Source organism: Sciurus carolinensis, chromosome 16, assembly GCF_902686445.1.
Source record: "Sciurus carolinensis chromosome 16, mSciCar1.2, whole genome shotgun sequence".
Taxonomy (NCBI): Eukaryota; Metazoa; Chordata; class Mammalia; order Rodentia; family Sciuridae; genus Sciurus; species Sciurus carolinensis.
Window position 1 is genome coordinate 12,936,685 of NC_062228.1, and position 71,630 is coordinate 13,008,314.

At 45.2% G+C, this 71,630-nt stretch overlaps 2 protein-coding genes and 1 non-coding gene across 6 annotated transcripts; 1 reads left to right on the forward strand and 2 right to left on the reverse strand.

The window, feature by feature from the left end:
- Positions 1 to 16,464: 16,464 nt before the first annotated feature.
- Positions 16,465 to 16,537, forward strand: Trnam-cau (transfer RNA methionine (anticodon CAU)). The gene has a single exon. It is a non-coding gene; the product is annotated as a tRNA-Met (tRNA).
- A 3,481-nt stretch (positions 16,538 to 20,018) lies between these two features.
- Tle7 (TLE family member 7) lies at positions 20,019 to 22,995 on the reverse strand. Its single transcript, XM_047527348.1, has 9 exons — positions 22,688 to 22,995; positions 22,561 to 22,583; positions 22,368 to 22,426; positions 21,825 to 22,037; positions 21,494 to 21,735; positions 21,170 to 21,311; positions 20,873 to 21,026; positions 20,425 to 20,498; positions 20,019 to 20,123 (listed from the first exon to the last, which is right to left on the reverse strand). The coding sequence occupies exons 1-9, from the start codon at positions 22,993 to 22,995 to the stop codon at positions 20,019 to 20,021; spliced, it is 1,320 nt and encodes a 439-aa protein (XP_047383304.1).
- A 13,410-nt stretch (positions 22,996 to 36,405) lies between these two features.
- On the reverse strand, positions 36,406 to 49,154 carry Znf23 (zinc finger protein 23). Of its 4 annotated transcripts, none has more exons than XM_047530090.1 (5): positions 49,127 to 49,154; positions 45,460 to 45,524; positions 43,282 to 43,458; positions 42,617 to 42,664; positions 36,406 to 38,933 (listed from the first exon to the last, which is right to left on the reverse strand). In XM_047530090.1, the coding sequence occupies exons 3-5, from the start codon at positions 43,313 to 43,315 to the stop codon at positions 37,132 to 37,134; spliced, it is 1,884 nt and encodes a 627-aa protein (XP_047386046.1). In that variant the 5' UTR covers positions 43,316 to 43,458; positions 45,460 to 45,524; positions 49,127 to 49,154; the 3' UTR covers positions 36,406 to 37,131. The 4 variants fall into 4 exon arrangements, with proteins under 4 accessions (XP_047386046.1, XP_047386045.1, XP_047386044.1 ...); XM_047530089.1 differs by having other exon boundaries at positions 36,406 to 38,930; positions 43,282 to 43,408; positions 49,127 to 49,149; XM_047530088.1 differs by having other exon boundaries at positions 43,282 to 43,408; positions 49,127 to 49,149.
- Between the last annotated feature and the right edge of the window lie 22,476 nt (positions 49,155 to 71,630).

Below are 71,630 nucleotides of genomic sequence, written 5' to 3' on the forward strand. Positions count from 1 at the left end.
ATCCTTCAAGAAAACACAATCTTTCCCTAAATAAGAACTTCTGTTTGCTCAAGAGAGTATAAGCAGACCACAGTCTGAGGTCTGAGGTTCCAAAACACTGTTTTGACCAGTGTTTGACCGCCCGCCCCAACACACACAAAACTCTTTCCTTCTGCCACCAACCAGTCAAGATGCAGAGTCCTCAACCCTCCCTGGGAACTTAGCCTAGACTGAGGCTGGCGCCTGCTGAGCATGCCTTACCCCTTGTCCTAGGGCTGTCTCTCCTGACCCCATATCTGCACTTTGCTGAAACCCTTCACCTCTGCAGGTAAGTGCAGAAGAACCTCTGTGTCAATGTGTCAAAGAGGAACCAACTCTGTTCCCCAAAAGTTGGTAAATCTGGGGTCTGTCTGACCATCAGCTTCCTCAGGTCCTCAATATCTGTCCCTAGCTCCCCTAAGTGAGAATCATGAGATTGGGGCCTCACCCAGAGAGAATGAGATGTTCTCCCGCTGAAAACACAGCAAGCAGGAGACTGCACACTGATAATGACAATTTACACCACAACCGTCCTCGGTGGCGTGTGCCCAGTTTTAAGAGATGTATTCTCAGAGATGTCATTTGCAATGAATTCCAAACCTGATACCCAAGGCTCTGGGGCTACCATGCTCAGATGGGAAGCCAAAATCTCCAATACCACACGCCATCAATGACCCACGACATCGGTCTGGGCTGCATCATGCAGTACTCAACCCCCTAGCATTGTTGCAAAGGGAGTCCCAGGTCAACAGCCGCACCAATGCTGCCGAGGGGCACATGCCTAACCCAACTCTAGACACTCAGCACCTGCTCTATCTGCTGGGGCACGACCATGGTATTACAAGGTGCTAGTTGGAATCCTAAGCACCAAGTGCTCAGGATCAGCTATACAAATGATGGCTACATGATCAAAAAGGAGGCTGTGATAATGCTTATTATTAAAGCACACCTCTGAGAGCTTATCTCCATGTTGGTTTTTATACCTTGGGTCAATGGCCAACTCAAGGCAAAAACTAGTACCTGGTCCCCGTATGCTAGGACTCAGTGGTGTTTCTTGTTGCACCAACGGCATGTCCAAAGCTTGCTTCCGTTGCCCTGTGCCCGGCACCAGAGGCAAACCCAACAATGAGGAACCAATGTGCTGGCAAGCCCACAGCAGGAGGACCACCCTAGAGCAAGCTCCATGAGGGATTCAGGTAAAAAGCTTCCCAAGTCTGGAAGGACACTCTTCACGCCTGAGTAGCAACACAGCCTTGAGATGGGAATTACATGAAGATCTGAGAGCTGGTGTTTAAGAAGTCAAACAAGAGAAGAAGAGCTGAGCCTGATTTGTCTGTGAAGGATGATTTAACAGAAAGTGCAAAGACACTCATTACATTCAGGATGCCCCCAAATGACGCCCAGCCCTCCCACCCTGAGCATGTAGGCCCCAGGCCCCCTCCTACATAGCGGGGACCTCAAATGCTTCCACCTCTTCTTCCACCTGTGCCCTGTGAAGACTTCTCCTTAGGACCCATCTTTGGTGTCTGCCTGAATCAGGATCCACCAACTCTCTGGTCTGCGCTTAAACAAAAATGTATTCACCACAAAAGAAAATTACCTCAAGATCTCGTTCCCCACAGAATTCACAGGTTCATTGTAATCAGTAGCTCTCATTTTACCCAACAGTAAAGGACTGCAAATTTTATGTTGCATTTAAGGCTGTAAAAAACCTCCAGGTTTGCACAGCAAGAATTAGAAGAACTGAGTTCCAGTTGCTTCAGTTGCCCAGCCCGGTGTAGGAACCAGTACTTTATTTCAAACAGGGCTAGAGTTTGGAAAGTCTGTAGTCCTTCAACTTTGAAAAACCCGTTTCCTGGGACTGCAGCGGGTCTCCCTATCAGTGCATAGAAGCAAACAGAGAACAACAAAGTTCAGAAAAAAAACCCCACCGAACTGTGACACAGCAGCCTGTAGCCACTTAGCGCTCAGTGCAGGGGCAACATGGAGAAATGGCGTTCTCCATCAGGGCTGACTTCGTCCCCTCGCTTCTCCCAAGGTCGAGAACAGTTTTCATTGTCAAAACTAGGGAGGGAGTAGGGGGAAGGTGCTGCTGACATCTAGTGGGTAAAGACGGGGGTACTGCCAATCATCCTACAATGCACAGGACGATCCCCCACACCAAAGAATGACTGGGCCCCAAATGTCAATAGTGCCAAAGCTGAGAAATGCGGGTCCAGAACATAGGCCCTTGAGATCCCCTGGACATCCAGTCTTGAGTCATAACCCCTCTGAGCATCTTACTTCATCCCCAGAGGGGAAAAAGTAATATGTGTACCACGATCATACACTGAGAGAGGCTTTCAGGGTTAGGGGTTCATCAGTTTCTTATGAGCAGTCATGAACACCTCTCAATCTCCGACACTCAAAGACCCTGAGGTCAGGTACTTTGTAAAGGAAATATTCCAACTTTTTTTTTTTTAATCTTTATAACTAAAAGGGGCCCTGCTCAAAAGAGCCATTTGCACATATTACCTCATTTAAACCTCACAGCCACCCAACTGAGTTGGGATTATTATGATCACCATGTGACAGAGCAGTAGGGGTTACAGAGAAGTTAAGGCAATCTTTTCAAGGTGACACTGCTTGCGAGCGGCAGAATTGCAGGAAAGACCTCTGGCATTCCAGGTTCGGAGACATTCATGAAACCCACCTGGCCACCCTGACTCCCCCGCAACACACACACACACACACACACACACACACACACACACACACACACTTGGCTTTCCATCCAGCTCACACAGTGAAATGCAAAGGCTGAGACTGAAGAGTCACTGAAGACACCTGGCCGATCCTCACACCCTGCCGCACCAGCTGCCAGCTACAGCTGCTCCTTCAGGCAGACATGGAGAGATGGACGTGAACGTGGACAAGAGTAGCTGCCCAACAGAGGTGGCACCCACCCCCCATAGGCCCCAGGTGTTTGCCGGAAGCTGATCATTGCTCCGAATCTCTCACAGGTGTAGGTGTCCCCAGGTGCAGTTCCCGGCTGGCTTACCATTCCTGGTAGCCTCAAGGTCCCCCGGTCAGCTCCTTCACATCTCCAAACGCACTCACAGGTAAACATGACCAGCATACCAGTAGTCAATTCATGGTGAGCTCCAAGACCCACCTGGTGTATTTACCATCACCAACCTGCCCACTCAGAGCCCACCAGGCTGCTTTCTGTGCTCCTCAGACAGATCAGCAATCTGAAAACACCTGGAAATTAATGAGAGTAGCGATGAATCCCTGAGGCTTCTGTCTTTTTCCTCCAATTAAATCTCTTCTTGGTTCCCTCAGTCTCTGCTCTTGTTTCCTAGCAAGTGGCTACTCTTGCAAGAACCAACCTTGTTTTCCTCTGGCTGGACGCTGTGGCCTGAAACTGACCCTAGGCGTGGGAATTCACGCCCCAACGGGTCCGTCCTCTGTCTTTGCATCCTGCTAGCCTTGGAAAGGTTATCCGATTGCTGTTGAAAACCCACTCAGCATGACACCTTCACATCTGTCAGAGGCCTGTGACAATCAAGAAACTGCATTCAACCAATGTTTTCAGAGGTGCATTTGTCTAATAGTTTGAAAATACACATGGTCAAATCTTTTTGTTTCAGAAAACAACAGCCGAATTTTTTTTTTTTTTCCTAGACCCACTTTTTTAAAGTGGTAAAACACCTGCTATTTCTTTCAGCACATGCCCCCTCCCAGGAACAAGTCCATCCATGTCTTTGGATATTTTTTAGTTTGGGGACAGTCACGGAGTCAGAACCAACTTGCCATGATGCCTGGTGCCTTCTGACACCTAGCAGAAGAGGTCTGCTTTCTCGGAGTGGCAACCTCACCCCTATGGTTGAGCACCGGTGACTTATGGAAAGGGGGATGGGAAATGCTCAACCCAGGACCAGGCCTAATAGAAGAAGGTTGATTCCCATGATTCTGGTTCCCTAAGGGCAATATGGGCCCCAAAATGCATGGGTCCAACACCCTCACCCCATTACCTGGACAGCAGCAGCACCACCTAGTATTACTGAGGTCACTCTGCATCCTAAAACAGGGTGGAAGTGATGAGCCCCACCATCTGATGGGAGAGAAGCAGGCCCGGAGCGGGGAGGTGAATGTTTCACACAGCTGGGGGGCACTGAGGGAGGGACTAGCTTTGCTCTTAGCCCATGCCACTTCACCTCATCAGAGCCTTCCTACCCTAATCCCACAGAGAGACATCTCCCTGCCCCTGCACCTACGTGCAGAGAGGAGCCAGCCAGCTGCCAGAATCCCACATCCTACCATCAGGACCTAGGGGAGATGGCTCCGAAAGCCAAGGCAGGTGGCGCCAGAGTGCCCTCTGCTGGCTAATTGCTGAGTAACCCATACCTTAGGTGTGAAGATTCCTGTGGATGCTGTGGGTTGAGCTCCTGGAAAGTCTCGCCTTCCCTCCACAGCACCCCTTGGGACTCCCGCCACATACGAGGCAGGTTTCCCCTTACTGCATCCCTGGACTTATCTACGCAGCATCCCCCATTGGTGGCTTTCTGTATGCCAACCACTGGGACCTGCAGTTTGGAGACCAGAAATGACCAGACACTATTCAGGTCCCACACCCCCGTGCAGTTTCCTGAATAAGGCAGATGTCCCAAGAAACCGCATGGCAAAGATCTGATGGAAATGAGCACATGGGCTGGGCTGGGGCCATGGAATGGAGGACCAGACACCAAAGAAATCCATCAGAGGGGCTGTCATGGTGGAGCTGATGTTTGAGGCAAGCTTAGAAGAGCGAACAGAGGTAGGTGCAGACAAGGGGAGAAGGCACTTCTTGGGGAAGGAAGATGGCCAACGCCCCTCATTTCCCACCCACCCGTCCCAGCCATGGTCTCTCCCCACTCCCTCCTAACTCACCATGAGCCACAGCATCTCTCCACCTTGAGAATTTGCCCATCTCCCCATGCCAGACCTCCCTCTGGCCAGGTCCACATCTGGTGGGATTCCTATGATGCCCCCAGCACCCAATTTTTTTTTCTGGTGCCAGGTATTGAACCCAGGGCACTTAATCACTGAACCACATCCTTAGCCCTTTTTTTTTTTTTTTTTTTTTTTTTTTTTTTTTTTTTCAATTTGAGACAGGGTCTCACTAAATTGCTTAGGACCTTGCTAAGTTGCTGAAGTTGGCCTCGAACTTGCAATCCTCCTGCCTCAGCCTTCAGAGTCACTGGAATTACAGGATTGCACCACTACACCCAGCAGCACTTGATCCTGCCAATAAACACTTCTTGGTTTCCTGGATCCCACACAAGGTTGTCCCCAACCTGGACGAGAATTCAACACATGGGAAACATCACTGATGCACCAGCTGCAGGGGACTCAGCAAACTCTAAACCACCCTTTCCCCCTAAGAAAGAGAAATTGTCCCTGGAGGTGGGGGAGGGGAGAAGAAAAAGTGCAAAGGGGTTGTGCCTGTTGAAGTTGCCCGGCAAGTTCACTCTGTGCCTTTATGGCAAGAGGAGGTGGGGGAGGGTGGGGGTGCGGGTGTGCTGGGACAAAGTCCACAGGCAATGGCATTGGATTTGCCTGAGTGAGATGAGGAGGAGGATTTAAGAGGAAAGGTTTGGAACCAGGGTTCAGGTGTGATCAGGATGGGAGGAGGGCTGGGGCGCTTCCATTAAGGCAAAGTCAAGACTTGGAACAGGACAGGGATATGATTTAAAAAAAAAAAAAATTAAGTATGCTTATAGAGACTCTTGGAGCAGAATTGTCTCTGCTTCTCTGGGGTTTCTAGAATCAACCAACCAAGGGCGAGCAGGAGTGGTAGGGGCAACCCCAGCACAGCACCATGGCTTCTAGGGGGGACCTGGGCTCTGCCTGAGGGTCCCTCCCAGGGGGCTCACCTCCCCTGCTCTCAGGGCTTACTGGTTCTTCTAGGCAGAACTCTGCTGACACAAGGCCCCAAGGCACTTGGCCAGGGCCTGGTCCTGAGGACAAGCTCAGGGCTTCAAGGAAAGGGCAGCAGCAATGGAGAAGGATGGGCCCAGGGGCTGGGTCTTCACCATGACTCTGCCGCTCACCGATTAAAGGACCTTTTAGAAGACCCTTTACTCAGTCTCCAGAGGCCTCTGACTGCCACCCCAGCCCCCCACGTCAACAAGAGCACTTCCACTCTCCTGCGGTCAACTCTACAGGCTCCAATATGAGATGTCAATCAAAACTGTAACAGACACGTCCAGCTCTGGCCTATGGCGGCCCTGAGGATCCGTCCAGCTCTGGCCAGGGTGGATGCTGGGGTCTGGGGTCCAGCCAGGGCCCCTTCTTTCCTGGATCAGCCCTGTATATCAGGGATGAAGGTTTTCCCACTAGTTTGGGGCATCCCAGGACAGTGCGACTGAGGTCCCTGTTTAAAAAATTATATTCAGTACCAGAGGAGGCCCTGACCCATGGCAGGGTGGATCCTGGGGTCACAAGGAAGCCCGTTCACCGTGGGTAACAACACTGTTTTCTTTATTGTTCTGATATTCCTTTCTCCAACAGGAAATGAACTTCTGTTTGAAATCTGAGGGTGCACAAGGTGGCCACAAGGGGGCGCAAAGACAAAAACGTTCTCCTGAAAACAATTCATTTGTCTTCAATTCTGATTTAAAGTGCCTGGGATGCAGTCTAACGTCAGGTTTCTTACAGTCTCCTCCAAATGAACTTTTCTTTAGAAACGGGGAGGGGAAGGGAGCAGCTACCCCTCAGACTGTTCTAGTATTCAGCTAGGGCCGAGAACCATTGAGCTAGACCCAGGCAACCAAAATCACCTCCCCTGGGAGCCAGTTAGAAATGCGAACTCCCAGGACCCACCCCAAATGCACTAACCAGAATCTGCATTTTAACAGATTCTCCAGGGATTCATGTGCACATTAAAAGTTTGAGGACGTTCTGGTCCTAGTTACTGAAAATGAAGTCAGGACAGTCTGGTCCAATGCCACATCCACAGTATATGGATCCAGAGAGGAATGCCCAGAGGAATCCATTTACTGAAGGTCATTGGCCATGCAATGGAAGACAAGACCCTGACTCCCAGTCCAGTGCTCTTCCTCCCACACCACTTCTGCCCCTCCAACCCGAGCTGGACTTGGGCCCAAGATGGCATCAAATGGTGACAGGAGCTTGGCAGGAAACCTCCCCAGAGCAGTTAGTGCATGGCCTGTAGCGATCCCAGGTATAGCCGTGATCCTGACCCTGGCTCAAGGAGCTTTTCTTTATTATAACCCAGGACAGATACACATGTCTCAGCCAAGTACAGTCTCTCACCTTGAGCCATGCTGTGGATTCATCTCTCAACCTAGGAAAAGAGAAGGGAGGAAAGGATCAGTGTGGATTCATGGCTGGGAAGACTTCCTGTAGGTGGGGCTTGTGCAGGAGGGTGGTGAGAATTCACCTGGTGGAGGGAAGGGTCACATTTTGAACCAAAAAAAAAGATTGATAAAGGGTATTAAAGGAAAGGGATCTAGGTGACCAGGGCACCAGTAAAGGCTGGGCAGCAGTCAGAGAAAACGAGGATGGGTTGGGGGCTCAAGGCACAAACAAGGCCCTGAAATCAGGCAGAGAACTCTGGGCCAGTCACATCCGATTCACAGGCCGGAGGCCACAGGGATCCACGGAAGGTGTTGGAACTGGAAGGGAGTCTGGGACCTGAACAGACCTTCTGGGGTTGGTCCTGTCCTGGGTTAAGACATGCACAATGGAGGAAGAGGATGCAGGGATCCTCACCCTGGGAGCTCACGGAGGATATGACTCAGGGCTTATTCATCTCAAGATGGCCAGCATTTGGCCCTTGGAAAGCATCCTGCAAATGACAATCTCTAAAGGAGACTTGCCTTTAAAATGCAAGGGCCACTTATACCCAAGGTCCAAATCAGACCAAGACCTGTAAGTCATACACCTTTTTTTTTTTTTTTTGGTACCAGGAATTGGATCCAGGGAGGCTTAACCACTAAGCCCTTTTTATATTTTTATTTTGAGACAGGATGTCTCTTAGGGCCTCACTAAGTTGCCAAGGCTGGCTTTGAACTCCCAGTCCTCCTGCCTCAGCCTCCCGAGCTGCTGGATTACAGGTATGCACCACCACTCCCAGCACGTCATACGTTTTGACCTTGAACTTGTTCCACAGTACTATAGGGATGATAACAGAAATTCCCTCCTAAGGTAACATGAGGATTATCTATGATAATGCCCTGTACACACCTGCCATCTAACTGGTACCCAATGTCCTGTTGACTCCACTCTACTTAAACCTGACCCTCAGCGACTTGGCACCACCGTAGCATTCTCTGTAGCCCCTTGAGTTGCTCCTTCAAGCCCTTCTTGCCCCTAACTGACAGCATTGGTTGAGTTCTTTATCTATGAAAGCATGCTCATCTAAATCTACAATCACGCTTTGATATGGGTCTTATTCAGTTTCCAATTTGAGGGTGAGAAAACATAAGGATGGAGCTCATCCTGGAGCACAAGCGGAGTGTGAATCGGGTGACAGCCCAAATGCTCCTCTCCTTCTATGGCTTCGTGTGACCCTACTCAACACCTTCCTATGTCCACTCCATGACCCTCAGGTTACATTTTCTCCCTCCAGAATTCATCCTCAAACAGTTGTAAGAGCAAATGTCAAGTTTTTGTTCCAAGTCTTCTCCATTGACCCACATTTCCAAAGGTCAGCAAACTAGGTCCATATGGATGTCCGTCTTCCCCCGCAACTCAACCAGTCCCAACTTCCGGCCCCCGACTCTAGCCCGAGCCCTGAGCAGTTCATCCCTACTGTCTCCATTAGGGCACTAAGTTCATTCTGTCCAGAAGTCTGGTGCATGGTGGCCTTGCTGGCCTCCAGCCCTGGACTGTGGGATCCTGGAGAGTAGGAATCTGAGCTTAGTACCTCCCACGGACCACACAGCAGACACAGGACTTACCTCCTTCTCCAGCAGCACCCCCACCAGTACCCTTGCTCTGCTCACAGCACTGTGGTTCACATTCCTTGGCCCATCCCTCTCCAACTGTCTCCTGGTTCCCCCAACGGTCCTCTCAGCTCACAGTCAACTGCCTCCTAGATCGTTCCCTTCCCCCACATTCCAACAGACCAACTGCTCACCCTGCCCTCCAGTAAGCCTGGTCCAGTTTCTCCTGCCTTCGATCTCAACTGCCCTCTGCCTCCTACTGTCCCCCTGGACACACTGTGTGTCCTTCCCAATGAACCACAAACACCACAGGGGCAGGACCTGAGTCTCCCTACTTTTTACCCCCACAACACTAACCCCAGTACTTGGCACCAAAAAATAATAAACATATTCTGAGGGAAGGAATTTGAGCATTTAGTTAAAGCAAAAAAAAAAGTCTGATTCGTAGGAAGTATTTGATTTAAAAACGCGTAATGACGCGCACAGTGGCGCATACCTGTAATCCCAGCAACTCAGAGGCTGGGCTGAGGCAGGAGGATCACAAGTTCAAAGTCAGCCTCAGCAACTTAGTGAGCAACGTAGCAAGACCCTGTCTTGAAATAAAAGATTAAAAGAGATGGCTCAGTGGTTAAGCACCCCTGGGTTCAATCCCTGGCACCAAATAAATAAATAAAAATTTAACAAGGATGTATTTCCTGGCATGGAAACTTATTAATCGCTCACACCCACAGCCTAGCCCCTTGCCAAGCATAAGTCACATCACCATGTTTTTATTTATTTATTTCAGTTCCATGAAATGCATCTATCCATGAAATGCATCTACTGAATCAGACTCTCTGGAGTAAGGGCTTCTATTTTATTCATTTTTTTTTAATTTTTAATTTTTCCTTTCAAAGTAATTTTTAGACTTACAAAACAGTTGAAAATAATATTCCCATAAATTCTTCACCCAACTTACCCATAACACACAACACTAATGCAATGATTAAAATCAGAAAATGAATACTGATAGGCTACCTCATCTACAGACTTCATTCAAACTTATCCAATTGCTTGTTAATGTCCTTGCATGTCCAAGGGTCCCTCTTAGCTTTATAGTTTTGCTTAATGTCTGATGTCTGGCAAGGCTAATCCTCTTGTATTTCCTCATTAAGTAAGAAAATATCTTGAAGAGACAGAGGTTAGATCTAGACCAATCACTATATATCTCATCATGAAAGTATTAATTTTTTTTTTTTTTTTTTTTTTTTGCGGTGCTGGGGATCAAACCCAGGGCCTTGTGCATGCAAGGCAAGCACTCTACCAACTGAGCTATCTCCCAACCCCTTTTCTTTAATTTTTAAATCAGAAGTAGGTTTTGAACTTTGTTAAAGATTGTTGATATGAGTTCTTGGTAACACATTTCCTAGTATTGGTCCAACATTGCCTCCCTGGAATAGTCCACTTACTTATGGTATGTTGTTTTCTTAATGTGGTGTTGGATTCTATTTGGTAATGTTTTATTTGGCATTTCGCCTTGCTATACATAAGTGTTCCTTTCTAAATTTTAATTAATAATTAATAATAATAATAATAATAATAATAATAGTCAGACACAGTGGCACACACCTGTAATCCCAGCAGCTCAGGAGGCTGAGGCAAGAGGATTACAAGTTCAAAGCCAGTCTCAGCAATTTATTGAGGCCCTAAGCAACTGAGCAAGAACTTGTCTCAACATAAAAATTTTAAAAAGGCCTGGGGATGTGGCTCAGTGACTAAGCACCCCTGGGTTCAATCCCTGGTACCTGCTCACCAAAAAAATAATATAATCTGGAACAACTGGTAGATCATTGGAACCGTCTGGTCTGTGACGGTTTCATAGAATTCTCCTGTGAAAACATCTAGGCATGGTGCTCTAAATTTAAAATAATCTTTAAGGTTTCATTACGAGGCATTTCAAACATACATCAAAAAAAAGGACAGTATAAAGAATCTCTGCCACCCTCACCCTACTTCATCAAATATCAATATATTGCCAAACTGGTCTATTTACACTTCCTTGCCCCTCTCTCTTACTGATTATTTTAAATGGTTTTGTATTGGTACAATAATGCAACAGAATGTGATTTGTCCATAAAATAATGAAGTATTGACACAAGCTATAATCTGAAGGAAACTTAATTTCATTATGCTGAGTGGAAGAAACCAGTAACAGGAGACCACATAATGTGTGATTCCATTTATATCAAGTGGACTGAAGAGGCCAACCTACAGGGACAGGAAGTGGATTGGTGGGGCTTAGGGGTGCAGGGAGAGAAATAGGGACTGACTGCTAATCAATATGGGGTTTCTTTGGGGGAGGCTGAAGAAAATGTTCTAAAACTGATGGTGGTGGTTGTGCATTAGACCTTAAACACACTAAGACCACTGAGGTGTATGTGGTAATGGGTGGACTATACATATGAATTATGTCTCAACATGCTTTTTTTAAGGGTGAGCACTCTGGGAAGAATTAACATGGAATATGAATCAGGGAGAAAGAAAAATGTCTCCAGTGAAAAACAAGTAGAACTTTGTGGCTGCACATTTAGCACTACCACCCACACCTGGCATTGCTAGACGATGACTCTGGGTCTTTAGGACACAGGTCCCAACACCCAAGTACCTGAGGAAGAAACCATAGCTCTGCAGGACTGTAAAGCTGGCCACTGTCACCCAAACAATCTTGTCCACGATTCCTTCTTCCCATGGAAGTCACTACTAACAAGACTAAAAGAAATTCAGTTTTTTCTTGACTGGTTCCCTTGCTATTTGGATTATGTAACAATTGTGACATGCTTATAAATTATTTGTGCAAGATTTGCTTTAGCAATGGTACTGATAATGTCCCAACTTCATCCTATATCCTTTACATATGTCACCCCACTGAACCCTGTAAAGTCAGTGCCATTATTATGCCTATGTGTTGGATGAAGAAATGGAAGAACAGAGATATCAAATTCCCAAGCCCATACAATGAGGGATGGACTCAGGAGGTTTTGATCCCAGACTATCTGGCTTCAGAACCCACACTGCCTTCACACCTTGAACCACCCAATAGACATTGGGCTTTGAAGCTAAAAAAGAATAAACCAGGAAGTCTGTACAGAGAGGCTTAGAACCAGTCTGGGCTCAGATGTCTCCACAGCATCCTTTGACACAGGGGTGGTGGGAGGGAGGAGCTCAAGGAAAACCACACTGACCCTAGGATTTTACACCCAGCCAGGTCAGCCCACCAGAATAAAGTCCACACATCAGTGCTTTTTATCATGCCAAAACCCAAACAATGCTGCTCCTCTGCTGTTGAGATGCGGGAGAGCTGGGGGTGGATATATCCTATAAACAGATCTACAAACAAAAACCAAGTTCTCCATGCCTCCATTCTGCAGAAAGGTAATTTTTCCGGGTCAACACCTGCCTCTTTCAGAGGTGACATGAACAGTGGGGTTGGGGTGGGCTAGAAGTTGAGTCGGGGAGACCAAGAAAGGGTGTGAGGGACAAGAAGACTCCAGGGCTGGCCGACAGAGAGGCAGGTTGCCCCTGGGATAGGCTCCTCTACTGAAGAGGGTCCACAGTTGAGCTACAAGCAGCAAGGAGTAGCACAAGAGCCCTCAGTGACACACAAGGGGCACGGGCTACAACTGGGGGGCTTGGAAGGCCTGATCCAAGATCAGATGGTGGGGTTTGGGAAGGTGGTACCTCAGCTTCTTCTGCTCTCTTAGTCCTCTTCTCTTCAACCACCACCCCCAACCATGAGAAGGGGTCACTGGGACCCCAACAGGCCTCCCAGGTCTCCCATTTCACCCAGCTTGGGACCCCACACCTAGCCCCTGCACCCTCCCCTCCTATTTTCCTCAGGCATCCCTGGTCCCAGCAGCCCCCAATTCTGTAGCCAGCCCCCTGGCTCTGTGCCATGGGTACAGCTCATCAAGGTCCAGGGGAGGTCGGTGCTCCCTGTATCTGCCTGGCTACAGAAAAATGAAGTATGCCAGAGCTTGGGCACAACCAAGGGGCACAAGATCCCCATGACCCAGCATCTGAGAGCACTCCGCTTTGCCACTGGAGGCTGCAGCTCCCAGGGAGAAAGGCTGGGGACACAGGACACTGCCCCCAAACTCTTCTGTGGTCAAGAAGTTGAAGAGAGTACCCAGAGCAAAGGTCAGCCAAAACTGAGGCAGCAGGGACCTATGTCCTCCTTCACCTGTCCACAAGAATGTCCCAGTGACCCCTGCTCTTTGCAACCCCTGGTGCCTAACTAACAGGAAGAAAGGGGTGGGAAGCAATTTTCCTTCCTCACCCAGAGAGTGGGTCCCCGAATGAAGTGACTTCGAGGCATTCTAAATACATTGGCATATTTTGAACAAAAATTTAAGGGCATTGTTTGAGTTCATCAGGGTGCAAAACAGGAATCAGCCTGAGGAAGTGTCTGGGCTTGAATAAATCAAACCCAGTGCAAGTGGGGAATCTGCGTGTTCATTTGGAACCAGAGGAACAAGGAAAAATAGCAAAGATGTCAAGAAGTCCAGAATCTATGGAAATATTACAAGACTTCACATGAGCTTTAATAAAGCATTCCAAGGTAAGAAGAGCTTTAAAGAATTTAAATGGAGAGAAGAGACATGCAGATCCAAACTGTCAGGCTCAGGAAGAACAGATGAGTATTCAGAATCCAACAGGCAAAGAACACTGCAAAAAGCAGCATACCAGCTTTTAAAGACTCAATCGAATGCTCTGAGCAATCTCAGAAAGTCCCAGAAGTCCATTCCGCAAGACATAAGAAGATGCCTTCTGAAAGATCACACTATGCCACAGGAAGAGCTGACAGGCCAGCAGAATGATAAGAACAGTATGTAATAAGTGGCGGATGACTTTGACCAAGTCTCTGTTTACCCACAGTGAAAAAAACACGAGGAACGCTTCCAGGGAAAACAGAGGTTTTATCAGCCAGGCAACACCAGGAAGAACTGGTAAAACAGATAAACCATTCACTGGGCAAGGTCAACACTCTTCTGGAAAATGACTGTAGGTCCATGAAGACCATCAGCAGATCACGGCTGTGCAGAGCAAAATGATCCTGGCAGCGAAAGAAACGTAGGCTCTTTAAAATGACACCAAGGGAGCACACCAGTGAAGCACCAGCTAGCGAAAGGCCGCGTATTGAAAGGCATTTATTTACTTCACAGGGACAATGCCTTCCTGGAATCAGTGTTAAAAGCCTACAGGGTCTTAGTGAAGACTATCAGCAAACACATGGTCCTCAAAACCAGTGGATTCAGTGGGGCACAAACCAAGAAGTAAGGCAGCAAAATCTTTCCCCCAAAGAAGGACCCTCCTTCATGGCACAGGAGAGCAAAAGAGCTCTGGCCACACAGAACCGCCAACCCGAGGCACCTTGCAGGAAAAAACAAGAAACAGAGACACTTCCACAATCCACACCCCTCACAGTAGCTCCCAGAAATAGCAGCCATCAGAGGCTCCTGGAAGATGCCCTCCACCTCCAGAGAATTCTCCTGGCCCAACCCCACAGCAGGTGGAGTCTCCCCTCCACCACCCACCACCTAACCTGTGGAATCTCTCTTCCTACTGGAGGAGCCCTGACTAGACTGGAGGCCCCAACACCACTTCCTAGGGTGAGCAGAGGCCCCACCACAGGGGCAAGAAACTCCCTCTCTTCTAGGGAGTTAGACATCGCCGGCTGCCTGTCCTTTCCACAAGTTCCATGATCACCCCAAGCAAAGATGCCCACCCCACCAGGAAGGCCACCACCCCTGATGGAGGACATCTTGGGCCCCCTCCCTTCCATCTGCTGTTCCCTTAGATCCTTCAAGAAAACACAATCTTTCCCTAAATAAGAACTTCTGTTTGTCCAAAAGAGTATATGGGGACAGAGTTTGAGGTTCTAAAAAATGGTTTTGACCAGCAAAAAGTCTACTCTCACCCCAAAAGTGTTTCTTCCTATACGATAACCTGCTGCTTGGTTGAGCTGTTACCAGCTCTGTAAGTATAAATGGAATGCATGACAGCTGTGCCACAGCTCTGCTGGGCTGAATCTGTACCCGCTCAAGACTGGTGGGAAGGGAAGCCACTGCTCAGGACCTGCAGGCATCGGTGCCCTTTCCTCACTGACACCCTCCTTCCCCCATGAGACTCTCCCAGGAGATGGCAGCAGAGTGTGGTTTAAGGGTAGGACCAAGAACCTTCCCCTTCCGCATCCTTTTGAGGGGGTGGAATGTGGGGCAGCTCAAATCCCGACCCTGGATCACAAAGGTCCCAGTCTAATGGAAAAGACAGGGCTGGCTCAGGGAAGGATGGAGCAGCACCTGAAGCCACAGCATGTGCTAGTTAGACACTACATGTCCTAGAAGACCAGGGAAGGAATTGAGAATCAACGTGAAACCGCCTGGATCTGTTACCAAGGCAGCCCCCAAAAGCCTGAAAAGAAATTGGAGAGGATTAGTCCTACCAGGTATTAAAATGTAGTATTACTATAATGAAAAAAAAAAAACGAAAATTTCACAAGGGCTTACAGAGTGAACGAGAGCTGCGTCCAAGGCAATTTGGGAGTTAACGGGATGAGTGCAGACTCCGTGGTAGCCATCCCTCCCAGTAGCAGAAATGCCTTTCCTTAGAATTTTTAAACTGTGCTCAGAGTGTTAAAGGGCGACTTTTGCCCTTCAAGATGAGATGCTCCTATAGGTATGGAGGAAGCAAAAATATTTGAAAGAGGAAAAGAAGAGAGCGAAATGGGGTTTAAGAAAGAGATCAGTTAGCAAGCCCAAGGTAATAATCTCCTCGTTTTCCTACTGAGGTCACATCCAAGAATCTCCTGGACTTTCCGTTTCATCTCTCACCTCACCCCAATTCCCATCCGACCCTACCCCAGGCCTGGGCCTGGAGACCTCGCGCCCCAAGTTCCCCCGGGCCCTCTCTCGACGCCCACCCAGGGCCCGCGTCGCCCCTCCGGCCTTCCTCCACCGGGACCCCCACCGTTCGTGGGCCTCGCGAGCTGGGCTCCCCAGCGACCTGCTCAAGCGACCACGGTGGCCAGGCCTGAGCTCCCCGGCGGGGCCGGCCTCTCGCAAGCGCTCCCTCCTCCGCGCGCTCCCGCTCCTCGCCCGCGCCCCTTCCCCGAGGCCGGGCGCGGGTTCCCGGTGCCCAGCGCAGCCTGGTCACTCGGAGCCGCTGCCGCGCTGGCCGCTGCCGGGTTGCCCCCACTTGGCCGCGCCCAGAGTCTGAGCGCCCGGCGTCCCGCACGTATCCAAGGACCCCACTCCTCCCGGGTGACCCGCAGCGCTCCGGGACGGTCCCCTCGGGCTGCCCCGGACTGAGCACGTCCCCTCCGCCCAGGCCGCTGCGCTCGGGAAGGGAGACCTTGCTTCCCCACGTGTTCCACTTGTCGCCTCGGCGGCTCCGAGCCAGCTCCCGAGGCGGCTCGGCGGGCGGAAGGTGCTGCAGCTTTTTCTCTTTAGTAATAAAGAACGCCCCTCCGCCAGCGGCCCTCTTGGCGCAGTGGGCAGCGCGTCAGTCTCATAATCTGAAGGTCCTGAGTTCGAGCCTCAGAGAGGGCACGGTTGTTTTTGCCTTCCGAAAATCTAATTTAAAAAAAATAATAACAGAAGGTGGGACGTCAAAAGCGAGCGGGCTCAGACTTCCGAATCCCGCCGCCCTCGGCCGCCTGCGACCCCGGAGCAGGGACTCCCCAAGGGCAAGCATGTGCCCCCTCGCAGAGCTGAGCCTCGGGAGGCGTTTAGGGCCGCACACAAACGGTTCATCCTCACTGCTAACAAGAATGCGAATTGCATCCTCAGGAAATGACCACCGTGCCCTCTCCCGGGAACTAAAACCTGCAAATTGGGGGAAGCGGGCATTCGCCTTGCTCACGAGAGCGTAAATTGATTCCATTTCTTTGGTAACATCTGAAAATCTGGCTCCTAAAACCCATCTCTTTGTCCCCAACTTCCTCTGCTGGTAACACGCTGGGCTACACGTCCTTTTTCAGCTGTTCCGAGACTGTCCGCCCTCCCTGCAACCAGCTTTCGAGAGCCAAGCCCGGCAGATCCTGCAGCAGGCGCTGTCCTCAGTGGCTCCAACGCCCGGTGGGCTGTGGCCCTGATGACCGGGTGATGTCCACGCTCTAAGCCTTGCTTTAGCTCCTCTTTTCATGTTTGATCATTGAGTTTACAATAGCTCTAATTGTTATAACAGCCTTTGTTAGTATTTACAAGTACGTCTCTTAATTTCCAAAATAAAGAAAATCTTAGTTTTCTTATTTATTTCTATCTCAATTGCTCTGTGTTCAAAGAATGTAGTCTGTAAAAATTAAATCTGAATTTGTTGCAATGTGTGGTCGTTTTGTAAATGTTCTGTATCTGGGGTGGTTATGTGGATTCTATGATGGTTGTGTGCACTGTTCTGAGATTTCTAGTCAGGTTATTCAAATCTCTATCCTCATGAACTTGTTTCTGTGAGTGGTACGTCTGTCTATTTTGTCAATTTTTCTTTATGTATTTTGAGGCTATATTAATAAGTTCATAAAGAGTATTGTTCAAAACCTTAGGTTCAAACACTCAGGAAGTGTTCACTAACATCTCAAATATATATGTTGTCTAGTATAATACAGCAACACTGGTTTTCTTTTAGCATGAAGTATTTTTTCTAGTTTTTATTGTGCTTTCTGTACTGTTTTAATGTCTCTTTTAAATACATATAGTTGAGATATTTTTAATTTAGTCAGTCTACGAATTCATTGAAATATTCATTCATTTACATTTAATGTAATTATAGATATACTTGGATTTAACTCTACCTAGTAGTTTCTCCTTTTTGTTCTGCCTGTTCTTTGATTTTCTTTCCTTATTTTTGTGTTTTTATTAGTTTGGATACTGTATACTTGTTCAATATTCTTTTTGTAATTATCCTAGAGATTATAATACTACTCTTTGACTTATCAATACTACTGATTTGGGGCTTTTTTTTTTTTTTTTTTTTCAGAAAGGAGTTTAGAATTTCTTTGTCACTCAAAGTATTTCCCTTCCAACTTTTGTGCCTGTTTCCGATTTCAGTTCTCTTGGACATACACCTAGGAGCAGAATGGCTGGGCCACAGGGTAACAATGTTTAGCATCCTGAAGAATGCCAAACCATTTTTCAAAGTGGCTGTGCCATTTTGTTTATTCATTCATCCTTTGATAGACATTATAAATTTTGGAGTCCCTTATTACTATGGCCCAGAATAGATTTACTGATGACCTCTACCCTCTGTTTTTAAATGGATGCTAATTGCTTGTATTATTTTGAGAAACATCAGGTAAGGCAGGAGTAGGCAAACAACACTCAGAAGGACAAATCTGTCCCACTGCTTGTTTATACATGAGGTTTTATTTATAAAATTCATATTCATTTATTATCTGTGGCTGCTTTCATGCTACAGCAGAATTGAGTAGTTGCAACAGAAGTCAATATAGCACAGACTAAAATCTTTGCTACCTCTTTCCAGTGCTACAGCAATATATAGACCTCAAAACTAATAAAAGTTCAATACAAGCTTATTTTCCTTCCATTTAATAATCAAAAGTGGGCAGTTTTGCTCTGCATTTGATACATGCACACAGGATGCTTCCACCTTTTGATTCTGTAATGCCCTGGGGTCTCCAACTCATTTGCTTTGAGCTGGTAGAATGAGAATGTCTCTGGAGGGATCGGGACACTCTGCCTCTTTAGGCCTGGCCCAGAAATGGCACGTTATTCATTCATGCTCCCCTGGCAAGAACTGGGTACATGACCATGTCTAGAAGCTGCAAAGAATGAGATAGTTGGTCTCAGGCTGTGCAGATTCCTTGGAGAGACAACTCTAACTGCAGACTTCAATGAGGAGTTAGCTACCTCTGCCATGCCAACACCAAACAGAGGCAGATGGAGGAGGACCAGAGAGCAGGACTACATGCCTTTACTGCAGGAGCTGGGGCTTTTTCGGCCTGGAGAAAGCCCAAGGAAATCCTGCATCCTCAAACTGGAGGAAGCTGTCCTAAAGCAATGGCTGGTTTGACTGGTACCAAATGCCAGGATTAGGAACAGAGCCTATACAGAGTGAGGTATGATGCGGTAACATGAAGTAGGGAGCTCCTGCATCAACCAAGCAAGACAGGCAAAGGGAGTCCAGTCTCAGGACATGGTGAGGCCACCTCCTAGAGTTCCAACTCAGGTAGTAACCTAGCATTGTGGGTCTATCCACTCCCTGCTACCACTCAAAGTTTGTACATGGAGAGTTGTATTTTGGTATCTGTGGTATTTATTCCAGAAGCTCCCACGGATAGCAAAATCCCTTATATTAAATGGTATAGTATTTGTATATAATCCATACACATCTCCCAGACCCTTTAAGCCATCTCTAGATTACTTATAATACCTAATACAACCCAAGTACTATGCAAATTGTTGTCATACTGTATTGTTTAGGAAATAAAGAAAAAATCTTTATATGTTCAGTATAAAAGCATTTTTTTCTGAATGTTTGAATCCATGGTTGGTTAAATCCATGGACATAGATGGAACCCACGAAGGCCTGATTGTACCTACTTTTTTTTTCTTCAGTTTCTTAAGATTCTAGTAATTCTCTGACCTCGCAGAAACAGGTTACAAACAGAAGTAAGTCTGGTCTACAATTCCTTCCCTACCCTGGAAGGAAGTTAAGAGAATATGCTTCCATTTGCTAAAGACAGGCATAAGCAATCAATTATGATGACATTATTTGAAAGAAAAAGACACATATCCAGACTATTTTGGATTTTGTTTTGCTATTTTATTAATTACAAAAGCCGTATCTCATTAAGTTTCCTGCCAAAACCCAGAAAACAGAGGTAGAAAAATAACAAAGAAAAAGCCCCAAGTCACATAATTTAAAACCCAGGGGTGTAGGCTGGAGGTGTATGGGGGGACAGAAGACCAGCCATGAAGCTGAGGCAGAGGGGCGACAGGTGTTGAACTTGTCCAGCATGCTAAGTCACACTGGCCTTCTCTGGGTCTTCACTGGCAGGACCATGGTGCATGATCTTCAGTACAAGAGCTGGTAAACTGTAGCACTGTTCTTGGAGCCCGTGACCAAATACCGGTTGTCAGAGGACACGTCACAACACAAGATGTCTGAGGGCTCCTTTACCTAGAGGAAAAGAGGGACAGCACGCAGGGGCACAGCTTGAGCCAGGCATAGGGGCTACATTTAGGACTATTTTGAGACTTGCGCAGAACCAAGGCTTGTCTGGAGGCAGGGCCAGGTCTTGGGGTTCCAGGTGGAAGCCGTGAGTCCCCGGGAGCTTAATTCCTCAGTGCCTGCCTTGTATGAAATGCCCTGGATGCTGTCTCAGAGGCACTTCCCAGCACTCTCTCTCTCTCTGGACTCAACATCTGGGATCTGGGGCCACGAGCTCCAACACCGGGGTCTGCACATCCCTCCTCAGTACCTGAAACAACCTTTGTAGAGAAGGTGCCGCTAAACAATGGATGGACTCGTCCAGTGTGGTCACGAAATAGCTCCCTGGCAAAGGAAAGAACGGAGGGGCCAGTGAGAGACTGAGCCCACAGTCTGGTCCCAGCTCTGTCCTCAGCTAGACTGGGGAAGGGGCAGCTCTTTCTTGGCCTCTGTTTTCCCATCTGAAAATCAGAGCCATGACCCTAACCATTGCATTCCCTGCCCCCACCCTCCTGCCACACACAGGATGGTGACGTGTGCCACTGAATGGGACCATCAGGTGGCTTTGTGCCACTTCTGTCTGTCTTCAGGGTGTTGGTCATTCTGTATAGGAAGCTCCCATGGAGAAAGAGATAGAAAAGGAAAAGGGGGTGAGTAGAGAAAGATAGGAAAGTGGGTTCCAGACAGGAAGAGGAGGAGCCACCTGGCTTCTCACTCACCACAGGAGGAGAACTTGAGGCTGTGGTGGTGGGTGTATTTTTGTAGGACAGCCTTGAACTTCTCCTTCCGATGAGTGTGTAGGATTATGATATCGCTTGTTCTCAAGCCCACTAACATCCATTCCTCACTTGGGTCATGGGTAATGCTGAGGATCTGTTTAGAAGAAGTTTTGGGGTCAGCATTTAAAGTCACCAATGCCACGGTTCATGCTGCATCTTCAAACCGCGGCTCCCCCCACTACTGCATCCAAACCCTATTGTGGGCACACTTGACCCCAGGGGTGGCCAGCCAGGCACCTCATTCTGTAAATTGTACTGCTGCAGCCTCTGGTAGCTCCGCAGGTCCCAGGAATACAGGCTGGTGTCTTCACCTCCTGTCCAGAACTTATTGCCTGCGATGTCAACACAGCGGGACCCGTATATGGGGACTTCATGTTTCCTGGTGAAAACACAACTCAGAGTTCCATGGATAGGCTTGGGCCCCCAGAACTGTCAGGGCCAGGGAGTCCCAGATGTATCTTCCACACTGCCTTGAATCACCCTTCTGCAGAGGGGAAGGTGAGGTGTCCCAACCCAGCCCTCCCCCAGGGGCACCTGAGCGGCTCCGGAGTGAGGTCATACCTGATCAAGATTTGATTCTGTAAATCCCAAATCTCAACAAATCCTCTGAAACAAGCCAGGCAGATATGAGCATCAGAGGAGATGGCCAGGGAATAGCACATGGGGCCCGTGGAGGCCAGCTGGGCCCTGACTCGGGGCGTGGGCACAAGGTCCCAGAGAGTCAGGGTCTGGGACACGCCTCCTGTGATTAGGCTCTGCTCATCGGGGAACAGCTTGCAGGCAAGGACACAGTTCTGAGGGTTCTGCAGGGACAGAGCACACTCATGTCATCATGCAGCACCAAAACAGAGGCCTTACCTGGGTCGCCCCACCCTAGTAGAACGCTCCTGACCTGAAGGTTCATCTGGGCCTCGGGGGCCTTGTCACAGGCGTGCAGAGCGCTCTCATCCCACACCCTGACATAGCCGGAGCCACACGTGTACACGCGGTGGGTCGCACCACTGACAGCCACGGCGTAGACCCTCTTCCCGTGGCGGAGCGTGCCGACCTTCCAGGAATCTCGAGGGGGCCTCTGCCTGACCACCGTGTCACCTGGAATGGGCGGCTGGGAAGAGGACAGGGTGGGTGGCAATGAGAGGGTCATGGCCTCAACCTCCTGTCACCCACGGGGACAGCATGATCCGGTCCACCAATTCCTATCAATCCTGGAGAACCTGGAGAGTGTGTCTCCAGGTCCCTGGGCCACATCCCTGAAGAAGTGCCACCGTGAGCTGAAGGCCCTACTACTGGGCTGGTGGGAGAGGAGGGCTGCCCCGGCGGGGACACCACCACACACAGGAAGAGGGTGAGAACGCAGGCACACTGCTTCTCAGCAAGCGGGCAGGCAGGAAAGGAAGGCTCCCAGGTGTTAAAAACCAGGACAAAAGGTACTTACAACTGCTCTGAGGAGTGACCAGACTTCTCTACTGGGAGAGGGTGAAGAACAGGGCGGGCCTGCGGGGAGACAGCAACACCCACCCGCTGGTCGGGAGGCGTCGGCACGGAGAACTGCATGTCTCAGGGAGAAGGCTGCTCTCGGGACACCAGGCCTCATGGCCTTCCTGCCCACAGTCACAGCCGGTACTTACCAAGTGCAGGTCCTGGCAGGAAGCTAGGACAGATGAGGAGACAGCATGAAGTACAGGGCTTCCTGCCGGAATCCCCTCTCCCGGGACAGGGGCCCGCCCCACCCCGTCTTGCTGAAGAGAGCCCCACCTGGGCCCAGCCTCGGCTGCCTCTCCTGGTTCCACCTCTGAGAACCACATGGCCTGGAGCTCAGACGTGTCCAGGGTCTGCAGGTCCCACTGTTCCTGGGTCATACCGCTCATCTCCTGATAAACAGGGCTAGGCTGCATGGGGGAACAGGGGGGGATCTGGAGCGTTTCATAAGGACTGTCCGGTTGGTACTGAGCTTGTTCATGCTGAGAAGAAACACCAGAGCTTTCTGGCATATTCCTTCTCTCCTCTGGTTCATCATAAATCCTGAGTATACTGAAAGAGTCCTCTTCCTTCTCTCTACTCATGTTCCTGGATCAATGAAGTGCCCGAGCCACCTGGCTCTAGGGCTTCAGAAATAGACCCACCAAACAGATCCTGGGTTCCCAATCCGTCCTGATCCCCTGTAACAGGAAACAGAACAGAGGCAGGAATGCAGATGTGCCGCACAGGGTCTATTTGGAAGGGTCTGAGTATACCTTCTTTGGTGCAAGACTTCAAAACTGATTGCCAACAAACTTTTGGACTAAAGATGGGCAGCAACAGAGGAGTTAAGGGTGCAAGTTTCATAGGTGCATCTTGAGAGGTAAGTACCAGGTATGTTTTTTTCCTTTCACAGGCATGAATTGCACTTCTGGTCATATAAAATCAAACTCACCCTTTAATCTAGACACACACATTTCAAATGAGGGGCCATCCCCAATGTAAATAAAATACAAGCAACAGGAAACACCGCACACCCCCAGACATCTGGTCCCTGAGACGGGGCAGGGTGGAGATGAAGGCCATGCAAACTCAAGGTGTCCCCTGTGCCACAGACGTGCACAAGGACAAGGGTGCATAATGAAGAAGAAGTTGGCTCAGAGGTGATTAGTGTTTTCTACCCTCTGGAATAGTTCTGAGAACTGAATGGGAGCACCTGAATAGAATACTCAGTGTCGTATGAGGCTAGTGGCAAATAATGAATGTAACAGTGTTGAGTTGTGGATTATGCCAGGAACCAGGAACCAGAGCCCCGAGGACTTCAGGCAGACTGGGTAACTTCCTTCAGGAGGATTCCACTACAGTCTGCCCAACAGCTGGTCCTAGAAAGGCCCTGGGGAGACCCAGAGTTCTAGTCACAGATTATCAGGAGCTACAGGGCACCACAGTCCTCCAGTTAGGAGTGATGGCTTGACAGGCAGGCTCAGTCCTTGGCCCCAGCAGGCACAGAGAGAACCCAGGCCACCTGCCTTTGGGAAATGACACTGCTCTGTGTTTGACTGAACTGAATGTTTCGCATAGCTGATCTCATGTTATCCTTGCAACTGTGCGGGCCACATTTTATTAGTTTTTCATTTGTTCATTTGCAGAACTGAGGATCAAGCCCGGGGCCTCCTGCATGCTGGGCAAGTTCTCTACCACTGAGCTACACCCCTAGTCTATTTAAATTTACACATTTCCCACACTTTGTAAATTTAAAAACTGGAGCTCAGCAGGTGAGCATCAAGTTCAGGATCAAACAGTTAGAAAGCATAAAAAAGAAACTCAAATGCTGTCTTTCTTGATCTTTTTTTCTACCTAACCATTAGAAGAAGGAAGATCATATCCACCATAACTACCAAAGCAGTTACCCTTTGACCTAGCACATTCATTTTCAGGAGTTTATCCTGTAGGTGCAATTGGGTCTATACAGGAAAACACACACACACACACACACACACACACACACACACACACACACACAGTGGAGTATTACCGCTCTGTGACAGATGACTGGACAAAACCCAAACAGCCACATGAGGGGACTGCTGAAATAAATTATAGCATATCCACATATCAGAATGCTATGCAGCTGTTAAAAATAACAAGGACACATGGATTGACATGGAAAATTCAAAGGGCATTAAGTGGGGGGAAATGCAAAGTTAAGAACAGTGTTCAGGGCTGGGGCTGTAGCTCAGTGGTAGAGCACTTGCCTAGCATGTGTGAGGCACTGGGTTCGATCCTCAGCACCACATAAAAATAAACAAATAAAATAAAGGCATTCTGTCCATCTACAACAACAAAAAAAATTTTTAAAGAGTAATGTGCAAAATAAGCAACCTTTGTGTGAAAGGATGGAAATTAGAATTTATCCTTATATATGTTTGTATGCACACAAGAAATTAGGAAGAGTGGTTGTCTTTAAGGATGGAAGTTGGCACATAGGAAAGAAGACTGGGAGGGAGATTAGTTACCATATAGCCTGGTAGAGTTTTTGGTACATCTGTGGCTATTTCAGGCTAAATTTAAAAATTGTGGGAGCTGGAGCTTCTTTCTCAGCCAATGACCTTACGTCCCGCCCCCCCCATGATAATCCTCATGATCCTTCAGTAGTTCAACACGTCCTCCCTGAGATGCAGCAGGCTTCCTTTAATGGAGACACCATGAATGAGGCAGCAGGCAGCATGGGGCCTGGGCACGGCCCATCTTCCCCTTTGGGAAGTTGGGTAAAGCTTAAAGACAGTGAAGCTATTTAACCAGCACTTCTGACTTAAAATTAACCTGGATTTCATCCTATGAATAAGGCAAGGTTTTCTGAAAAGAGTAGAAGGAAAGATCAATATCACTGATTCCCCTCTCCCCTCTACCAGAGTTGCAAATTCAGAGACCCTCCTCTTACCAGACAACTCTCCATACTAAACCTCAACCCAGGCACAGGTGCTGGGGGCTCACCCCACCAGCAAAAGAAGCACCCACATATCCCCCACCACAGGAAGCTCACCTCAGAAGGCAGGTCAAACCCTCAAGACGTGAAGTCAGTAAAGCACAGGCCCAGCCAGGCCGAGGGGCGCCCTCCCCCAGCCCTGGACCTTCCCTTCCCCACTCGCACACTGCCCCCAGCTGCTATTTTTAAACATTAGCCTAGCAGACACCAAAGCCCTGAGTCAGAACCTGGGTCAGGTGTTGGGGCTCTGAATGAGTGGTCAATTACTGGGCGGGGTCAAGAGCCAACATTTCCATGAACACTTGTGTCTTTGGGTGGGGGAAAGACAGGGACCTCTTCACAAGGAACTTCATGGCAGGAGGCAAGATGGGGTGATAAACTTTGGGGGCATAAGTCTTTCAACTGGGTTCCAGCTGCTTCAAGAACCAGTGTTTGAGCACAGACCAGGTGGGTGCAAATTCTTATCTCCAAGTGAATCCCCTCTGCTCCTGAAGGCTGATCTGGCCCTGAAGCCTGCCACAGGTGATCAGGAGAAAGAGGAGGAGCCAGCTCCCTTTTCTTCCCCTGCCCAAATTGGTCCGAATCATCCAATTTAAGAGAAGGGTGACGGGGAACTTGATATACACATAAATCCCCAACCTGACTCATGAACCATTTGTTTATACTCAGGAAACACAAGAGTGAAGCAGAGCTTGGATTTTATCCCTAATCTGGAAATATAAGAATTTATTTGGGGGGTCAAAACCTCACAAATACTCATCAGGATCTCAAACAGGTAGAAGAGCTACAATACAAATCCATATCTCTATGACTTTTTGAAACACTTTTGAGGGACTAAGGATATAGCTCAGGGGTAGAGCACTTGCCTAGCATGAAGGAGACACTGAATTCAATCCCCAGCACCCCAAAAATTGTTTGAGAGAAACTTATTGGATCATAGGAATTCTTTATATATTCTAGGTGTGCATCCTTTGTCAAACATGTGAGGCCAATGTCTTTAAGCAATCTGTGGCTATTTTTTAACTCTTTTAATGATGACATTAGATAAGCAGAAGGTTCCTGCATTTACCTGTCTAGTTTACATTTTCTTTTAATGTTAATTTGGTTTTTTGGTTGTCTGTTGTTTCATTTTGCTTTGTTTTGTTTTGTTTTTCAATGCTGGGGATTGAACCCAGGAACATTCTACCTCTGAGCTACATTCCCAGATCTTTTTTTTTTTTTTTTTTTTTTTTTTTTTAATTTAACGCAGGTCTTACTAAATTGTCCAAGCTGGTCTCAAACTTGGAATCTTCTTGCCTCAGCCTCTGAGCTTCTGGGATTATAGGTAGGCACCAACATTCCTGGAAAGGCCAATTCTTTTTTGAGTCTTATTTGGGAAATGCTTGCTGACCCCAATATCATGAAGATATATGCACCTTTGTTCTTTTCAATAAGGTGCATATTTGACCTTTCCTATTTTTGTCTATGAAATTTAGGAACTTGGTAATATCCAGAAGGGGTTTCAGGGAAAGCAGGAGGCCCAGAACAGAGCCCCAGCCTCTCTCAGGAAGGCAGTAAGTTGGAATGATTTTCATTAGACTAAATAAAAGAAGCCACACATGAAAGTCCATGTATTGTGTGATTCCTTTCATATGAAATTTCTAGAAAAGGCCAATCCATAATGTCAGGAAGCAGGTTAGCAACTGCTTGCTTACTAGGTGTGAGGTTCCTTTGGGGCAATGAAAAGTTTTGAAACTAGATGGTGATGATGGTTGCTAAGCACTGTGAATGTACCTAAGTCACCAAATTGCACACTTAAAATGTAGTTAAAATGGTAAATTTCATGATATATGTATTTTACCACAAGGAAAAAAAAAAAAAAGGAAAACCAGATACAGATACTGTGTCATGAGTTAGAGGTACTGCAAATCCCAACGTTTTTCCTTCTTTACCCAGCAAACTCCAGGCAGTTTTGCCTGTGCTCTTCTTACCTTGGCTCCCCAAGAAGAGCCAGCCAACTACAGGTGCCTCTGCCCAGAAGCTCTTGGCAGCTACAGTCAAATGGGTAGGGGAACCTCAGCCCCTGCTGGGCCAACACCCAGGCCAGTTTGGGTCATCTGGATAAAGCCGCAAACTCAGTCTCCAGATCTTTATTTGGGGCTCGGCGCCCTCTGGTGAGCAAGTGGAGAACAGCCCAACTCTCCTTCCACCTGTAAGACCGAGTTCCTAGCAGAGTTCCTAGCAGGATTCACCAGGTGGTTGTGTTCACAGGAGCGTCCCCCACCCTGGGAATTTCTCCTTCTGCCCACTGTCCCCTGGGAATCAGCTGGATGCTTGTTAATGAAAATGTATAAACCACATATCCACAGGCGCAAACACCTCTTCCCTTTCGGATTCACAGTCATCACCCAGCTAATCAGGTACCATGAACAAGATCTGAGACTACCTGGCCCAGTGAGCTTGTCACCTACTAGGTTGGTACAGCAGCGGCTCCAAGGTCAGGGGACAGGATGTGGTAAAGATTAGACAGGTCACCAAGGAGGGAATCCAATGCTGACCAAGGAAACCGGGGGGGCCAGCCAGGGCAAGGGGGCATGTGAGACCAGTTCAGTGTGGAGAAGAGCCCTCCAGATGGAAGGGAGGAAGCTGGGCCAGACCCCTCCTCATTGTTCACCTGGTCCTTCGCTGTCCCGGGAGCCACCAACTCACCATCCTCACCAAGTCCCTTTTCCACGAGCATGGTGGTGGTCCCTTCTCCAGCACGGTGCACTGTTCTTCCTGCCCACCCTGCAGCCCCCAGCCTGCGATAGAACACTTGGATTCCGAAGCCAGCCTTCTCATTTCTGTCCAGGATTACCTCTTACTTCCTGGGGGCCCTGGCACCGCGCAGGCCGAATCTTTCTCAGGGGCCTCCACCACCTTCCCTCTCCTTCCCAGCCCGCCCCGCGGCAGCTCTGCTCGGGTAGGGTGGGCGCACGACTTCACGGGCCAGGGGGGACTGCTACTTTCCGGAAGGTCGCGGTGTCTGGACTGACCACAGGGGCGTCCTTCCCACTCTGCAGGGCGCGGGCTGCCGGCTCTGCTTTGTTAAGTCGGGGCCCCTCCAGGTCTCGCCTCCCGCCCGGGGCGCACCCACGGGAGATTCTGCCACCAAAAGTTCGGTCCGGCTCCCCGGCGGCCTGGGCCTGGGGCAGTACTCCGCGAATCAGGCGCGCGGGGAGGGCCTTCGACTGGCCGAGGGGACCGGGAGGCCTCCGGCTGGCGACTTTCTTCCCGCGGCTGGAAGCGGCCGCGTGGCCTGGGCCCTGCGGCTGCCACGGCCGCGAGGGGGAGCCGAGGGCGGGCGGGGAAGGGAACCTAATGGCTTCCCAGCGCCGGGCACAGGCTCCCCACACGGGGCCCCCGGTCCCTGCCCGCTTCCACTCCGAGGCCAGCCCGAGGCCCGAGACACAGCCACCCACCTCCGCGGAGCTCCCAAGCCGGGACCGGCCCCTGGGCGGCGCCATCCTGGCGGCACGTGGCCTGCGGGCTCCAGGCCAGTGGAGCGCTGGGAGTGGCAGATACGCGGGGGTCGACGGCAAAACAGCCCCTTACCGTGGCCCTGGGAGCCTGGAGGCCTCAGGCTGGCGACTTTCTTCCCACCCTGCAGGAGGCGGCTGGGTGGCAGCCGGAGGAGAGAAGCTCAGTGCGCCATGCAATCGGGAACTCTTCCTGGAGGCTGGGCTTGGACTGAGGGTGGGTGGGATTTCGGTGGCCGGTAGGGGGTGGGTGCCACACCTCGGGAACATGGCAGCCACTTGTGGACCGGCCTGGGCAATGGGAGATGAAGCTGGAGCAGGAGGCGCAGGCCACAGAGGTGAAGAGCAGGCGGAGGACTCAGGACCCTCGAGCTGGCTCAGACGCTGGGCAGAAGCCCCTGGGGACCGTGGAAGTTGCTGGATGTGCCAAGGACCAACGTTTCTGTAGCATGTGTGAGGCCTACTTGAAGAAGGGGCTGCCAGAACCCTGCCTCCCGCTAGGCTGGGGCACTGGCTCCCTCTGGAGAAAGCCCAGGCCACACACTCATCTGCAGTTGCCCAGTACTTGGCCTGTGCTGGCTTGTGGAAGGGGCTGGTAAACATTCTGAAATGGAATGGAATGTGTGAAGGGATGGAAGCCCTTGGTTCCTGGTCAGGCCAGAGAATAACAAACAAAAGTAGAGAAGTGGTCTGGAGGGAGTGGAGACTTCAGAGGCAGAGAGGACAGGAGGCAATCCAGAAACTTCTTCTCAACCCTGAGCCCCACTGCAGAGAGGGCCGCCAGCTGGCAGGGAGCAGTGTGATGACACGCGGACCCTCCCAGTCCTGACCCTTGTGGGCCTCTCACCAGGCTCTCCCCTGCCCACCCACTATGCCTTTCAGGAGCCATGTTTTCCTCTGAGCTTCCATTTCCCCTTCTGACTAGGAAAGGGCAGGCCAAGATGTTTCTGAGGGTCAAAGGGTAGAGGGTGCCCTGTGCTGCAGGAACGGACACAGGGTATGGACTGAAGGAGAAAGACTTTAATCCCCGTCCATCTGGACCCTGGCTGTAGTTGAAAAAACAAATGCTTTTGTGTAGGACAGGTGTCTCTGGTTCTGAGGCTCCTTGTTTGTCCTCAAGGCCTCCGCTGGACTCAAGCAGTTCAGCTGGGGATAAGAACTGCCAAGGTAGGATATTAGGATTCCTGGGTGTTCAGATCATGTGACTTCATGAGACTGCAGGTATCTGACTGCCTTCTTCACCTTCCAATCCTTAGTCTGAACAGATGGATCTTCCTTGGGCAGTAACAAACATACAGAGAGAGAGAAAAAATCAGGAACTGTCAGGTCAGGGAGAGTCTTCCAGAGCCCTGAAACAAGCCCTCGCCCTGTGTTGACCAAGGACCTGAGGCCCAGAGAGGCTCACATGGACATTGGTGGCAGAGCTGAGACATTGGATTCTGTCCTTGGTGATTCTCCATCTTCTTGGAGTCCCTGCCTCAGTCCTACCACAGCAGAGAACCTATGGTCCTTGCCGAAAACCAGACTACAGAACACACTGTTCCCCTGCCCTGACCACCTCATCGATGACCTGCAGAGGCTGCTCATGAGCTGGGAAAGTTGCAGTCAGCTGACCATCCAACCTCTCCTATGACCAGGTTAAGAGACCACATGAGCTGCTAATTTGCCACATGACCGGGGGTGGGGGCGTGGTGTCCCATCTATCCCTGGTCCTAGTTTGGACTCCATGACCTGGGACCCTTCTGGGTCTCACAGTGCATGGTCTGGGCCTGCCCAGATGAGCAAAGCAGATGGTCCAGGTCCTGTCCTCTCCTCTTCCCTCTCCACAGGTGTGTTCTGGGGGCTCCAGGGTCTGCTTCTGCACATAACCCAACTCCTAGGAGTACTAGGAGGGGTCAGACTTACATGACAGCATCCCCGGAATACTCAGCTGAGATCCTATACCACATCACCAGCTTTATGACAGGAGGGGCTCCTTTGAAATACTCAAGGCAGCTCTCCTGGCCAACACTGTCTGCTCAAGCTATAGATAGCCAGAGTGGGCATGTTCTTGTGCGTAGGGATGACCTTTGGGTGTTCCATGTGTGCTTCTGTGGGGGCTCTGGGGGGCACTATATGTGGCTGTGTGTCTGTTGGAGGGTCTGTGTGCACATCTCTAGGTCTGTGAGAGATAAATTTGGGGACTTCCTGTGTGAGTCTCTGTGCATGCATGATTGGACAAGTGGTAATTCATCACCCACACTGGGAAGGTAGGTTCTGTGATTATTCCATTTTTCAGATGACAAAATGGAGGCTTGGAGATAGAGACATGTCTCCAGGCCTCAGTTTTCTCATCCATATACAAAGAAAATACAAAGAAATCCAAAACCTGGGAATAAGCAAAATGAGGATTGTATGGCTTTAAAACAAACAAAAAAATCATACATTTCCTAAGCAATTCCCCTCCACTGTCCTCTGACCCTCCCAAGAATCAATTTGGTTGTATTAACTGTGTATAACCAGCTGGGACTCAGTCCTCTTATAGCCAGTGAACTTGGAGCAAACTTTAGAGTGGGGCTGTGTCTTCTGCCTGGTTGAGAAGACACTCCACATGAGTACAGTCTGGTGGCCGTGCAAGACCAACCCATCCAGTTTCCAAAGTAGCAAGCCGGCTTTGACTTTCCTTTTCCAACTGAGTATGCAAATCTCTTAGTTTCAGTGCTCTTGGAACCAGTTACCTTGTCTTTCTACTGATGCCTCCATCATAAGTACAAAATTCATAAATGAAACAGATACTAACAAATACTTCTAAGGATTTTTCTCTTAAAAATGTGAAACCAGTGCTGGGGAGATAGCTCAGTCGGTAGAGTGCTTGCCTTACAAGCACAAGGCCCTGGGTTCGATCCCCAGCACTGCAAAAAAAAAAAAAAAAAAGTGAAACCAGAATCAGTCACCCTCTTTGCCACCATTGGGCAGGCCTCGATCACAGTATGAAACGTGCAAAATTTTGTAACTCACCAAGCTGATCCTGTGTGCTGAGAGGCATCATTCTTGTTTTTCTTCAGATTGTTTTCCTTAAAAATTCTTTTGCTACTGTCCCCTTAAAAGCCTGAGTGTATACAGGTGGAAATCAACAAACATGCCTGTAATGTGTTATGGTCCAAGTACCCCCCTGGTCCCATGCCCACAGGCACCTGGGGGACCCCTTCAGTCCTGTACCTCCCTATTTTCACCTGTATGAGCATGCCGTGGAAAAGACCCCAGGAGGCAGCATCTTCAGTGAGTCATGGTGCCAGAAGTGCAGGAGAGGCCCTCAGTGCTGGTGAGAAGTGATCTGTTTAGGGCCACCTCCTCCCATCTCCCCTCCCTCCCTCCCTGGTCCTGCACACAATGGAGAATCTGGGTAATTCTACAGAATTCCAGTCTTTAAGTGATCTTGGCCTTCCAGACAATGAACAGTCAACTGGGGACAGAAGTGGATGTATGTCCAGAGCCAGGAGGGAAGGGGCTTGATGACAGTAATGACACATGGCTCCTTCAAGGGGGATGTTTCTAAACTTCTCTATTAGACAAAATGTCTCTCTTGAATGGGGCTGCATCTCGGAGGCTGGGGAGCTCTCACTGAGCTTGGTCCCTGAACCCCATTTAGGTGGGGGATGGGCAAACAGGGCAGGAGTAGGAGAGACGACCTCAACCAAGCACCACGGACAAGCCTCAATGCTAGGGACTCTAAAGTGGTAGAGACTGCTGGACATGGGCACATGGGCATGTCTCAGGAGGGTCCACAACTCCATCTGAGTTGGAAACCAAAATGGTTAAATGGCCAGGGCTCTGAGCTGGGCGCTGAACCACAGAAGGCCAGAAGCCAATGGAACTTAGTCTCTATCTTGTCTAAATGTTCTTCTGTTCCATGGACCAAGAAGCCCTGGAACAGAAGGACACTGTGCCAAAGTCACAGAACACAGAGAAAGGGTGGTGGGAAAAAGGACACCTTGCTTCCAACACAGCCGACACACTTGGTCAGTGACCATACCGAGCTGGATCTGATGAGTTTCCACAAGCTCCATGTGGAGGGCCCTGCCCACCCCCCGCCAGTCACTGCATCACTGAGAACAAGTCATTCCACCAGCCACCAGAGAAAATGACCCGTCACCCACTTAGGTCTTTTGTGGGGCCTCAGGAAGACCAGGGAAGATGGATGCCCAGCGGTCTCAGCCCCCTTGGCCCTCAGTGTCAGCTCTCAAACAGCTCAGACACCCAAGAACTATGGAGGTGAGACAGCAGAGAGGGCTGAGGTGACAGCAAGCATGAGAGGGAAATTTGGGGAAGAGAGGAAGAACAGAGAGGGATGGAGAGAGCAGGACAAGGCCCTGGGAGGAAGAACGGGGGCAGCAGCGTGAGGCACCTCTGGCTTTGGGCCTCAGTCAGGCCCTGTGGCCCCTCACTGGGATTCAAGAGATAATGACAGCCCGTCATCCAGGCTTTTCAAAAGTGGGGTTTGTTTCCTTCTGGAGGTGCCACAGGCAGCCAGCTGGATTCAATTTGCAAGGTGGGACTATGAGGCAAGAGAGGGTACAGCACCTGCCCAGTGCCACCCATAGCCACCGATGCCCCAGAGCCTGGGTCTGTTTGATATCTGGGCCTATGTCATGGGGGGACTGACACTTCAGTAGATAGAGGATGGGAAAGCTCTGCGTTCCTCCCCTGCGGGCCCTGACTATACAGAACCCAGGCGGCCAGGGCTACTCCGTCCATGCCTCTCAGAGCATCCCCATGCACACACCTAGGCCCACCTGCTCATGTGGGACCTCCCTGGGCACCACGCTTCCTCACATGCTACCTGGAAGCCCACATCTGGGCCCCGACGCTCTGCTGGGTAGATGTGCAGCCTGTGGCACCTGGCCTGGCCTTCCTCAGGGCACAATCTTGTCAGGTCTCAGAGATTTCCCTTAGAGTCAAGTTTGGTTTGTCCTGGAAGGCCTGGCCAGGGCTGTGGATGTGGGATAAATGAGTTAGGTCCTCCCTTGGATCTGCCTCATATTTGCAGGTCTGTGCTTCTCCTGGGGTCACATCACCTGCTAAAGCCCCCTAACTCTGCCCTCACTTATTCCCGTGGGCACCCAGACTCTCTAAGCAGGAGGGGAGGCAGGTAAGAAAGGAACAAGAGAGAAAAGGAAAAGGAGACAGAGGAGTGGGCAGGAGAAGGGGTAGGGGGTTCTGAGAGGGCAGAGGCCAAAGGAGGAGAGGAGTCAGGACGGGGAGAGGGCAGGCTGCTTCCGCCAGAGGTCCCACGGCCTGGATGTGTGCAGGGCCTGCATGGGTACTTGTTGGGGCAAGTGTACATCTATGACTGTGGGTCATGTTTGGGATTTCTCTCCCATTCCTGGCTTAAGAGCTTCTAAAACCCTTGGAATTTCCCGAGTGATCGATGTGAAAGAAGAATCTTGTTATTCATAATGAGCTCTCTTCAATCACACCTGTTTATGCTGACTCGGTGACTCTTAGCTCCCCTCAGGAGCTTCAGGACGGGAGCTGGTTGCCAGAGGAGCCAACCACAGGTTTAAAAGGGTTAGGACTTTCAGCCCCACCTTCCGACGTATGGGAAGGAGAGACTGAATTATTCATCAGTGGCCAAGTCTCTAGTTAATCATAGGTACATAATGAAATCTTCATAAAAACCCCAAATGGGTTGTCTCTGGCATGGTCAATGTGTTCATGTGCCAGTAGTTGCTGGGGTTACCAGCGCCCCAGTAGAGCAGATTCCTGCTTGGAAGTGTGAACCGGCTGGGAAAATAAAGTCTGAAAATAATAAGGAACAGAAGACAACAGAAAATAGTTTTAAAAGTGGGGCGCCTGGGTGGGTCTTTCGGCCCTGGTAGGAACTGGAACTAACAAGGGAAAAAGGCCCAATCCTTTAAGGGTAAATACATCAAAAAGTTTCAGTGTGGCGGGCTTCTTGAGGAAAACAGGATAAGAATGGGGAAAACAAGCTGTTTGAGGCTTGGCAGTTTACGCCCACCTGGCGGGAGGGCTGCGTTTTAACCTAGGGCGGTGAGCTAAGGCAGGGTGCAGGAATGATCTGGGCTTTCTCAACCAGGTAACTTTACCCAGGAGTTCCGGGAAAGTACCACACCCGCGCCTTATGATGGCTCAAACAAACCCATAATTTATGCATGGCTTCCAACAAGTAGTGGTGCACCCCAATCTGTGAGGACAAAAGCTCCTGCGCTTGAGACCGCTCCGGACCTTGCCCTAAGTACCTCTCCATCTGGCTGTTCATATGTACCCTTTATAGTAACTGTTAACAGTGAGGTGCTTCCCTCAGTTCTGTGAACTGTTAATAGGGAATTCTGGAACATGAGCAGGGGATCACAGGAACCCTCAATTTGTAGTCCAGTCATACAGAAATGTGGGTAACTTGGTGACCCCCTACCTAAGACTGGTATCTGCAGGGGCAGTCTTGGGGACTGAGTCTTTAATCTGTGGGGTTCTTTATTCCAGGCAGTGACCAAACTGATTTACACTGTAGGACATCCAGTTGGTGTCCACACAATGGACATCAGATTAATTACACAAAATCACCATCCAGAAATGGACTTTTGAGAAGTGTTCAATCAAGATTTCAGATTTTTGAAAATCCTTTTTTTTGAAAATTCCTCCTGTTTGGCATTACCTCATCTGCTCTCCTGCTGACTACGACTCCTTATAGCTGAGGGCATGCCCTTTTCAGTTCTCCACCCGCCTCACTTCTCGTTGTTACTTCACTCTTCGTTTATCTGACCCTTGTAGGATATAAGGAACTCTGGGCCTGCAGGAGCACTTTTGAGCACTTCTGGGTGATGGCAAGTCTCCTTGACCAGCAATTGCTTATCTACACGTAGCCTTGGAGGACACCCAAACATGAGAACCTGAGGAAACAGAGATGCTTCCAGGTCAAGTATCTAAATAATTGTTCTTCATTTTTTTGTTTGTTTTTTCTTTCCATGGGGGAAGTTCTCTTGTGTCTTATCTGAGTTTTTCTGCCTTTTCTTTTCACTTTCTCGTTGGGCCTGCTCGTCTCTCAACTTCCCAACAGCTTGAGTGTTCTTTTAATTGCTTAGAATTTTTTAAAGGGGTGGGATATTCTCTTCAAAAGAATACCTTGGGACTTCCAAGATTTTCATGGAGCCAGAGACTTTTAAAAACACTAATAAGAATGGGAATCCAAGGCAGACACCTCCCTTCAGGACCTCAAGAGCCATGTCTGCAGAGAAGTACCAGTTACTACAAAATAGGAATCCTTGAACATATGATTTTGCTGAATAACAACTTGTTGCTTTATATTTATATTAAGGACATCTACAGTAATGTCATTTTTGAGGGCTGCATGATATTTCGTGTATACACATACACACACACACACACACACACACACACAAGCAAAAAAAGTATTAATCTTCTCTCCTTAGAGTACTACTAAGACAAAACAGCTTTTCTTGCTTGAACATTGATTTTTATGTTTTAAAAAGCTGCCTGCTAATGTCATTTGCAGGTTTTTATTGTTACTTATCTTTTTATTGTAAAAACTTCCCTACATATTAGATATTACACTTTCATATCACAAATTTTACAAATATATTTCCACTTTGTTTTACCTTTTAACCTTATTTGGGATTATTTAAAACAATTACAGAAATTTTAAATTTTGAATGATCAGTGTATCAGTATTTCTTTATTGCTGGCTTCTAGTTTTCATTTGAAGCTTTGAAAGACTGTCTCTAATTTCATAAAAATATTTACCCGTTTTTCCTTTCTAAAAGTAATCTTTATTGTTTTTCCTCTTTACCAAAGTAATGCATGCTTGTTGCCAATAATTAAACAGAAATAAATTAATTTAGGTACAGTGAACATCTCTATAATGTGGGTTTTCCTATGCAAGAATAATGTTTCTCTTCACTTACTTTAGGGCCTTTGGTGGCCCTCAGTGGATAATTACAGTTTTCTTTATACAGGTCCAGGGGAATAATTATTTATACCTAGAAAATCACTTTTCTTGATGCTGCTAGGAGTGAGCTATTTCCTTTCATTGTATTTTCTGACTCGTCAGTTTAAAACAATGTTATACATTTTTTAGATATTACTTTTTAACTATCAATTCATGATTAAAAACTGAATAAAACACGAGATGTTTCCATGAGAAGTGTGCTATATTCATTTCTTTTTTAGGGTCTTTCCTGAGGTTGAATCCAATGACACATAATCCATTTCAACATCAGTCTTCAGTTTTTTACATCATTCTATTAGGAATTTGTTTCACTATGGACACTCTGATGCTGACTAAGTTGGAAGCTAAATCTGAAGGCTTTCCCGCACACATTACACACATAAGGTTTCTTCCAAGTGTGAACTGTCTGGTGTATAATACAGTCAGAACTAAAGCTGAAGCCTTTGCCACACTCCACACATCGGAAAGGTTTCTCCCCAGTGTGGCTTCTCTGATGCCGAATTAGATGGGCATTAACATGAAAGGCTTTTCCACATTCCTTGCACTGAAAGGGTTTCTCTCCAGTGTGGATTCTCTGGTGGACAATATAGTCAGAACTACAGCTGAATGCTTTCTCACATTCCATACATTTAAAAGGTTTCTCCCCAGTATGTATTCGCCGATGCCTAGTTAACTTGGCATTGATGCTGAAGGCTTTTCCACACTCCTTACATTGATAGGGCTTTTCTCCAGTATGGATTCGATGATGATCAAGTAGGTTTCTTTTAGAGGAAAAGCATTTCCCACATTCATTACATTCAAAGGGTTTCTCCCCAGTGTGAATTCTCTGATGCTGCACAAGTTTTGCATTGACATTGAAGGCCTTTCCACACTCATTACACTCATAAGGTTTCTCCCCAGTGTGGATTCTCAGATGCTGCCGAAGTTGGGAGTTACACCTGAAGGCTTTCCCACATTCATTACATTCATAGGGCTTCTCACCAGTGTGGATTCTCTGGTGCTGGATTAACTTCCCTTTGACACTAAAGGCTTTTCCACATTCATTGCACTCATAGGGCTTCTCACCCGTGTGTATTCTTTGATGCTGAATGAGTTTTGCATTATTATTGAAGGCTTTCCCACACTCTTTACACTGAAAGGGCTTCTCTCCAGTATGGACACTGTGATGCTGCCTAAGCTGAGAGCTGCATCTGAAGCTTTTCCCACACTCACCACATTCATAAGGTTTCTCTCCAGTGTGAATTCTCTGATGTTGAATTAATTTTGCATTAACATTGAAAGCCTTTCCACAGTCACTACACTGATAAGGTTTCTCCCCAGTGTGGACTCTCTGATGTGTGATATATGCAGAACTACAGCTGAAGCCATTTCCACACTCCTGGCACTGATAGGGCTTCTCTCCTGAATGGATCCTCTGGTGCCTACTTAGACTCCCATTAACACTGAAGGCTTTCCCGCACACCTTGCATTGATAGGGTTTCTCTCCACTGTGGATCGTTTGGTGTGTGATATAATGTGAACTGTAGCTGAAGCATTTCCCACACTTAACACATTTGAAGGGTTTGTCCCCACTATGAAGTCTTTGATGCCAAATTAATTTTGCATTAACACTGAAGGCTTTGCCACAATCTGTACACTGATAAGGCTTCTCCCTAGTATAGCTTTCCAGTTGTTGATTAAGTTGAGAATCACACTTATAAGTTTCCACTAATTCTTCACATTTTAAAGGTCTTTCTCGAGGATTAATTATTTCATGCTTAACAAGTTTTGTGTCAAAACTGAAGACTTTCTCTTGTCCTGTAGAACAAGGGTGTTGCTCTCCAGTGGAGATGGTGTGATATTGAAACAAGTCTGCACTCTGACTATAGAGACACTCCTCCATAGGACCTGTCTCATTTTCCACTGTTCCATCAGTGACACTGCTGTTTTCCTCTTTCATACTTCCTACTGAGTGGACTTTCTGTTGTTGCTCAAGCATAAAGGCTTCTGAAAAACCTGTTTCCTGGGAAAAGTTCTTCTGAAGTTCAAATAATGTACTAACGTTTTCTTCACACATTTCTTCAGACAAGTTACTGCCGGTCTGGATATCAAGATCTACTATAAAAAACAGAAAATAGAAAATGTCATACAAGAACCATGTTAGGGGAAAAAAGACTTGTGCTATAAAGGATCATAGTAATCAGAAGGATTTTTAAAATCACCACACTAGGTCAAAGAATTTAAGGTTCACTCATAAGCTGGAATACTACATAGCTGGTAAAAGAGTTAAATAAATCCATATACACTGACATGAAAAGTCTAAGATATACTGTTAGGTGAGAAAAATAAGTCCAGAAACAATACACAGAGGTGATTCCACTCATGTAAAGAAAAGAAAAGAAAAAAAAAAAAAAAAAAAAAAAAAAAAAGCATGCCTATTCCTAGAAAACTACTTCTGGAAGAATACACAAAAAACTAAGCAAACCGGCACAGGAAGTTTAATACTTTCTTTTCCCACTTTATATAATTTCTATACTGATTTAAGCATGTGTTAATATAATGAATTTTAAAGTAATAATTATAAAAAGATCAGCAATCACACTCTGCCTAAGAAAAGGCCATGATCAATAACATGAAGGTTAAAACTGACAGCACCAGAAGTAACTATAGAACTTGTTCACCAGATCAGCATTTTTTTCCCATCACACTATGCTTTTCTACACTCTGCAATTTTTTCTTAGTCATCCCTATGACACCAAGTTCCTTATTAATAAAAGAAGAAAATGCTTTGGAAAGAAAAGGAATCCAGCAATATGTGGCAACACTGGAAATGACACATGTCAGCAGCACAAGGAAGTAAAAGGGAAAGAATTTTGTTTCTTTCCTAGAACCTAAATTCTGGGCTTTCCAAAATTCCTTCTTCAACTTTTTCTTCTACTTCAGAAAGGCTATTGAAGGCTTATTTGATTCACCTCTTCCCATCCCTCCAGAATACTACTGAATTAATTTTGCTTTTTCTTCCACCTTTCCCCCTAATCCTAAAATTGATTATTTCCTAAAATTCCTTTATGATTTCGATAATCTTTAGAGCTACTGATCTCTGCATTTGTTCCCAAACTTCTCAAAAGGTTGGTCCAAAAATAGTGCCTCTATTTTTTCCTTTCATACCTGTTAAACCACATGTAATATGCCCCTACCTCAATATTTTATTATAATCACCCTCAATAAACCCAAATGACCTGGATTTCCTAGAAGCATTTCAAAATAACACTGGTCTTTTCCTAATTAAAAAAATAATACCCATCTGTTGCTACAGAATGTGCTCCCCCTACTCCAAATTCATGTCAAAATCATAACCTCCAACAAAACTGAATTAGAAGGTGAGGCCTTTGGCAAAATTCTCAAGAATGGGATTAGTGTGCTTTTCAAAGAGATCCTAAAAAGTTCTCTTCCCTTCTACCATGTGAGGACACAGTGAGAAGATGGCTGCCTTAATAGGAAGCAGGCCCTTGCCAGGCACAGAATCTGCCTGCACCTTGATCTTAAACTTCAGCCTCCAGAAATGTAAAAAGGTAAAATTTTGTTGTTTATAAACCACCCCACCTATTGTATTGCTACAGTAGCTCAAACTGACTGAGATAGCTGTAATATCAGAAATTTACAAAGAAGAAAATTCAAATAAACCAAAACATGGCCACCTAAAAATAACTACTGCTACTTTGAAGTGCCTCTTTCCCTAATCATTTTCCTTTCAAATTTTTTTAAAACAAATACGTACTTTTTCAAAACTGAATACTTTCTCTTCTTTTATTCATGATGATCATTTTCCAATGTCTTTAGACAGACTACAAAAATTGGCTTCTGAATTGCTAAATACTATTCCAACCTCCAGAGGTACCTCAATTTAACCATTCTCTTTACACTGAAAATTGAGATTCCCTGCCCCCAATATTTGTTACTATATAAATGTATGGCAAACTTTTGTGCATATATATCTTTGTCTATAGCTTTGATTATTTATTAGGGTACAGCCAGATTACCAAGTACAAACTTTCACTCTACAAAGACTACTAATTCACAATGGATTCACTTAAGAAGTCTATTTCTATTTTGATGCACTCTCATTACTTAATATAATTTTATAATTGCTCTCAATAGGTGATATAGGTTCTGATAGGTGAAATGTCATTATGATAATGATGATTGCTTTTGTGTGTGTGATGGTAGGGATCAAATCCAGGGCCCTGCACATACTAGGAAAGCAGTCTACCATTGAGCTAAATTCCCAACCCATCTCTCATTATTTTAAGTAGTATTTCTCTGGTTTCTACTGAGGGTGGACTTTCACATGAATTAACATTTAAACTTTGTATATGGATCAACCACTTATATTCTTTGCCAATATTTCCATACTTAGTACCCTTCTGTTCTCCAAATTCTAAGATGTGGCAGATGTCTATATGTTTTCCACCTTATCTTTAATAGCATATATTCCATTTTTTTGAAGTAGCAATATACCCACCAAAAAAACTACATTTTCCACCTCTTCTTGCAGTGAGGATGGACATTTATAGTTTCAGTACATGAGATTTAAATGGAAGTCACAGGGTGGGGGTTGTGAGAAAAGTTTTTTAAAAGAAGGTCAACTCTGCTGACATGGACCTTGTGCCTCCTCTCCTTCCCCTACAGCTCCTACCTAGAACCTGTTTGATTTCTCACCCCAATAAACCTACACAAATAGATGAGGGATGAGATTAATGTTTCTATTCTCAGTTAAATCATGGGTTGCCTAGAGATTTTAAAGATTTCAGAATCATCTGTTGTTTTTAGAATGAGATAAAAAACACCTTTGAGGGTTGGGGTTGTAGCTCAGTGGTAGAGCACTTGCCTCGCATGTGTGATGCACTGGTTCAATCCTCAGCACCACATAAAAAAAAATAAAACAGAGGTATTGTGTCCATCTACAACTAAAAAAAAAAAATTTTAAAACACCTTTGATTAAGGACCTCAAAATATGAAAAGAAATGCAAACTCTTGGCTCTGCCCAAGACTTACTCCCTGACAATGGGCATATTTCTAAGACTCCTGAAGTGTTTCATTTATACTTCAACATTTGAGAAGGAACTTCTTCACTTCCTTTATATATAGGTCTCTCCCCAGGCCCAAAAGTAAAAATATTTAATTGAGTACACTATATTAGGCACTTGACATGTATTATCATATTTAATCCTCAACCCACAAGACTAGCAATCCTACCTCCTTTCAGAGATGAGATCAGTGAATATCAGAGATCTCAAATAACTGATCTACTCAAAGTCACACAACGAGGAAACAGCACAATGGGGATGGGACCTTGGGGAAGCCTACTCTAAAGACCAAGCTTCTGGCAGCTTCTACCTTTCTGTGTGAAACATGGTAATTTTATACCCTCCACATTAAGTAGATAATACTTAATGGCAAGGACTCTCAAAATTAATTAATTTTGTCTGCAAAAGATGGGATTACAAAACTAGGACTGATAAGAAAACAAGGCACTTGAAAAAAATATCTGCTGTTAGAATTAGATATGGAAATTTGTGAAAATAAAATTTATTTCTAAAACCCTGGATTCAATCCTCAGCACTCAAGCAAAACAAGACAAAACAAAAAATCAAAACTATTTAAACTTTACTCTATAGGTCTGGCCAATAAATGCAGCATATTTACATGTTGCTGGGTAACATGTGCCTCCCTTATCAATCCAGAGGTCCTGAGGCCTGCTCCAGTTTCAGTGGTCAGTGAAGAAGGGCCCACCAACTTACCTCCTCCTTCCAATCGAGAGATCATAGCAGGTTTGAGAAGCGGAAACCCTGGTTTGAGATAAGGAAACAGGAGTGACATGAATTATTTCCCATACATGAGTTCCTAAACCTCTTCTCACATTGCCTCTGCAATGAGGAGGGTAAGAGCTCTGGGAAAGGTGGGGGATGTGAGGGGAGGGGGATGAGAAGGGCCAGAACTTTGGAAGGGATATGGGAAGACTCGGGAAAGGCCCAGACTGTTGGCCCAGACCTCAGGCAGAGCAAACTAGGAGACTCTGACCAAAGGGTTACCACTTTTTGGCCATGGACTGAAATATTCAGAGCACACTGAGAACCTTAAAAAGATTCAAAGTAAGTAAGATGAGGGGAAACCTGAAGATGCCACCTTGGAACAGGAAGTAACTATTTTTTTGCTGTGTCCAAAACACAGCTTCCATAGGGTGAATCTAAATGTATACAACATCAGTAAAATTCAATGTTGATCCAAAAAGAGCTTGAGGTTTGCTCTTCCCAGCAATCCCTACATGGAGGAGACTAGGAATAGCCCTGGGGTGCCCACTCAGTAAAAGACTACCAGGTAGGAGCCCCACCTGCAACCTGTCATGGAGAAGGGAGCCAGGAATCCCCAAGTGGCAGAGTCTGAGTCCAAGGGAGAGAGGCCTTACCCAGGGAGGCCACATTCCCATAATTCTCCAGCATCACATCCCTGTACAGGGCCCTCTGTGCAGGAGACAGGCCATCCCATTCCGTCTGGGTGAAGTACACAGCCACATCCTCAAAGGTCACCGACTTCTGAAACAACAGGTTCCTGCTGCCCTAGGGCCAATTCCATGGCTCAGGCCCTAAGTGAGGGGCAGAGGGCAGTATAAGGGCTTGGGGAGGGAGCTTGTGAAGAATACACTATTAATAACAAAGAAGATTTGAAAAAAGCACCAGGAAAGCAAACCATGGACTACCCAACTTCTCTCATGCCATTTTTTATGCTTATAAAAGATACCAAAAGCTAGGCTAGAAGAAAAAGTTTCCCATTAGCAAATTCCCCCAAAGTAACTCTGCTCTTTAGAACAGTTTTAGCTTCCATCTCATCTGCCACCTGACCTACTCCCTAGCCAGGGGCTCTGCAGCATCTTCTCTGGAGCTGCCAGCAGGGAGGCTCAGTGCTGCCTGGGTCAGGGGTCTCACTGAAAACCCAGCATTTCCTGGTACCCTCACTTAAGTCCCATCCTTTCTAACTTCTACCAAAACTTCAGTGTTTCTCCAAAAATGTTCGGGAAAGAAGGAAGATCACCATTCCTGTTTGCCAGCTGCTCTGCCACCCTTCTGGTCTCTCTTTTTGTCACAAAGCTATGTGGTCAGCACAAGTTGTGCATGTCACTCCCAGGTCCCTTCTGAGAAGCTGCAGTTCCTCGCTGACTCCCCCTGCATCCACCTACGCCTTCTCTTACAACCTTGGGGACTCGGTGGTGGGATCTGCCTCTCAACCCCTCTCTGCTGGGATTTGTCTTGTTGATCCTGCAGACCTCCACCCATCAACAATGGGAACTTCTACGTATATCTGTGGTCCTCTATGTGTGAACTCAAATAGGTCAAGTAATTTCTCTACACAAAATTAAAGGATCTCCTATGCACTATCACAACCCTTTCCCCCAGCAAGCTGGCACCTCCTCCTGAATTCATTCCTAGTGTCAGCACCATCCACAAAGGAAATGTCAGGTAGAACCCTGGGGTTACTCTCAACTCCCTGTCTTCTCTATTCATTTTCCAGTCCGCTGATTTTCTACATCCTAAAGACTTTTATGTCTCTAGCATTACTATTTAAGAGGGTCTCTCCTCTTAAACAACTTTCCTTGGTAAAGCCCATATCCCCTGGGTCAGTAGAATTTGTTCTGGAATGGTCACCTTGCTTTTGAATCTCCCCTGAAAATTATTCCATACACGGCTATCGCAAATCTGATCAAGTTAACATGACTGGTTCCACAGCTTTCATGTGGCTGGACAGTTTCAAATCACACAATAACTCAGTGACCTTTGGCACATCACTCCCCTTTGCCTCCATTTCTTTTTGGTAGAGTGAGTACAACACAGCACCTAGCACAGGATGTGGATGTCAGGGCTTAATGATTCATGCAAGGGGTACAATTTGGAGTTTGCAACACAGTAAGCTTCAAACCATGTTATTGGGACTATGATCATTCCCAACCTGGAATCTACAGAAGTCCATGGATAAGCTTCAGGGAATCTACAAAGTCCCTGAAAGTGTTTGGGAAATTTGGTTTGCAGGTTTACTGTTTTTGCAGGGAGAAAATCAAGAGCTGTTATCAGAGAACTTAAGTCTGAACCACTGTATGCAAGCCCTGAAAGTTTCACAAGGACATAAGGGGACCCTCTGTTCCACAAGACACTGTCTTTCCCCTCCCTCTATCCCACTCCCCATCATCTTCTCCCTTCTCCCTAATTAAAGGCACAGCATCCTTCTCATTGATCTTGTCCTGCTCCTCCTTTCCCTTGACTCCTCTGCATTGAAAATCCCAGATCTGTGCAATCTCCATTCATATCTGTGCACAGAGCACCCCACATGTGCAGCTTTCAGCCCCACTCACCCAGACGCCCCTGCTAGGGATGCTGCGGTGGAGAAGCAGGGACCCTTGGTGTGCAAAGAACCACACTATGCCTTATGGACTTCCCTGTTGCCTCCACTGGTCATCAGTCCAGTCTCAGCTGCCCCACCTCCACGTCACCTCTCCCAGAAGTTCCCATCTAACAGGTAGAAGCAGTTTTCATGCCTTCTCAGTTCTCCTCAATCTGAAACTGCCAGAGGAAGAGCTGAAGAACCCACAGCTCACCTGGGGCCAGGCTGTCAGGAGCATGGCTGCCATCACCTGGTGTCTCTCTCAGAGAAGGGCTGCAGCTGAGGAGAAACAGAGAAAATGTGAGAAGTCACCATCCACTCGGATCAACACAGTCCTTCAGAGATGATCTGGAGCACAGGCAGCCAGCATACAAGGAGCAGGACCAGGAGCTGCCCAGGAAAAAGGGAATGATCTGCTCACTGGCTCAGAGCCCAGGACTCCTCCCAGCTAGGACAATAATGCTCACTTCCAGGAACCCTAGAATTTTACAATTCTGATAAATAGCATACAGAAGAGTGTATATAAAATGCATGCAGTCTCAATGAATAATAAAGCAAAGATTCATCTATCAACAATTCAGTTCAAGACAGAACATTACCATGATCTTTGACTCATTTCTCTTTCTCTAAACAAACATCATCTTGATTACACTGGAAGAGAATCAAAGATGACTGGGCTACAGCCCCAGCACATAGGCCTAAGAAGTCAGGCTCCACGAAGGCACCTGGAGAAGAGACAGCTGTTCCCCAATATCCTGCCTGTTCCCTGAGAGATCCAAGGGTCCTCCAAAATCATAATGCTTCCACAGAGGTCTCGGCAGTTAGCCTCCCACATACATAGCCCAGGATTCCTTGAGGGAGCTGGGCTGAAGTGAGGTACCAGACTGCCTCCTCACACTGTCCAGCATTCTTACTGCAAAGACATCAAATCATGGACTTCTGAAGTTCCATGGAAACACTGACCACCTTTGTGAAGTTGCAACCTACCAATGGCTCTGAAAGGACCTATACCATTTAACCTGGTTCCTGCCCTGAGGTCCTCTGATGCCACTATGGGACACCTGTTGGGTCTGGAAGTACAGGGGACATAACACCTGAAGAGCTACCTGAGGCTCCTCAAAGACAGAGCTCCTGCAAGACAGCCTGTGAAGAGCTGACTTTGACGATGCATCCTTGTGTTGGTATGTTCAACTAATTTGGCTAAAGAAAGCCCCCTATTCACATACTTGAGTCCTTGTGTGTATAAAGTTGCAAACTAACTTAGAACATAAACTGAAAATCCTACATAACTTACAAATTTGCCTTTGTAATAAATAGCTAGGTCCTTTTAGTTTAAGTACCAGGGATTGAAACCAGGGGTGTTTAACCATTGAGCCACATCCCCAGCACTTTTTTTATTTTGTGACAGGGTCTCACCAAGTTCCTTAGAGCCTGATTAAATTGTTGAAGCCAGACTTGAACTTGCAATCTGCCTGCCTCAGCTTTAGGAGTCACTGGGATTACAGTCATGCACAACCATACCTGGTTATAGCTAAGTCTTAGCCAATCAGTGGCTGGGCTTCAATCAAGCCAGGTTCAAATAAGGCAAACACCAGGTATTAACCAACTGAACTTCTGATTTCTGTAAGGCACTTCCCTTTTTTGTTTGTAAGTGCTACCTAGTCAAATGAAGACCCCAGAATATTCCTGAACCTGCCCTAGTTCTAGGGTAGATCTAGTTATCAATTATAAGTGGACTTTCTTAAATTTATCTAAAGTTTTTCTTTTATTTATTTTTATCCTACTGAACCCAAGGGTGCTTTTAACTGAACTACATGTCCATCCCTTTTCATTTTTCATTTTGAGACAGTGTCTCACTAACTTGCTAAAGCTGGTCTCAAACTTGTGATTCTCCTATCTCAGTCTTCAAGTTGTTGGGATTACAGGTGTGCCACCGCACCTCAAGTTTTTCTCTTAACAGGCTTTCCCTTCTGTTTACTCCCATTGTTCTACTCTGTCCCTCTGACGATATTGCTGAATAAATTCCTAAATAAATTCCTACACAAACCTTTGTCCCATGTTCTGCTTTTGGAAGAAGCTAGACTATGAAAGTCTTTTTTCCCCTACCTTCCTGAGGTTCCATGATTTATTCATTATTTTCATTCTTTCTTATTTGGCAAGTAAGGTCTAAATTTTCCTCTGGACTATTAGCCACATTCCAAAGATTTTAAAATTCCCCATTTTAATTATTATTATATAGCCATTCAGCAACTCTTTTGTCTCTGACCTAACGATAGTATTGCTTATTTTTTCCTCAGTTCATAAATTCTAGATTTATTTTAAAAGGAAAACTTACCGTATAATGGAATAATACATAACTACATTTGAATCTAATAAGTCAACTCTATCATTTCTTTCCTACATTAATAAGCCAAAGAAAGATAAACATACAGTCCATTACAAAGGTATGTGAAAAATTCCAACATTCATGCCTTATTTTAAAAACTTATGCCCTATAGGCACTTATATGTAAGAGATATGTACAACGGTATTCACAGTAGGCACTACTTTAGTAACAAAAACCTGGAAAGAACCCACATGTCCATTGACACATCAACAAGTTTTCATATCATTTTCACAATGGAAGATTACCCAGCAGCTACACATAACATGAATGTATTTAGGAACATAATATTGACTTATGCAAGTATCAGATGACTATAGATACTATGGTGCCTTTTATATAAAGCTTGCAAAAAAACCCAAAAAGACATGTGTGATAAATTTTTAAAAATAGGCTATGTATTATGACATTTGTGTATTATGATAACACAAAATTCAAGATAGGTGTAACCTCTGAGGTGGGAGGCTGGAAGGTGGGTGAGAAGCACACTGATAGATGCAGCAGTACAGGCACTGTTCTTTCTTAATCGGGTGGTGTGTCCATATGTGCTCGTTCTGCTATTATATATGCTAGTATGTAAAGATATTCTTAAACACACACACACACCAATCAGAAAGGAGTGAAGGTGAGGTCCCAAAATGCAATGCAAACAACAGCAAATGGGCCTAACTGTACAACCGAGTAACATAACCACGGTGAAGGGGTGGGAAAGACAAGAGCTAAGCAACTCTGGAAAACAGTATTTTGACTAAATACTATAAGGATAAAGACAAAAACGGCTGTATTCAAATACTGTGCTCTAAGAAGTAAATTGGTTTTCTCTGGGGGTATGGATTAGTAATTCTATAACTATTTTCTTTGTATTCTAGAACTGACCAAATTCGTAATTATACTGTAGAAGTCATGCCCAGGTCATTGTTACTCCACAGCCCAAAAGAAGTAGCGCCGTGTTACCTTTGGGAACTGACATGGCTCTAGGAGACTGCCCTCCAAAAGACTGCTTCTGCTCCCGGGTGGCTGGGAGAGGTTCTGTTTTTTCTATGTTCCCTCTCGGCCTAATTCCTGACCCCATGTCAGGAGCCGGGGTGCATGCAGTCCAAATTTGAAACGCACAGACGCAAAAGTCCCTGCACGACCTCCTCATGTCAAGGCTTGTGATATCACCTCCGGCCGCTTCGCCCCCCAGGTATTCCACCCGCTGGATGCACCCACACGTCTTCCCGAACAGATCAAGCGCTAATGCTTGGGGCCTGGTGGCCGTGGCAGAAACACTGGCTTCTCCTTTCCCCGGACGGTACATATTTGGCCACCAACTCCAAAACAGGAGTCGAGGAGGAAGAGAACCCCTGGCCTCCATTCTGCTCCCTCTCCCAGGATCGGCCTACAGGGCCCTGCTGACTGCGGGGAACCCAATTCCACCCATAGTGGAAGGGCACCCACAAGCGCCCAGAGTCTTGGACCAGGGCACCGCTCACCGCACCTCGGGACCCACGCTCACCTCCACAGCGGCTTGCTCCGCGGCGCGACCGGAAGTGCGTCACTCCGAGCGCCCGAGCCTCTCTAGGTGCTGCCCGGCTCTACCTCTCGGTGGTGCTTTCGCCCCGCCTCCTGTGGCTGAAGCCGGGTCTGTGCGGCGCCGGCCTTGGCCTTTTCCCGAACCCGGTCGTCTCGAGTCTGACCCACGAGAGTAGTTCACCCATTGAGGGGCCGGGGAAGACAAGAATCAGGTCCTGAGAGAGGCGTCAAGGATCTGTGTCGTAGTAAAGCTTCAGGTGTAACCAGATGGACTGGACAGTGAATTACATGCTGTCATATGTAGATTTTCACCTATGTGAATGTCCAGCAAGACATTTGAAATTCTGATAATTTTTTCAATAGGCAAAATTGCCCTATGCATTGCATAATTTTGGCACTCCTGGCTTCCGTACACAATGCTAGCAGTCACCTCCCCAACCTCCCCAAATGTAACAAAATACGTCCCCCATGGAATTATAAAGTAAGTCTTGGGGGAGGTGGGACAGTAGTAAAATCCTCTGGACCGAACCACCCTTAAAATTCCCTCTACCAACCCTGATAGTGTAGGCCTTTCTTCCAGTTCTGATCCGCCAGTGCTGTAGCACTGGATGGCGGTGGTTGGCCCCCTCTCACCTTCCCAGCATTTTCATCATCCCTATGCCCTCCCTTCTCTCAACTTTTGCCCCACTTGCTAAACCCTGCTGTTCTCTAAAACTAGAATACCTTCCTGTTCTTACCCTCCCTCTTGACTGCTACTGGAAGTGTCAGCTCACCTCCCATGGAAAACAAGCCTTCCCTGACCATCCAGAATAAGGTAGGCTGCCCACTACATGCCATGACAGCACCTTGTACTTCTCAGTACTTGGCACATTTTTATCAGTTGGTTGACGATGATTTACTATTTGCTTCTCTGGTAGCTCCACGGACCAGGAGGATGAGGGCATGGCCCCTAAGAATGACAGAGCTGCTATATTGGCCCGACTACTTAACTTCAGATGATAATATACAAAAGAGAAACTTTCATCAGATTTAAAACACATTTACTTGAGTCCTTCAAATTAATTCCCAATATTCATATCCTAACTAATACCACAGGAGTGAGGAATGATGGAAAAGCACACAACCTAACTGTTGAAAACCTAAGCAGGAGGGCAGGGTTTGTAGCTCAGTAGTAGAGCACTTGCCAAGCACATGTGAGGCACTGGGCTCAATCTCAGTACCACATAAAAAATAAACAAAATAAAGAAATAAAAAAATTGCCATCTTTAATTTCTTTTAAAATCTAAGCTGGTTTTCATGCTTGGAGCATTCTGGAAGTCCACTCTTTGCTGGGCTTGCAGCCATGTTCAGCTCTCTCCTGCTCAGTTCTGAGTCTTCCTTCTCTTATACCTTTTGTCCCCACAGTTCCAAGGCCTCCAGAAAACCCTTCTTTCCCAACCACTAGCAAAAACTGATAATTTTCACACATTTAAAAATCTTTTTCTGTGCTTTTAGTTTTAATATGACCAAGTAAAGATAGTTATGTTTGCTTCTCCTCTTGAAAATTGTGGCAAAGTAGTAAGTTTGATTGGAGTGCATTCCAGGAGTTCAAAGTTTCAATATTAAGAAAAAATTTCTTACTTATTAATAAAGGATCATTTGAATCTACTATGTGGAAATCATTCATCTACTATGTGGAGAAATATACTAGGGCAGGCAAGTTCTAATTTACAAAGCAACCAAAGCTATATGAGAGTAATTTTAATAATTAATATTTAAGACACATCTGAAGACAATTTTAAATAAAAAATGGAAAGTCATGGTAATTTTTCAATAGGAAGGGTGTAGTTCTTGGTTTATTATATAAGTTCAATGTTATATTAAAAAAATCCTAACAGTATTTGTTTTAGAACTTATGAAAATGATTCTAAAGTGTGTCTAGAAAAAATGTTAGGTGTTTATAAGGTATGAATAAAATGTAGGAATGATATAAATTAGCTTATAGTATAAGTGATAATATACATTATTTTAAATACTTAGCTCACAGGGGAGTATAGCCAAAAATGAAAAAGAAACTAAAATCAGCTGATGTGGGTGGTAAAGACTTCTAAGTTTTGCTCTCTGAAGAAGCTGACTTATAACATCTGCATGGCGTGCATGAAGCAAGAAGGAGTAGTTGAGGCTCCTCACAGACACACAACCATCCAGATGCCTGGACTCATAAAAGGGTAAATTAGAAGAAAATCTTCTCATGATCAAAGAAACATAAAAAAGAAACTTGTGGTCCTTGCTTAAGCCTTGGAGTTGTCATGTAAATGTCCTCTAAGAGTTCATAATCATAGTCTGTGTCACTGAGTACAGAGTTCAAATTAATATTACCTACTCAGACCAGCGACTCATAATTAAAAAATTAAATTAAAAATGAATCCTGGTAGATTCTGAAATAGTCACTACAGAATTAGATAATAATGGTGCTTAAAATTATTATAACTGCATTTCATATGTTCAAAATATAAGAGGAGACATGGAAAATATTTAAAAGGTCTAAATAAAGTTTATAAAAATTAAAAGCTAGCATGCAATGAAAAATATGCTAGGTGGGATTAAGAACATATGAGACACTGCAATATAAAAAGATTAGTGAATGTGAAGACATAGCAATAGAAACTTTACCAAAAGAAATATAAAGGAAAGGAAGTTTTTTTAAAAAGGTGCAAACAAGAGGGGATGGCAGGAGGGTGAGAAGAGAAGAATGGAGGAACTTTGAATGGTGTAGAGGAAAATGGGGTGGGAGGGGGTGGGAGAAAGGAAAGATAGTAGAGTGAGACAGACAGTATTACCCTATGTATAGGTATGATTACATGAATGGTGTGGATCTACATTGTGTACAACCACAGAAATGAAAAGTTGTACCCCATTTGTGTAGAATGAATCGAAATGCAGTCTGTAAAAATAAAAATTTAAATAAGAAAAATTTTTAAATGTGCAGGACTGGCAAGTCCTGGATTCTTCGGTTACTAACTGACAGACTTTGAGCAACACTTATCCTTCCTGAAACTCCATTTGTGCACCTGAAAAACGAGGCAATAGTGCAAAGTTGTAAGTACTGCATAGATAGACATAGATAGATAGATAGATAGATAGATAGATAGATAGATAAATTTTTGGTATTGGGGATTGAACCCAAGTGCACTTAACCACTGAGCAACATCCACAGCCCTCTTCTTATTTTTAATTTTTGAGATAGGGTCTTGCTGAATTGCTTAGGGCCTTACTAAGTTGCCGAATGGCTTTGAACTTGCAATCCTCCTGCCTCAGCCTCCCAAACTACTGGAATTACAAGCATGTGCACCATGCCTGGCAGATGGTTTCATTTAAAGTACATAATTATGGGCCCGGGATTCAGTAGTTGCTAAATTGATGTTAAATTCGTTTGCCTAACTTCGCAGAAACTTACTAACAATAACCAGGTTCAGAAGCTTTTTGTCAGAGGGGGCAAAGGCTGTCCACTGTTTGTTTCTGAAAGACGGTAACAGTGGAAGAGATGGTATGACTGTGGTGCTGTCCAAGGTACTAACTACACCTAACAGCACCCTTGTTCTCCAAGCTGCTGCTGGTTGCCTGACAACACAATTCTCGCATCCCGTGTCTTCTTTGAACTCAATTGGCCAGAACCTGGCACAAACCACTAATACACCAGTTCATCCTTCTCTCTGCCTATCACCCTGGCTCAAAATCCAGAGCATTACAAAGTGAGAATTATCTTGGATGCAAATGGTCATGGGAGACTCTCGTGAAAAGTTTTCTTACACCTTAAGAGATTTCCATAAACATGAGTTTTTTGACTTTGAAACATTAAAAAGACAGGCACGAGATGCAGTTCTTGTTGGTAACAATAAGTTACCTCAATGTAGTTAAACATGTTAAGAGTGTAATACAATTGGAAACGTCATATGTTCTGATTGCTTAATCAGCTGCTCTAAACTTCCTGAGTTATCTCCTATTCAGGTGTTTTTAACCACGAAAATATCTCTCATCTGAGTTTCACTTTACTAATTATCAGACACTTTCATGTTTATTATGTAACATTTTATTCACATCATCTTGAAGAAGGTACAGAAGGTATAATTACATCCATTTAAGGAGGGAAAACAAAGCTTAAAGGTTACAATCTTTGTAGAACATAAATACATCACTGAAAAAATACATCACTGTAAGCTTTTATTCATGTGATAAGGATAAAGAGTAAGGTGTCTGGGAGAAAGTATGACAGGAACACTCTTCTTAACATGAAGGTAAGAGAAGGCCTGCCTGAGCAAATGGCTATAGGCTGATGTATTGAAGATAAGAATGAGATATCTAGGGAAATAATCAAAGGGACAGCATTCCAAGGTAGGAGGAATACTGTGTGTAGGCCCAGGAGTGGGTACATGTTATGGGTAGAGGGAGGAAGTGGTACGTTGTGATATCATACAGAGCTTTGCAGGACATGTTATTGAGTGGCCATAACTCTCATTCCTCTGGATCTAGCTGAAAAATTCCAGTTGAGAATCTATTCTAAGTGCAATGGGAAGCCACTGAAATGTTTTAAGGCAAAGCATGTCATGATACATCTCATGTTTTTAAAAACACATTCTGGCTGCTTGGCAATAGACTGGACAGATCAAAGATCAGATGTGGGATGACCACTGGGGAAGCAATTTGTTAGTCCAAGAAGAAGATGTAGTCCTGAAATTTTGAGAAAAGTAGAGAAGTGTGAGATTATTATCCAGATCTGAGGACCCACAGACACTAAGTGTTGGGGGTCCTGAGAACCAGGCCCTCTGCCTCCTAGAAGCAAGCTGCTCTCATAGCAGCTATATGAAGAATCTGTATACACATACACCTTACTATTGTAACTCACCTGATGCTTTTCCTTACTGATGTCTATTCCCCATTCTGAGAAGTCAATAACAGCCTCCCTGCCTTGACGTGATCCATCCTGATACTCTTCTCTACCTCTAAGGAGCATATCAGTTTCTTCCAGCAATTCGTCTTCTGTTACTAAGACACAGACTTGACATCCAATCTCTATTGGAAAATACTGTGCAATGGTCAGAACGTGGGCTCTGAAACCAGGCTTCCTAGATGTGAACCCCTACACAGCTATCATGTCCCTAGGTAACCAGATTAATCAATTTCCTTAACTATTGCATGGAGCTAATGACAGCACCTTCATAAAATTGTCATATAGAGCATATTTATCCTTAGGTTAGGGAATCACCTGCCATATGGTAAGTGCCAAAAATCATTACTATTGTTATTATTTACTAAAGGACAGCTGTAGCTGAGTGAGCAACATATGAAACAAATATTCCTGACCATGGTTACTTTAACCAGTTTCTTTTCTGGGTGATTTTTAGATTTCTACCCTCAAAATGATTCCCCTTGAAAAACTCCAAATGTTCCCTCACAGTAAACAATAAATTGTGTAATATCTGTGTAATGGAATACTACATAGTAATGAAAGCAAATCTATACTGATGATTCCACTTAGATAGAAGCACCATAGACCAAATAATTTGTGGTGATATAAGAGTGATTATGGTCAGAGAAAAGTAATGAGTAGAATGGAGTTCAGGGAGACCTTCAAGGTATTGATATGTTCTGCTTCTCAATCTTGGCAATTATAAGGCTATGTCCTTCATATATATTCAAGTTGTACAACTTTAAGTTGTGCATTTTGTGTGTATGTTAAACTTCAACTTAAAAGCATGTTTATTTAAACAACAATCCACCTCGTCTATTCATTGGTCCGTCCAAGCCTGTGATAGAGTTTCTCATCCAGTGGCTAGCACACAAGGCAGAGGCAGTGAAGACACCCAGTTACTAGACTTCAGGGAGCAGTCGGAAGTGGATGTGGTGACTCTAACAGTGGGTGGCAGAACAAGGGCACATGGAAGAAAAGAAGGTGAAGATTACATTCACTATCCAAAGAAATAGCTTGGTTCTTTTTTTTCCTACAGTAACATCCCTGCTGTGTCTTATGGCCAAGACCCAGAGCATTTCCTTGGCCTTCTAACCAGATCAAAGGGCAAAGTGGGGATGCTGTTCTAGAGAGTAAGCTGATAAACACCAAACTATAAAAGACATGATAGCCTAGATTTACCAGTATAATGTCTAGAATAGCATCCATTTCAAATAAAAACTGAGTAAACAGAAATGAAAGCTTTAAGAGTAAAAGCAGGGACTGGGGATGTGGTTTAGTGGTAGAGCACTTGCCTAGCAAGGAAAAGACCCTGGATTTGATCCCCAGCACCTTAAAAAAAAGAAAGAAAAAGAAAGGAGTGAAGTCTTTTTGTTCCATGCTTCTTGAAAATGGATTTGCTGATGAATACATGCACAGTTTTGTAATGACACTGAAATTTTTGTTACCAAGCTTAAGACGTTACCACTTCTGCCCACTGGCATTGTCCTTATGAAGACTGGGCTCCCCAGTGTTACATGGATTTTCTAATCTCTTTACAATCCCTGGGTGTGAGCAGCCAGGACCATAAAGACTTTCTCATGTTTCATACACACTAAACATTTCCATTTCTCCATCATCAAATACATTATCCCTGAAGACCCCTGATAAGGGTCTGTGTAAGTCAAAATTCTATTCCAAGTTTTAAAAAGTCTAACTCAAACTTGCCTCATCAAAATCAAAAGTTTTTGAACTTATTGTTTACTGGAATTTAAAAAACCATACTTTTCTATCTTAGATAAGGTTTAATATAGTTGTTCAAACAATATCTTTAAGATTTGATTACTCTTGAACTCTCGGGATCTCTCTTTTGCTGTGTTGACTTTATTTCATCCTCCAAGGAATCTAGAAGCTCGATTAGCTTAAAATTCAATGAAAAAAGAATATTTCTTCTTAGCTCTATTCCTGGGGCTCTAACTGAACCATCTTGGGTCAACTTCTGACATATAAACCAATAACTGTAGCCTGATGGGAGGAAGGTGCAAGCTGAACCAGGCCCCTGGCCACACATTCCACTGCTGAGTGAAGGGTGGACTCCAAAGGGAAACTTAGTAGACTCTTACCAGTAAAAGGGGGTAAAAAATTCTGGGAGGCCAAAATGGCAAAAGTCCAGCATAAGCTTCTCTCCAGAATGGACATACTTATCATGACCTAACTGGGAAGAAGCCCTGAAGGAATTTTTATACTTGCTACACTCATAGGGCTTTCCAGTATGGATTCTTTGATGCTGAAGATGATTAATTTTACTAGTAAAGACTTTCCCACACCTATCACATACATAGGAAGATGCCTGAATATGAATTCGTAGATGCCTTGTTAACTGTTCCTGAGCACCGAAGCCTTTTCCACAATCCTCACAGTCAAAGGGTTTATTTTCACTGTGAATTCTCTGGTGCTGAATCACTTTTAGAGGAAAACTGAAGGCTTTGTCCACGTACTTTACAAGAATAAGGATTTTCCCCTGTGTGAATACGCTGATGTTGGTTAAAATGGGAAGTCTTTCTGAAGCTCTTGCCACACTCATTATACTCATAAGATTTCTCTCCAGTGTTGATTTTCTGATGCCCAATTAGTGGTGAATTACCAACAAAAGCTTTCCCACTCTCACTGTACTCATAGGGATTTCCCCCAGTGTGGATCCTCTGGTGTGTAACAAACTCAGAACTACTGGGGAAGCTATGTCCACACTCTGTGCAGTCATAGGATTTGTCCCCACTGCAGATCCTCCAGTGCCAGATGAGATATGCATTATCATTGAAGGCTCTCCCACACTCTTCACACTGATAGGGCTTCTCCTATCAGGACTCCTGCAGGTCCAGTGTGGATTCTCTGATGCCAAATTAACAAGGAATTGCCATTAAAAACCTTTCCACAGTCATTATATGCAAAGGGTTTCTCCCCAATATGAATACTCTGGTGCTAACATAGTAAGAAAATAGCTAAAGCACTTCCCATACTCCTCACATCTGAAGGGTTTCCTCACATAGGGGATTTTGGGGACCTTTCCTTGAATATTTTTCACTGTGGGGGTTTCCTAGTTCACATGTTTCTGGAATGTCAGTTCCTTAATGGACACTCTTCATCAGTTCATGTGATATCATCATGTCTCTCTGTTTGGAAATTTCTTGTGTTAATGTGGACTCACTGCCAATGTTGGTCTCAGCATCTGACTTAAGAAATAAAAAATGCAAATGCCACCTGAAAATTATACTATAAATAAGAGCATTAAAAATTATTGAGCTTTGAAAGCTATTATTCTAACCTCCATGTCAGTCGTCTGGGAAGACAAGACTGTTAAAATGAAAATCTCAAGTATCACAGAGGCAGAGAACATTTATGGTGGAACTGGGTATCAGTGAATCCATAAAATTACTTCCTAAACTTCACAGGCTCTGTGTTACAGAGTCTTTTGAATTTATGGTATTTATAAGCCTAGAGAATAACAAAGAAGGCACAGGCTCTAAAACCAAGTAGTGACACTGGGGCTGGAAAGACTCAGAGTCACAAATTAAAACAAACAGAATCAGAAAGCAAAGGCAACAGGTGAATGATTGTTTTTTAAAAAATCCACACACTGTAACTGTCCCCAAAGACTGAAGACACTTAGTGCATTAAGGGCACTAAGTTATATCCAGATAGGAAGAAGCACAGAGTGCTTAAAGGACCACATCCCCATATGTCACGTGATTACCTAGTTCAGAGGTTCTTAACTGCAGGTCCACAGAGATGAGCAAACACCCCAATACTGATGGCAACTGATATGTCTTGACATCAGACTTTCAAAGTCAGAACCGCAAACACACAAAGAAACTACTTCTAGACCCTCTGCCTGTGTGGAAAAGGAAGATCACATTTTAAGACACGCCAAGACTGCAGAGTATCCTTTCGCACATTAGCCAAAAGGAGACAAACAACAGCCTACAAAATGTTATTTGTGTTCCTAAAGCTTGGATGACCTTTTAACTCAAAGTTAATCTATTGTATATAAAATGTTGGACTAACTTGGAATTAAGTGAGGTTATCTGGGATTAGTCTTGGTTAATCAGTTCCTGGGAGTGTGAGTTAACACTAAGGGTTCCAAAAAGGAGTGTATTGGGAGAGGAGAAGCCCAGGACTATAGTAAGCATGGTAACCAGAAGTCTGAAAAGAGAATGATCGATGCGACTTCGAGCCTCATAGTCTATTCTCACACCCTCCTCTTTCTTGCTACTAGGCAGTTTGGTGTCATAAAATCAGGACTGAGCTATCAATTTATTTTCCTGCTACCCTCTACTCCATGGTCCACCTTGATCAGGATCCCCACAGCAGCTTTTCTAAGCAATCACCACGTTCCCTCTATCCCAAAGGAAGCCCATCTCCCTCGTTCTCCAGGCCCTGTCATCTCCTTCCTGCTGAAAGAAACAAAGGTTGCCCAGGTACACTCTCTACTTCTTTACCTTCCACATCTTCCCACCCAGAACTAACCTCCTAACCTCCCAACCATCCTGATGCTATCTCTTCCCACTTCCTTGAAACACTGCTCTATCAGTTCCATCTCTTTTCTTCATCTTCAGCCTCCTTCCTTAGATCCTCAAATCCACTTGGGTTTAATGATCATCCTTTCATGATCAAATTTTTTTTACAAGCTGCCTAATCATTAGTCATGAAATTGATATCATGTACCACTATCAATTTTTAAAATGAAATACACTGGTCTACATTAGAATGAAAAATAATAAAACATTTTTCACATGCAGCAATAGTAAGGGTTAATTTTGTTTCCTAACATGCTGGTTTCAGAGCCTAGAGTTTTGCTGTAAAGTGTAAAGCCTACTGAGAATCATAATGAGAAAAGTTTGAAAAGTACTACTACTTATTTTCTTTCATTACTAAGCTTATCAAAATTAGAGGCTAAAATGCTGCCCAGTCTTTTTCCTCTCCCATTCATTCCCTTTCTACAAACCACCAGCCCTGAAACTCTTGCCCTTGCTTTCAATTCCAGTGTTCCCTCTTGGCAGCCCTCTTCTGACTACCTGACTACTTTCTCTTCCTTCTAAAATTCAATATTCTTTACTCTGTAAGATTCAGCTTTTTTCTCTCTTGGGGAAAGTTCAATCCCACTCTGACAGCATACACATCCATTTTTACTTTCAGACTTGACATTTATCCTAGATTCCACGCCTGCCTTCCCAATGGCCTGCTACAGCCATCCACTTACATATTCTAGAGGAACCTCGTGCTCAGATCTGAAGTTTATGAGTTTTAAAAAGTTCCCCTATGTCATGTTCCCCAATATCATCTGACAACTCTCCCATTGCATGGCCAGGTTTGGTAAGATCTGGCCAATGTTGCCTCCAACCCAGCTTCCCATTCCATTTTTGTGTCATCACTGAACTCCTATGCAGTTTACTCACTCAAAAGTTAATGACTAATAAATAATAGTGAAATGGGACTTTATGCCTTCATTTCCCATCAGTCCAATTCAACTTCATCCTACATCGAGTTAATATTCTGAAATATGGCAGGCCTGTGGCAGTCACGGAGGGGGTCACTGCTCCCACTCCATGCTGTTTCGCCTGTGCTCTCATTTCCTGTTCCCTGTCCTGGTTTTGCCCTCTTCCCCAAGTTCCTCAGGATAGAGCCCTTCAGGTCCACCACAAACTCTGCATTCTAGATTTTCCACATGAGTCCGGGTGGATAAGACACACTAACTGTATTTGCCTACACCACTGACAATGTAGGGGCTCAGGGTATGCTGCAGACTCTGCCAGCTCCCGTTTCTAAGAAGTCAAGAACAGAAAGACCCAATCGGGAGCTAGTCCTAGGACTCAAGCTCTTGCAAGGCTTACTAGAAAATAATTGCAGATGGGCTCCAGAAATAACCATTTCTGTATATGTTCCCCAAGTGACTCTCCTGCACCTTGAACTGCAAAGTTATTTACAATGATTTACTGGATCCTCTTTTCCCTTCCTCTAGGTAGATAAGCTACCTCCCCGCAACCCCGGCCACTGTAGAATAACAATAATCTGCCAAATTTGGGACATATGGTCCTGTCACTGAAGGAGTGTTTACATACCTTCTACACTGGAATTACCCCAACCCCTCCTCTGCTGTGCTCCTACTGCCTGTGTACTGACAGCAACACTTATTATATTTAGCTCTTTATAACTGTCTGCAGAACAGGTATCCTCCAGAGCTTGTGAAACAAAGGTCGGTAAATGTCAAGTGCTCAAAAACTGCTCTTGAATAAATTCATCCCATGCTAGGAAGGAAGACCACTGAGGTAGGCAATGTGAAAACACAGAAAGAATTCAAGAATTGTAGGTGAGATGCAATGAGCAGTAATATGTTGATAAGGGTTAAGATTGGTGGAAAACCTTTACCTAATAGGTAAAATATGAATCTATGTCCAGCATAGTTTATTTTAAAATAGACTACTCCACAAAATTCTACAGTTGTTGTATCTAAACCTGCCTCACTTATCTTTACAAAGGTCTTTGGTCCTCTCTGCAGGGGGATCGTCCTATGTCACTAGACTGGAAGATAAATGCCCTCTCTCCAGAAATGAGATCAGGTAAAGTTTGGGAACTAAGTATCCTTAAAAAAAAAAAAAAAAAAAAAAAAAACGAAATAAAATGGTACCTGTATCTGCCTATCAAAAGAAAGAAACCCCCAGGTGTCTCAGTAAGAATAAGACCCACAGAAGTGGGGCTCAGGACTAAGGAAGGCCAAAGAGAGTCTGATGGAGAATAAAGAGCATTTGTGACCGCTTCCCAAAGTACACTTCAGAGCAGCAGGTAAGTTGGTGAGATCCTGCAGACACTTGTAAACACAGAGATGGGTCACATCTTCCCCCAGCCAACAGAAACTATTTTCTGCTATATTGCACAGGCTACTTGGAGAATGGGACACACTCTTACACACGGGGCAGCAATTCCCTACAGTGGTACCAAGCTGACCCAAGACCTCTTCCTACCCAGGAATCTCTGAATTTGGTCACTAAACTCAGCCCTATAGTCACTTAGAAGAGGAAACCAGAGTCAGTCCCTCCTTAACCACACCATATCCACAGTCTGTAAGAGGAAAAGAAAAGAAAGTGGGAATCTCACTCCAGGGAGGAAAATCATCTTACCCAGGGAAGTCAAGTTCCCATAATTCATCAGCATCACTGACCTGTACAGGGCCCTTTATGCAGGAGAAAGGTGAGCCCATTCTATCAGCTTGAAGAATAGTCACATCCTCAAAGTCACCACTTCCTAAAACAACAGATTCTGCTACTCCAGAGCCAATTCTCTGCTAGAATGTGAGGCAAAAGTGATAGTAATGAGGGCTTGAGAGAAGGCCCTGCAAGGGATAGATAATGAAGAAAGGTGAAAGAACTGGGTATAAGACCATTAAATGACTATTCTAAAACCACATATCTGAAACTTCTCTCAGTATCAGAAGAGCTTCCATTAGGACACAAGTTTACTATAATAAAACATGTTTTTACATTTCAAAAGAAAAGTCTCCTATAAATAATCTAGAGCAAAAATCTCTTTGACTCTGTAAATACATTCAATCTTTGGCTGTTGTACCTACAAGTAGACAATTAGCACCAGTCTGTCCAGACACCCATTCACAAGTGCTCCTGGCTCCCACTTTACTGCTCTATGTGCCCATGAGCCCTCAGAGTCAGGGTTTGTCCTTACAAGCACGTTCCTCACACTCCATCTGACCCTTGCAAAGGGGGCCTTGCTGCCTGTGCTCAAGAACAACCAGCAGAGGGAGCTCATGCTGCCAGGGCTGGGGCAGCCCAGTCTGCTTCTTGTTCTGAATTGGAACTGCTGCTGCTGCGGAACTCTTTTACACCTCCAAGATAATTTGTAATAGCTTCTGCCAATCAAGCCTCATGCTTTTTCAGTATCCACCTTTTCCCCTCCCTATCTTTCCAACTCTACCTTCCCAGAAGGTAGAGAGCCTCTCGTCATTCCTTAGACTTTAGCATCAAACTGTTACTGGAATATGCAGCAAACAACTTCCCACCCTCCAACACCTCAACTGATTCGGCAAACCCTAACTACCTACTTGTTCCAGCTCTGCCTCAGACTCTGGATGACCCAACATGTCAGAATCCCCATCCAATACTAAATACTATGCACCCCTTCCCACCTAAACTGATTCCCTTTCTAATATATATGAACCAACTGGCACAGTGACAATTTTCCCCCTTCTCTCACTTACTAAAACCAATTGCAGTCCAGTCCCCTATGCTAGAAACTTGAGATTCATCCTGGACAATCTTGCCCCAGTCACTGCTCATTTATGACAAGCTGTCAGTAGTCAAATCCCGTCAATGTTATCACCTAAATATATCTGGAATCTGACTCTTCTACACCACAATCAGCACACTAGTTTAACATCTGGGAACATTTAATAGCTCCAGTCTCAGACTTATCCTGCACTGAATCCATCCTCTGCCCAGTAGGCAATCTGGCCCTATCAACTCCTTTAAAAAAAAATCCCCTGAATGAATCACCACTAACTAGACAGTGGTTCCCAAAGTGTGGTACCCAGACCACCACCAGTAACAGTGGCACTAATTAGGAAAACCCATGAGAAAGGCAAATTCTCAAATTCTCAGGTCCTCCACTGAGAACAATCTGTGTTTTAATGAGTGATTTCGATGTACAGTGAAGTCTGAGAACCCTGGATTACAAGATAAAATCCAAGCTCATGGATATAAATTACTAGAAAAATAAGTTAACAGAATAAGGAAGAAATAAGTGGTAAAGCAACACTGACAAACTCATCGGTCTCAAAAAGTGAAATAAAATTCAGGAAGTCAATTTTCCTGTCTCCAAAATTTAAGTTACTAATATTTGCTTTATAAATGAAGCCAAGTAAGATGCAAAGAGGTTAAGTGAATGGCTCAAGGCCACAGTGCCATGGAGGTTTGATGGGATCCCTAATGTCAGGTGTCCTGTCCTAGAATAGACTTTCCTATCATAGCCCACTGCCTTGTTTAGCCAGGGTACTGACCACATGAAGGATATATATTCCCTGATTCTGAAACTCAAACGTTTTTCATTCCTTTAGAGGAGGACAAATGGTATAGGTCCCCTTTTTCTTTCCTTCTTGCTATCCCTTTACTGGCACTTCCCAAGAATGCTGTGACCTTGATGATCTTGATCATTCCCATTCTAGACTAGAACCCTACCTCACCATATGAGTCACACATTCTCACAGTTCCCTCTGCCGGGAGGGAGAGCTGCTGAACCTGAAGACCCTCCAGTTCAGTAGAGATCCTCAACATGCCGGAGGCTCCCTCCAACACCCTCCTCTGTCTCTGTCTTCACTGGCCCTGGAGCCTGGCTGTGCAGCACTTCACCATCAGCTCTTTCCCCAGCATCTAGTCCTACTGGAGGGAATTAACGGAGCTCTAGCTTCCTACTGCTCTGGTTGTAAGACTTTCCAGAATCACCCCTACCATCACCCATTTCCTTCAAGTCAGATCTTCCTAAGGCTGACCTGAGGGATCCATGGCTCCCCTAATTCCAAGCTTTCAGGTGCCCTCACCTGGACACCCTCTCAGGGACAGGCAGGGACTGAGAGAGGAAACAAAAAAGAACCAAGAGTAAGCCACATCCAGTTGAAGGTTCTCTTTTTTTTTAAATACCCAACAAACATGTCAATAGCAGCAGCAGTCATTTATCATATGGCCACTGGGTAGGCGGTGTGTACATGTTGAGAACAGGGTGATATCTGTGCAGCTAACTGTCTCAATCACCCAGATGCAGGCAATACAGGACAAACAGGACTGCTGGGCCCCTGTGCTTACCAAGGTTGTTAAGAGATATTTGTCTGAGGAATGTGCAGTTGCCTGGAAACCTTATCTATCAAGGACAGGGGGGGCCCAGCCCCGACTCATCTCCTGCATAGTTCACCCCTTCCCTCCTCCCTTCTTCCACTAGGACCGTTCAGTTCTGGCGGGACCCAGTGAGAATCAAATAGATTGGCAGGACCCAACCAGAGGAGGACTAATGTTTAGCTGTTCAAATGTTAACCAATAATGTACAGGTCTTTGTGTGTGAATGCTTGGAAATCTCTTAAATAGAAGGCTTTCTTGCCCCTCGGGGCTGCTCCCCACTCAGCCATTGCAATGATCTGAGAGGCTGGTTGCGGTCCAGGCTCGAGCTTGCAATAAAACCTTGTTGTGTGTCTTGCATTACCGTGTGTGCACTTTGACTCTCCGGGGATCAGTCAATATCGGGGACCAGTCAATATCAGACCCTAACATACATACTTTTTCTTCAGGGCTGCCAGTACAGCTCAGTGGCATGCATGAGGCCCTGCATTCCATTCCCAGAATTCCTCTCTCTCCCCATCCCCACTCTTACACACACACACACACACACACACACACACACTCACACCCTCTTGATCCAGACTATACCATGAGGTACATAATTTGGAGGAAACTGGGATTTGGAAAAAGTCAGTAATTTGCCCCAGGTCACCAGAGCCTGTACTCACCAATGTCAAGCAAAAGCAAAAAGCAAAACAGGCAAGTAAGATACACACACACACACACACACACACACACACAATTCAAGCAAAACCTAACAAGGAAAGCACAGGATCCAAGAGGAAGAGGCAACTGCTGTTGGGCTACAAGAGTTGAGTGCAAATCCTATTACTTAGAAACCTAATAAAATGATTCCAGGATTGATATGGAAGAATAGTGAAGAATAGCCATTAAAATTTAAATTAAAAGGGAAATTGGCAAAAAGCTTGCAACAGCAAATACTAAGTATATAATTAAGCATAATGGTACAAACACAGGCAGCTAGAACAATGAAACAGAATCTAAAACCTGACAAGGATGAAAAATATCAAGTATATCATAAAAATGGCATTCCAAATCAATGGAGAAAAGGAATGGATAATTCAATGACACTAGAACAACTAATAACTATTTAAGGGAAAAGTATGCAAATAGATTTTTTATCTCCTAACATACATTACGAATACCCTAAATTTTGAGAAATAAAACCAAAGAAAGACTAAAGGAAAATAAAAGTAATTGTCCATTCCAGGATATACAGACATCTAGAAAGAGGTTACAGGAGAGTGGTGAGGCTGCAAGTCAACTACCAAAGAAGCTGAGGAAATATATGTTAGGAAGAATAATACTGCACTCTTAAAAGAATGATGAACTGGAAGCCAGGTATAGTAGCAAATGCCTATAATCCTAGCTACTACCGAGGCTGAGGCAGAGGCTCACAAGTCTGAACCCAGACTGGGCAAGGTAGTAAGAGAAAGGAAAGGTTAAGGGAAAAGGAAGGGGGAAGGGGAAGAGAAAAGAAAATAAAGAGGGAGGGAGGGAAGAGAGACTTGAGAAGATCTATTCTTAGAAGGATAAGTTTCTAAAAAAAAAAAAACTAAGAAAAAATCAAAGTCAAACTAAGAAACTACACTTAGAATACAAAAAAATTAAAAGTTGAATGCTTACAAAGCCAATAAAAAGTTCTGGCACATCATCTATAAATGGTCAATAAATGTAAAAATCTGTTTATACTCTGGCATGCCAAACTAAAATAGTTCCTATGCTTCAGCAAGTATCAGAAATCACAGCCTATTTTCTGCTCTTGGGAGTTTAACTGTTGCATCTTTTCCTTTAGACAAATTCCTACTTAAGAATGCTCTGTCTGTATTGTTCAGTATCAAATGCGAAGTTCAAGAATAGCACATACATATGATTTGCTCTCATTCAGAAAATAGTTACTAGTGGTTACGTCTAGAAAGAGGGACAGAGGATCTAAATAAAGAGAGAGATTACTTTCTTAGATAGAATCTTAAGTATTTCTTTTTCTTACCATTAAGTTCAAAAACTTAAATGTTAAACCCAATTTTTAAACATTTCAACATGAAGAATTTATCTGAGATGTGCCCAGAGATTTCAGTTCGTAAACATTCACTGTTATCTCTAATAACACAAAATGCAAACAAATATGAAACGATTTAAAACAAATGAGGAAAAATAGGGTTGGTATTCAAGATCGTGTTGTAAAATAGTTTATACCATGGGAATACAGTCAAATGCAGTAAGTGAAGAAATTATTATAAAACTTACATTTGCATATCCAATTGTGTACAAATAATATATTTGTACTTATAAATATCTACGAAACCACCCCATGGATATGAAGCCAAAAAAAAAGCATATTTTTATGCCTCAGCAGTGAACTTATTGATGATCTTTAATTTATCTTTGTGCCATTTTCATATATTTCCATCTTCTTACTGTGTCACTATGCTTTGAATTAGAATAACTATCACAGTGCAAGTACTAAATATACTGACTAGATCTCAACTCAGGATCCTAGCACCTGCTATTCCCCCTGCCTCTACAGTCATTCCAAGCCTGTCCCTCTGGTTAACTGGTTAGCTCCCTTTCATCCTCAAGATCTCAATCTGAATGTCAAACCCTGAAGAATCCAAATTAAGTTGAATCTGCTGAGTATGTGTTCCCTTTACTTATATCAAGTATCTTACATCATAACTACAAATATAGGCTCTTATCAGTTTTGCATTTCTACGTGTGGAGTCACTGTGCACTTAGAACACTATGTGAAAGGTGAGGCTGCACTTCCCATATGGCTCCTCTGGCCAACCCTGCCCCTTCAATGAGAGCTGTGCCCAGTCCGTCACCAGCAGCTCAGTCATCAGCAGCAGCCTCACCATCTGCAGCTGGCTTACCTGCTACTGCTGCACCCTGATAGCCAGGTCTGATGGCCCAGATGGTAATTACTGCAGCTTCTGGGGCTGTGAACTTTGCTGTCAGGCACAAACTAAGTCGTACCATCTCAGGGGGCTGAGCACCGAAGTCTGACATCACTTTCCAGGAAACCCAGCAACCCCAGCCAGCACAGCAGAAGCAGTTTGGTGGCCCTTGTTTTTAGGAGATGAAACATGTCCAAAACCAAGGGCACATTAAGCTCTGTGCAGGTTTAAATGAGGTGCTGAAACAGTATGGACTTGCAAATAATTAATCAAGAAGTTCAAATTGAAGAAATGGAAAAACAGCTCTGATGACTAAGTTGCTTTAGCATAAAAATGTAATGGAGAGTAAAAATACAAAGTAAAACTATAAGTAAACCCCTCTTGTTACTTATAGCTTCATCACTTCAGAATGGCAAAGGAAGTGTGCTTGACTGTATAGAGGTTCATGAGAAGGTACAGAACTTGGGGTTGGACAAATTTTTGTGCAGCCTCCTTACATAAGCTGTTGTAATGTTACTGTCTGTGTATAATTAGAATAAAGTTATTGTCTTCCCAAAAATTATAAATATACATGCCGTTTCAGTCAACAAATATTTATTGAGGTATCTCTGCTGAGCAATGTGGTTGACACTATGGATTAAGGGGAAAATTACTATTCTTGTGTAACTTGCACTCAAACAACTGTGTAAAAGGCTAGAGAAAGAGATATATGATGATCTGAAAACCCCATGAAGAGATTTGCCACAAAAGAAGTGGATGATTGCCCACCTAAGATAGGAATATTTAGGAAGAAGAGTTAACTAGGCCAGAAAGGGAATCTTTACTAAAGGAACCACATGTTCTAGAACAGTATCCCCACCAAATCCAGTTTCATTTTCAGTTGTTTCACTTTCCTGAGGTCAACAATGGTCTGAAAATATTAAATGGAAAGTTCCAGAAATAAACAATTCATAAGTTTTAAATAACTTTTATCATAGTGTATTGTTGCAATTGTTGTTTTGTTATCAGTTATTACTGATAACAGTACAGTTAATGTCTTACTACATCTAATTTGCAATCTAAGCTTTATCTTAGATATGTGTAGGAAAAAATATGGTATACATAGGATTTGCTACAAATTCTACGGTTGGGGCATCCATTGGAGGTCTTGGAACAGTATCACCAAGGGTAAGGAGGAGACTGCGGTACAAAGCAGAGACTGTAGCACAGCCAAGGAGAGCATGCTGCAAGGTGGAGGGTGAAGAAGCTGCCTCCCCACCTGGCACTCACCTCCAGAAGCTGGAGGCACATCACCCCTTCTTGCAAAGTGCTGGGCCTTCACTTCCTTTCCTCTATGATGCCAGAGCTCCTTGGTGATCCTCTCCTTTTCCCTGGGCCAAACCCCTGTGAGGAGGCTGCCTTCTCTCCCCCAAGCCTATGGTCCTGCCTTATGGGGTGGAAGAAGCTACAGACCAACATGGATGAGCTCTAGAATTTGGGGATTCTCCTATTTGCACTCAAACTGGTTTCTGCTCATTGGATTGCATCATATTTCACTGAGGGCCAAACATGGTAACTGTTGTGTGGAAAATGGATTTACGTTGGGCACAAGAGCAATGAGGAATCTATTTTAAAATTCCAATTACAGTAATGAAGAGTTGAATGAAGACAGTACTATTTATAACTCCTTGCTGTTGATATCTCTTACAAGCTATTCTCAAACAGGAAAAGCTGTAAGTATATGAACACACAAGCACATAACACACGTATCACACACATTTACTCAGCCTTCTGGATGGTACCTCTCTGGAAATTAGTTTTTAAGTATCCTTAATTCTCTATTATGCATAGTTAGCATCAAGACTCTTCCAAGTTTCCCAATGTTTATTCCATCACAGTAACCTTAGCTTCACAAGGTGTTCTGAGATACACCTTCACACCAGGAACACTGTTATTCCAAAGAGAAAACAAAGTCCTAGAAATATAACACATATCTGAGTTCTCAGGGACAGAGGATGCTCTCCAGCCACCTTTGCACTATGACAGTGGCATCTATCTCTGTCCCCACTACAATTCAATCACTGAGACCCTTAATATCTCTTGGGGCTCTGCAAATCCTTCCAGTTCAATTTCTAAATAGACACATAGTAACAGATTTTGATGAAGTTGAACTTCAAACTCTGTAATTCAGTTCAAATCAAATGAGGCAAGAGAAGTACAAAGGGGGCAGAACTTGGCCTTGCTCATAGTTCTGGATACAGCCAGGTCTCTTCTGGGGGGCTTCTTCTGAACAGAGCTTCAATGGAGAGGTTGTTGCACTCTGGCTTCCAAGGGAGAGCAAGGAATATTCTTGGAGGCTCAGGAGCCAAATGATGTTCTCGGTTGTAGTGAAGCCTAGCCAATAGTTAGGGTCGTTAGAATAACCAACGAAAGTGGATAGAAGATAATTAAGCAATGCTAGACTACAGGACAGCTTCCAGTTTACACTTGTAATAGCTACAACTTAATGGTTTTCAATTTTTTTTCTCCTTGTGTGGATTCTCAGGTGATATTTCTATTATACCTGAACTTTTCCACATTACTGCCAAGAAGTTGTTTCCCAGATCAATGGCAAGAAATCAAGGGCGTTCAACAATAAATATAGGCATATTAAAATTGTAAAGAATATTTGAGCAGTCAGTGATTCATGAATGGACAACATCAGACCACAATCGATTCATCATGCCACAAAGGTGGCAAGAGAGGACAACTTTCATAAGATGTTCAAGGAAGTAAGACAAAGAAAATATCTTAGATTCAAGTAAAAAGTTCCTAGTTAAAGGTTAGTCAGAGGTTTCTGATTCTTTAAACTCAAGTTCCATTTTACTCTTCACACTAAGATAAGATTTGGCTTGCTTAGTAGAAACCCAAGTCATCTCAGTCTAATGGGCTTTCTCAGTTAATTTTCTTTTGAGGGCCAAAGATGAATTTGACTACAAAGAGGCAGCAGGAAGAAGTTTCATAGAGATGATAGAACTGTTTTGAATCTTGATTGTGATAATGATGATTACATGACTATGCAATTGTTCAGACTCACATATAACCAAGAAAAGTGAATTTTATTTTATGTAAATTTAAAATGAATTTCAAAAGAGTTTACAAACATTCTTATAAAAAGAATGCCAGTCCAGTGTTGCAGTGACAAATTCAGCTTTCTATTGCTCTGACAAAATAGCCTGAGAAAAACAACTTAAAGAAAAAAAGATTCACTTCAGTTCATGTTACAGGCCATGGTCAGCTGGCTCCATGGTATGCTCCTGTGGTGAGGCAGTGCATCACGCTGATGGGTGTGATGGAACAAAGCTGCTCACCTCATGGGAGGGGATCTGGGGGTACAAAATATATCCTTCAAAGTGAAGGCCACCACCAGTGACCTTCTTCCTCCAAATAGGTCTCAACTCCTAAAGGTTGCACCACCTCCTAGTAGTGTCCTGGGCTGGCATCCAAGCCTTTAGCATGTGGTCTTTCTGGGTCATTTCAGATACAAACCGTAACACATAGAAAATGTCAAAATTACTGGAAACCCCACAACATTTAGAGCATACTATGTATGCTGTCTTGTAATTTGCTTTTTCAGTCAATGTGCTATGGACATTAGCATGTCAATAGGGAGTCTGTATAGTTTTTAATGGCTCTACAGTATTCCACAGCATTTTAAAAAATTTGTGCAATCATCTATTGATGCATAGTTTATTTCCTACTTATTCCCAGTACAAATCATACATAAAAGTGCAACGAGAATGCTCATAAGCACAGTTATGAACACGATTTTATCACCTGAGAATGAAATCCTCACTACGGAATGAATTCCTGGAATTCCCAAGGGAGAACATATTTAAAGTTGTATTAATACACTGCTACCACGATGTCACCCAGAAAGCTTATCGTTACTACAGTCACAACAGAGCACAAGAAAGGTTCATTTACCCATACCCCAAACTGGGTTTGCCAACACTTTAACCTAAGTAGATTTCACAGAAGAGATAACACTTAATTTTGTTTGAATTTCACTGACTGTAAATCTCGGTCCAAAGCCAGTAACACAGAGTTTACAATTTGGGTGGCAGAGGATACCCAGGGGAAGCACACTCAATAAAGATAACGCCACTGACGTTTTCTGGAAACACACTGGACTGAGATGAAGCAGACGAGACCGGCAGCAGGACGTCCGCGCCCCTCTAGGCGGTGGCGCCAAGCCGCACCTGCGCAGCACTCGCTATACAGCTGCAGGGCCCAAGCGCGCCCTAGCTCCGCCCCACTGCTCTTCCTGCGTGGACTCCGCCGGATGCGCGTGAGGCGGAAGTGCGTCATGCGCGAGCGCAGATACGTGCGGAAATGCGCCTGCGTAAGGGCTATGACCGGAAGTGCGTCACCCCCGCCCTTGTCGTCTCTTCTAGCACGCGAGGAGGTGTCGGTGTTTTCGAACGTGTAGCCCTGGCGGCGTCGCAGTCACCTCCCCTACTGTACGCGCTCTTCTCTCACCGGAAACTTCAAGACCAGGATGGTTTTCCGGTTGGATGGAGAAGGAAATGGGTCGCCACGACCCAGGGGCAGCGGACGTGCCGTGGTGGAATGCATTATAAAATAGCCTTCGCCAGGCATTTGCTGAGTGACTTCTTACCGGTGTCTAAATTCTATCCACTCCGCGATTTCTTGCCACCAACGCTCCACTCACTGTCCTTTGAAGATGACCCTTGTCACTGTGAGCGGCGGTTTCTCTTCCACATACTACCATTTCGG

Bases quoted from the DNA above. Each gene is read 5' to 3' on its own strand.
- Znf23 (XM_047530088.1), bottom strand. From the start codon at position 45,492: ATGGCAGCCATGCTCCTGACAGCCTGGCCCCAG. The intron at 42,665-43,281 runs GTAAGGCCTCTC...ATCTCAAACCAG, and splicing joins TGGGAATGTGGCCTCCCTGG to GGTTTCCGCTTCTCAAACCT. The intron at 38,934-42,616 runs GTAAGTTGGTGG...TGTTTTTTATAG, and splicing joins CTCTCGATTGGAAGGAGGAG to TAGATCTTGATATCCAGACC.
- Tle7 (XM_047527348.1), bottom strand. From the start codon at position 22,995: ATGAGTAGAGAGAAGGAAGAGGACTCTTTCAGTATACTCAGGATTTAT. The intron at 22,038-22,367 runs GTAAGTACCTTT...TCCTCTTCCCAG, and splicing joins GGTCACTCCTCAGAGCAGTT to CCGCCCATTCCAGGTGACAC. The intron at 21,312-21,493 runs GTATGACCTCAC...TGTTTTCACCAG, and splicing joins CAGAATCAAATCTTGATCAG to GAAACATGAAGTCCCCATAT.